The sequence below is a fragment of the Herpailurus yagouaroundi genome, unplaced genomic scaffold (assembly GCF_014898765.1).
Source record: "Herpailurus yagouaroundi ecotype Mexico unplaced genomic scaffold, PumYag 29, whole genome shotgun sequence".
Lineage (NCBI taxonomy): Eukaryota > Metazoa > Chordata > Mammalia > Carnivora > Felidae > Herpailurus > Herpailurus yagouaroundi.
The window spans coordinates 33,039,405-33,111,493 of record NW_024412377.1 but is presented as its reverse complement, the minus strand read 5'-3'; the positions used below and the strand labels follow the sequence as shown (position 1 = coordinate 33,111,493).

Sequence of the window (72,089 nt, the reverse complement as noted above, 5' to 3'; positions counted from 1 at the left end):
AAGCTGGCCATTTTGGACATTAACATAGCAGTGGAGAAATGTGATAGTGATGGCATGGCCTTCCTCAGGTTGCCTGTTAGTGGTAGAGCCAGGTTCAGAATCAAGGACTCATAATTCTCAAGTCATTTTTACTGATTTTGTTTTCTACTCAATTCCACTAGATATGATAGTGTGAAGTAAATAAGAAAGTTTACTAAATTTTACTAAGAAAAGTAAATCAGCATTATGGACCTTATTTATTTGTCATCAGAAATAGTAGCAAAGAGTGTTTAAAAATGGCAAGTATTTTATCAGCAATGTTTTTCATATTTATTGTAAATACTGTACTTCAGTAGGATATTAAGAAAGGTTTCTGTTTGTTTTTTAAGTGCCAATCCCTTTTTTATCCCCTAAAATGGAATGGAATACCAGGAATAAGACGTGTTATAAAATACATTTTCTGTTATTTGTAGCTAAGAACGCCACACATCTGAAGATATTTTCAAATGATTTCTACTTAATGACTTCCAGTGGGACGGAAGTTCCTAATAAAATTATTCTTTGGGTTCTTTCCTGCTGATTTGATCTTTTAGTTGAAAAGTATTCATTAATTCTTTCACTTGAAAATAGCACTGTCCCTGTGCAACAGTTCCCTCTCAGACTATTCCACCTTAAAGAAAGTTCTTCCCTGACCATGTGTCTCCTAGGGGCAGGGCTGGTAAAACTGATGAACAGCTGGCCCACAAGTCATCAAAGACAATGCCCATCATTAGTGCTGCTGTCTGATTCGCCACCAACTTCTCCTTGTAAGTTCCTTTTCAAATTTGAACTTGGATTGTTTGAAAGAAAAGTTTTCAATCTGTAGTGGTGAAGGGATATACGGGATTTTTATAATTGTACTTCTTGTCTAGAACAGAGAAACTAAGGACACCTAGCATTCAACTTTTGGTTAATTGATAGATCAGTTAATTGATATGTCAGTGATATATAAAATATATTTTGTTGTCTCTAGGGAGGTTTTGATATTTTAATATGTTAGTTATTTAATTTCATAGTATCATGTCATGTGTTTTCAAGGACACTGTGTGTGGTCAAGTTCAAAATTCAGTTGTAAGCAAATACTCCGATATAAGGCAGATTGTGGTGCACACTGGTCACTTCATTCCCTAAAAGAAACTGTTTCTTCATTATTCCACAGAAGTGCTGCTGTTGGAAGGACCCAGGAGAGCAGCATCTGTATAAAAACATGCAGTTGTAGGAGTGACTCAATAGAATTTTGGAAGTTAATTGAGATTCCAGAAAACATACACACATACACACATACACACACACACACACACACACACACACACACACACACACCCCCACACCCAGACCCTCTTTTCTGAATTTTCAACAACTCTTCACATCACTAGCATCAGGCTCCTGTCACCTCTCTACGCCAGTGTCTTTCCTTCTATTCCAGCTTGAATCAGTTCTATAATAACGTTTAAAGTCTTACCCCTGCAGACTCCCCTCAGATAACCCAGGACTGTTCTGTCACGAGGAAGCATTTTATTTCACCTTTTTTTTGGTGGGGGGGGGGGCGGACATTTTTATAGCATTATAAATTAACGTAAAGGAGGATTTTAGTGAGGGAAAAAGTGTAGCAATTGTTCTTTTAGGACCACATTTCAAACCCTCCCCTAAAATTTAACCAGACACTGTTGGTAATAATGCTCATCTTTCATATAGCACATTCTATGTTCATTGACTCTTAGAATCAATAGCTAGTTAATTAATGGCTTAATTAAAGCTAGAGTGAGCACCAGCCCTAAGGAAGGGCAGCATCGTCACTGTGTCATCTTGCCATGCCCTGCTTCTCAATTTGCTAAGTGCAGACTCAATTTGCTAAGTGCAGGCAGATAGTTCACATGGCCAAATATTTGCATGCCTATGTGATTCCAAATTTTGAAAAAGTATATCATTTCAAATTTCTCTGTATATGTACAGGTTTTTCTGATGTTGATATCTTAACTCTAAAACAACCCAGAGGAGACTTACCTGGATGGCTAACATCCCCTGACAAGGTTATTGCTACTGCCAGCTGGAGCTACCTCTGAGAAGCCCAAAACTTCCATTTCTCCTCTGCTCCTACTCCTTAGTCTCCAGCAGCTATCCAGCCTCACACCATTCTTGAGGGCTTTTCTACAGTTCTGGGGGGTATCTCAGCTCCTACATGCTGTATATCTTCCTTGGCGGCAGCAGAAAGATTGCCTGAGCTAAAGAGGGAGAAGAATGTGTAAGGTAGGAAGCTTGTGTTGACTTTTCTATAAGCAGAGCTCCTGCCCCTGCACTAGCATTGCTGAATAATACCTTCCCGCTTCCTTCAGAAGCTGTTAATTCCAGAGAAAAGGTGATGATGCAAACATCTCGGAAGCATTACTAGAGAAACAGTCAAAATAATCTTTGACCATACTAAGAGAACAATAGTACCCAGAATGAGGGTAGAAATACTCTGTTATACTCTACACCCAAGTTGGAAAATTGCATTATTTTCCAGGTACCTCTTTTGGAGGAAGTATCAACAAAGTGGAGTGTCCAGAAGAGATTGACAAATACAATAAGAATGTTCCAAACTGGGGGCGCCTGGGAAGCTCAGTTGGTTAAGCACTCAACTCTTGATTTCAGGTCAGGTCATGATCTCATGAGATGAATCCAGGCGTTGGGCCCTGCACTGACAGTGTGGAGCCTGCTTTGTACTCTCTCTTTCCTTCTCTCTCTGACCCTCCTTTGCTTATGCTTTCTCTCTCCCTCTCTCAAAATAAATAAATAAACTTAAAAAAAAAGAATGTTCTAAACTAAATTATATAAGGGAAAGAAATAGAACGTCTAAGATGGAGAAGGGGAGATACAGATGGTGGGGTAAGAGAGTCCCAGTTATTTTCAAATATTTAAATGAATATCATGTGGAAGAGGAAGAGATTTGTTCTGGATTAACCTAAGAAAGACTAGTGGGTAGTCAGAAAGAACCTTCTAATAGTGGGAGTAGTCCAAAGATGTCTGACTCAGGAGGCTATGAGAATTTCAAGTCTCCAAAACATATGGCAGAGTTGAGCCCTTGAAAATGAGGCTGTACTGCAATAATTCCAGAACAGTGTTACGTTAGAACATTTGATCCACTGCATGTCCATTGGTGATTTATAGGAAGAAATAAAAAGGGTGCATATATCCATGTTGGTAGTTGTGGGACTGTCTTTGGGTCAAATAAGTTTGAAAACAGGAAAATAAATTTTAACTTATTTAAATAACATTTCAATGGTTTTAAAATGATAATATGCTTAATATGCTATTATGTGTATTGTGCACATCAAAGAGGCTTCAACATTAGCTATACGTTTTTGACCAAAGAAATATTTATTTGTCTTAGGAATATCTTTCAATATCTCACGAAGCATTGTTCTATGGAACTCAGTTTAAAAACCATTTTAATAGAGAAGGTGGTCACTGTTTATATCTTAAGGACTTAATACCCTCTGTCAGTTTTTTAAATATGGCAAGGAGAAAATCTATAAGAAAGAAAGAGAATGCATTAACAAATTATATACATATATGGCACCTCCATGGTTCAGCAATATTTGCTTTATATTATTAAGTTTCTAGGAATTTTCCATGTTGTCAAAGAATGCTGAAGTGGATAATTTAAAAAGTGTCAGATAACATGATATCCCAAAGATACAACAAGCAGATAACACAATGGAAAACACTCTTCTCATACTAATTGACCTAAACTTTTGCATTCTTGTGGTACTATGAAAAGACTCTGTAAGATCACTGTCAGGAGGAAGTTATAGAATTAATAGCGTAATGGATATTATTCTCTTGCAGAACGGATGACGAATCATTCCTCTCCTCCTTGCACCTGTGGTTGTCACTGATTAAGGAGCAAAAGCCAAAGAAATCACCCCTGATAATTATGCATGATTACATGGGCCCACAGACACATGAACACATTAGCAGTTGGGATATTATGATCAAATTACATTCTGTGTGTGTTTGTTCTACCTGTTAGCATTTTCTGTAAGGAAGGTGAAATTTCTGAATTTGGCTTTTTAAAAAATTGAACATCTGATTTGGATGCTAAAGCACATTCATCTTTGAAAGAATGTGTCAGGGACATGGAGTTACACAGCGTACTTTACACAAAAGTCTGTGCTGATGTAATAAATACCTCCCCCCCCTCCCCAGCTTCTGCTGAGCAATTTGGATTGAAAAAGTCTTCCATTAGAGTGACCATGACAAACATTTTCTTTAGAAGTAGGTTTGGATTTTCTGAGCCTGATATATTATTCATGGCATAATGGCATAGAGGAAAATTCTAACAGATGATTAAAGGAAGATTCTGTGGTGAGAGTTTCTAAGTAGTCTAATTTTGGTTGCCTTTCTGCTTTGCCAGAGGAAGTAGAGGTACCCATGTGAGTCTGCACCGTGCATGGCACTAAACATAAATGCAGTTTTCCTCTGGCGATCTCCTCCCACCTGCCCTCCAAAAACAAACAAACAACCCTCAAACTAGCCTAAGACCAACGCAAACAACCCTCAAACTAGCCTAAGACCCACGCTGTTTGCATTTTGGAAATGGAAACGTGGTTTCAATTTCTCCATCTCACTGAGTTTGCCAAAGGCCACTCTTGATTCCTACTTTGGTTGAAAGAGAAAATCTACTGATCACAGAATTCCTGGCCATCTAAATTGGAGACTTGTAGGTTGGGTTTCCCAAGAAACGCACTCTGAGGTGCTGAGATCTGTATGCAGAAGTTTTGTTCTGGAGCTCCCTTGGGATCCATGCCTATGGCAGAGTGGAGGAGACAGGATAAGGCAGAGAGAGGAGCTGGGCTGGGCTGCAGTCTCAACAAAGGCCTCAGCCAAGCCCACAGAAGCTCTGGACTGGGATGAATCTTCAAAATTGTCCCACTTTGAGGCAGGTGCCTCTATATACTCCTCCCCAATGTCAGTCATTAGACTCAGACTGTCCTCAGAGAGGGTATGTCACCTTGAGTGAAGTGGCTTTCTTTGCCTGAGAGCAGTTCTTGGACAGAAACTCAGCTCAGAGGTGGCCACCAACAACACTCAGCCACTGGGAGAATGAGCCATCCCAGTCTGGAAGGATGGATGTGAGCGCTCTTCATGGCAGTCACTATGCATTTTATAGGTAGAGTAACTTTTTCCATCACTTGCCTTAAGGTAACCTAAAACTAGGAAAAATGAAAAATTCAAGGTAGCTAACATTTATTCGTTGTCTAATGTGTCCTGGGCACTTTAAGCGTTAGCGAACGGTAAAAATGGAAGAGGAGCTGATATTTATGGAGTTCTGATCTTTCAGGCATTATGCTAAATTTTATATACATGTCATTCCATTGAATCTTCACGTTCATTCTCTCTTTTTATTCTGTTTCAAGAGTGAGGAAGATAAAGCTAGAAGAGTTGAAGTGACTTGCCTCAAGTAACACAAGTATAGATGAGAGTGCAGGGTGTGAATTCAGAGTCTGCTCCAAAGTCTTCACTCTTCACCTCTATGCTGTACCACCTATCTATATTATATTGTTTTAGTTTATTCTTGCAAAAACACTATGAGGCATGTACCATTATATGCCCAACTTACAATGGAGAAACTTCACATTGGGGAGGTTCCATAACCTTCCTTGAGGTCACATTTCATTAGTAACTCAGATAAGGCTCTGTCTGATTCTAAAGATTTTGCTTTTTCCACTGCCCCTATATCGATTGTTGGCAGTCCATTAAAACTCGATAAATACTCACTTAACTTATGAGTCCTTAGAGAGTAGTTTTTATTTAGCCTCACGAATTTATAAGAGTCCATGGAATGTTTCCATTGGAATTAAAGTGTGTGTCAAGAAAGAGGCCAGCAGCTAGTTCATGAGGCCAGAGGAGGCTTTGGGGACATCTCCATTTGCTTCCATGCAAGGCTATTAGAGCAATTAAGCAATGTCTTATTTGCAGCAGTTCAGGCAATTCCAGAATTAGTTCCATAAATAAGGCAAAGACCATGTCTGATCCATATCTGTATCTGTCCCAACAACTGCCACATGGTAAGTACTCCGTAAACATTTGTCGACAGTACAAGGGACTACATGAATGTGATGGAGACCAGTGGTTACCAGGATTTCACCTTCAAGGACCTTTTACCACATTTTCCCCTCAGAGAGCCTGTCTTCTCTTAATAAATGTTTATTTGATAAGTAATAACTTATCTCCCCATTGTTAAAATTAAATGCACACAGAATTCCACTAGGACTGCCCATAAACAATAGGTACTCAACACTAAAACTGAATTAATACCATGATCCTGCCAGCAGTAAAGAAAAGTGGCATTTCAGTTAACGTGTGGGACGACAGTTCATGGGTGACTGATTTCTGTGGTGGCTTACATTACAACCTCTGATTATCCCCCCAAGCAGGGAATCATTGAGAGCCAAGGGATCAACCTGGAGAGTCCTTGAGATGTTTGTTCCCAGCGAAATCAGAAATGTCAAATTTGCTTTCAGGGTCCGTTCAACTGTGGATCTTTTGTAGCCAATGGAAATCTTTCCGAAGAGCAGAAAGGCAGGACAGATGCCCACAGATAGAAACTGTACTGAATGAAGTCAATTGCTTCTGAACTTTGAGTACCTGAACATTGCCCCGAGTGAGGGGCTATCTGGTGTGGAGGAATAAACTGAGGTGAAAACCCCTGACCCCGCACAGAGGTGTTCATAATCGTGAGCTGCTACCCTTGAATGAAACCCGTTGTGTGCCTCCTGGCAATCTAAATCTCAACATCCGGAAGGGTCTCTGTGTTTAGAATTTGCAATGCTTTATTGCTTGCTTGCTCCCTTAAAAAATTAGCAGACCAGAGAGTCCCTGCTCAGTGGGAAGCTGACACCTCACCCTCTGTTCTCCGAGCAGGGTTACGGCTTATGCTGCAACATTGGCTGGGAGCAAATGATGAGCCTGCAGACACAGGACATTTTATGAGCTCTAAACACCATTCTTCTTGTAGTTTCTATGATCTTGTTTTAATTGAAAATGAATTTTTAACAGTTTTGTTCCACGCCACAATAAGAAGCTCCTGTTGCCAGCATCAAAGGAAAGGAATAGCGTCCTTTGCTTTGATTTGACTGCATTGCTTTTTGCTAAAAAAAACGCAAAAATAAACTAAACAACCTGTCCGGCATGGGAAGGAGGTGAGATAGCTTTCATGTACTTGTGGGGACTTGGAATGTATCCCTTTGAAAACTTAAAGCCACTAGTAAGGGTAATGATGAAGGCAGGTCCGTCCCCTGCCTGATATGCCTCGTATGACAGCAGCTCTTATGTCCTTATCCCATGCCCCCCAAAACATGTCTTCTTTCATGGTTGTGCTGAGTCACATTTAAACCATCCTGTCCCGAGAGACACCCGGGTGGTTCAGTCGATTAGCCATCTGACTTCAGTTCAGGTCATGATCTCATGGTTCATGAGTTCTAGCCCCACGTCAGGTTCTGTGCTGTCAGCACAGAGCCCAGAGTCTGCTTAGGATTCTGTATCTCCCACTCTCTCTGTTCCTTCCCTGCTCGCACTCTGTCTGTATCTTTCTCAAAAATAAATATTAAAAAAAAATTGAGCAACTCTGGACCTTACATTTGAATCGTACCCTCATAGATATCATCACTTTGTGTGTGGGTGCGTCTACCTCCGAGTGCTATTATTTCTAATTTTACAATTAGGGGAATTTGGGATACAGAGGGTTTGCATAATTTATGCAAGATTATAAATAAAACACATTACTATAGTCAGGACCAGAACTGAAGTTTCTCTCTTAATACCAACCCAGGTTTTGCTTTCCTGTCATTTGTTATTGTTTTGTTTTTTTTCTCTGTAACAAATCTCTTTCCCCTACTAGACTGTATGTGCCGGGAGAGCAAGGACTGTGTCTGTTTCTGACCCCCACTGTGTTCTCAGCACACCGTAAGAGGTGCTTCATAAATATTTGTTGAACAGATGTCTTTATGAAGCTACAAATGGAGTTTTAAGCAGAGAATCTAGAAAAGTCAAGGAGAGAGGGCTTTCGTCCTTTCACTGCCAGAGAGGGGAAAATTCAGACCAGCTATGTGTGTAGTCATGCCTTTAATTATTTTCTGTTTTACACCTAATGGCTGCAGTAATTTAGTTCTGCAAGTATGTAGCGTAGGTCATAGGAAGGCACGGGAAGGCTTTAGTCTCCTACTTAGGAAAGCTCAAGTCCTCTAAAATCTCTAGAGTTGTTTGTGAGGGCATTTGTCTTACAGGTAATTCATGACTTCATTCTTCCTCTGTGTGCAATTCTAGGGGAAAAGGATTTTTTGAAAAATGAGCTATTTTCATCAGGCATAAATCAGATATGCAGCTTCCTGAACAGAAACAGGTTTAGCAAGGAATGATAAGCCTTGTATTTTAGGAAGTTATGATTTATGAGATAACCCATCTGTCTACCTGAGGTTATTTTTAAGCTTCTTTCAGGGTTTAAACCTACAGATGCAAAAGCCCTGCCTTTTATCACTGTATCCTTTGGTGAATAAAACACCAACCTTTTACGCAAGGGCTTCTCTTTATTTTGTCTTTCTTTTCTTTACCTTTTCAAGTGAAATTTCTAAGCTTTCAGAAACAGCCAGACTGACAGGAAATCACATTTTAAAATATGTCGGACTTGATTTTAATTAATTGGTCCTGGGTGACTCAGTTGCTCATGGAAAGAAAGACCTGTGATCGTAATTTTAAACTTTGCTGATCAACAAAAATCCATATCTCAGGAGAGGCTGGGTCTGGGACAGGCAGTAATGAGGCCCTGACATTTTCATTTGTAATCTTTATCCCCAAGGCCATCAGAGAGTTCTGTAAAAATTAATGAAATGAATTTGGAGATCCTATTTCATTCAATAAAAGGAACATGTCATTGTTTAATTAAATACATTCAAATAAAATTCACTGAAAGATGCAAGTATTTTATTATCTACAATCATTCATTCATAACTGCAAAAAACCCACAGTTTCGAGAAGTTAGAGAAGTAACATATGTAAGATGCATTTGTGGTAAAAGTATTATGTGTATACACACACACACTTGAATATAAATTTGACATGGATTCCTAGTATATCTAAATCTAATTAAATGATAAGTAATTAGAATTAATCATGAACACTAATATGAAATTGATAGTAAATGAATCTGATTAAGTTTAATTCTGATATACTTTATTCTTATAAAGATAATGGTCACTACTATCATTATTATTACACAGACTCTCCCAACACTGTACGTGTAAGGCAGGGAAAATCATTGTACAAATTGGTCAAGTTAATTTAACACACACACACACACACACTTTCGTTCAACAAAATAGCGTGAATTCACAAACTGAAATCTGTGGCAGTAGCCACAGTGAGGAAAACCGAGCAGACTTTTCACGAATTATGTTACTGCATACATCTCTATTCCCAAAGTAATTTAAAAACATAAAACCTGTTCATTTACTCAGTAAATGTTTATTGAGCACTTAGTCTATGCCAGGCACTACCATAAGCATTGGGGATACATCAGTGGGAAAACAAACAGTCCTCCTCCTCAAAGCGATTGCAGTCTAGTCGGGGAGACAGATATTGATCAAATACATAAATATAATTACAATTCTGACTAGCATTTTGAAGCCGTGACATTTAAACTATCACCTGAAAGATGAGTGAGGTGGCCAAGTAAAGGGGCATAAAAGAGAAGACATTCTAATAAAAAACAGGCAAACAACAAAACAGCAGCTACAAAGTTCCCTGAGCAAACTCAGGCTGGTCCAGAAGCAAGACTGAGGACGTGGCTAGAATCCAACCAGGGGAAGAGTGACCGGAGATGCAAGTGGAGAAGCCGCTAGTGGTAGTTGTTTCATAGGCCAGTTAAGGATTTTTACCTTTGTGCTCAGAGCACAAAGAAGTGATTGAAGCATCCTAAGTAGGAGATTGACATGAATTAATAAGTCAAGGTCAGCACACTGAGGGTTGCTGAACTCAGTACTTTCAACTCCTGTCTTTTCCTTTAAATCTTTTCAGAACCGATTCTCAAAGCCAACGCTTCAGAAGACCTCTGGCCGCCATCTCTCTCCCCTCTTGTTGTTCCTTGGAGGGAGGTTATCCGGACTCCCGCAGATGTGCCTGTTTCTGCCCTAAGAAGCCTGCAATCTGTTTGAAGATGCCTTTCCTCGGGAGAGCTCCACAGTCCAGAGAAGGGCTTTGAGGCTTCCTTTGGTTCTGAAACTGCTTGCTCTTTTGCCAACTTAATTAGCATCTGTAGCGGGACAAGCATACTCAGATGTTTGCCACAACCGTGTGCCTAGAAACAAAGCCCTTCCCAGGACATTTCCCTAAAACCCTCATCACCAGTCTTGCCCTTATAGCACCAGGACCTCTCTCCTCCTTTCTGTCTTTGATTGGGTTTATGGACGTTGGAAAGAAATCCCACAGGCTCATTTTTCCATTACGACTGTATTATGGCTAGGTGGCTGTCAGAATTTCCTGCTGCCTTCCTTCCTGGAGATTCTGGAGACTGGAGCAGGGCATTGCACAGGCCGTCCCTCAGTGGATATTCGAGACAGTACCACTGACAAAGAGCTAGACACTCATCTTAGCACTTTATATGCGCAACTCTAATCCTTGCCCATCTCTGGACAGACCCTAGGCTTATGCATGTACTTTCCCTTCTCTTGAAATGCCTTCCTTCTTTATCTAATGAGTCATGACCAAGTTCAGATGCCACCTGTTTTGTGATCTATTCCTTAAATTCTTCTTTAATTTCTCCTAAGTGACATAAATTATTTCATCTAATATGCTCCCATGGAATCCTATGCCCCTGATCATTGTACCATATTATATTGTTACAGTTGGTTCGCATCCATTTTGCTTGTTAGACTTTGTGACATCTGAGACCAAGATTTCTAGTTCAACATTTAAGTTCCACAAGTGTGGGTTTTTTTTTTCCTTTTAGGTTTCAGGTATTGTGGTAGGTACAGGCAGTATACTGGTGACTATGATACGATTTTTGTTTTTTGAAAAGTGTGCAGGCACTGAAAGAAAAAGGCATGGAAATGAATTATCTCAATGCCCTGTGCAATGCATAGTCACAGAACTATGTTTAAAGGATATAAAGCATAAAGAAAGGAAAGGGTTCTTCACCCAGACTTAAGTGGGAGGGATCAAGATAATGGCTGAGCCAAATCTTAAAGGGCAAATAGAAATTAGTTAAACCAAGAAGAGGTACTGAAGAAGGAATGGTATTTCATAGAAAGGTAAGGCCTGAAAAAATGCTGAGGGCATGATGAAACCACAGGGTGTGGTTAGGGAAAGATACAAGCCTCTCAGTATTGCTGGAGAACAAATTAGCACGTAGGAAGTAATAACAGACGAGGCCAAAGAGGGGTGTGTGTGGTGGATGGTGTGAGAGAAGTGTAGACAAATTCATCTACACTGCTGAAGAGCTAGGTGTATCTTGTAGGTGAGAGAAGAGTTTGTGGTTGTTTTTGTAGAGAAATAATGAAAAGAGATTGTCCCGGTTGTAGCGTAGAAAAAGCACAGAAAGGCTGTGGGGACAAAGCTATGGCAGCATTTCTCTGAGAGAGATGAAGTTTTGAACTTCAGGGTGTTTCTAGGGAGCTGCAGTTAGAACCTTCTTCTCCAAAGGTGTGCAGTACATCTTTATTGAATGAATGAATGATTTAAAAAACTACAGTTTAACCAGCTTATACCATGAAAATTGTTACACTGGGACAATATTTTATTAGCACCAGAGTAGGTCACTCTATCCAACACTAAATATAATCAAAACTTGGTAATTAGCTGTACATCTTGCATTGTCAATATCAATATTGCGCCCAAAGGGGCAAACCTTGGTTCTCGGGAGGGCAAAAGCAAAATCAACTATTTTTGTGTATAAAACACAGATATATAATCAGTATATCAACATAGTCTATCATGGAGCGGGAGAGTGAGTAGGAAAAACTATTTGTAAAGGCTCCATAGGGGGGCCATCATGAAAATGGGTTAAGAAATGCCATTCTAAATAATTATAACTTCAGTAGCATTCGCTGGTTTTAATACAGTATATTGAGTCTTTTTGTTTAATATAATTCTACTTAAAACTGTCTGAGTACTTGAGATCCAACCTGGCATTATTACTTGTTTTGTCTTTGGTAACATATTGTCTTTAGGAAAGTATATCTGAACAGAAAAATAGAAGTATTCCCACAACTCAAAGAAATGGCATTTTAAATGTAAAACTCTTTTTTTTTTTCACCTGAGGCCTACACGCTATTCCAAAAGGATGTTTCATCGATCCTCAGAGCAATCTATTTTATAGGAAACAGAGCAGAGCACTTTCACATTCTCCTAACATCTCCCTATGGGGATGATAATGAGTTGCTAAATTCAGGCCCAGGGATTTTAATCTTTGAGTGGTAGAAGGCATCTGAAGAGCTGTTTCTGTGGTGGTCATGGTTCTAAGATGGGAATTAATTGCTGTGACCTTGAACTTCAAATAATCTAGTGAACCAGCACACAGTTAAGGTCAATACATAATGAGCACTGGCCTCAGGGTCATCCTATTCATGCCACCTCCCACCTCCCAATTCCTCTCAGGAAATGCCCCAGTTCGGATAACTTTTTCCACAGAGTGTCCACCTTTTCTAAAATGCCAAGACGATTCTGCATTCACAACAGAGAGATATCTTCTGCTCTGGCAAGTCCAGAAGAAAAAGTAATGGAATTCAAACCCGAGTGGCTGCACACACATAGCAAAGGCATCTGCCTTTCTAATCAACTTGAACACACTTGTGTCTGTACTTAGGGATCCAGATTTTTCATTGTAAGGTACAATTATCTTCTGAAACTGTTGCTGTGAAGACCAAATTTCTCCACCTGCCAGTCTATTCTATGAAGGCATTTAGATCCATGTCATGCTCGTTTAGAAGCAATTGGATCCTCCCCTATCTGTGTCCAATGGGAAAATGTATATGCTGAAAAACATGGATCAGAATTTTTAAGGCATTATCCACCAGATTAAGGTAGTCCAAGGCAGTCGACCCAGTGTTGCCTGGGATAGTGGAGTTTGCTTAGACCAGATATGCTTTCTGAGATCTGGAGAAATGGGTGTCTATTCCATTCCATACTTCTGCTTCATAAACCGAAAGGGGCATGGCTTCCTTTTTGCCCTGATTTTCATAATTACATGCTCCTGATTTTCCTTCTACCTCTATACCTACTTCTCTTTTTCTTTTCTTGAATCAAGTTTTCTGCTCAACCCTCACATGATCTTCAGATGCCCTCTTCTCTTCTCCTTCTGCAAAATCAGGTAATCTTATCCACTCTTGTAGCTCTAACTCTTCTATGATGGCTCTTAACAGCACTTTGTGTCCTGAATATCAGATCTTTTTCCAAGTAGACACGCTACCCCTTTAGGGCCATGGTGGTAACTGAAATGCTTTCCCTAGATATTCACATGACTAACTCCCTTGTCTCCTTTAACTTTGCACAAACATCCCCTTATCCATGAGGCCTATAACCCACCCTATTTTAAGTTGTAATCTATACCACCCCTCTCTACCTGCACATTCCTAATCCTTTTTTGTCTCCATTTTTATAGCTCTTATTCCCTCCTATCAAATGACATAACTTATTTAGGATTGTTATTTATTGTTTGTCCCTCTTTATTGGAATGTAAGCTCCTCACAGGTGAATATTTTTATCTTCTTGGTTCATTCAAGTTTTCCAAGGGCCTCCAGTGGTATCTGGAATATAATAGGTGATCATTAACTGCTTAAAGGATGAGCCCTGATTGTATTACGTTAAAATGTTTTTCTGTATCTACCTTCCCACCAGCAAATCATGCACTCTTTGGATGCAGAGGTTTTTTCTGTTGTATCTATTTACAGTGTCTAGCACATTTTCTGAAAATAACAAGCTCATCATAAATGTTTGTTAGGTGTACGTAGTCATCTCTGACCTCACCACGCATGCCTTTGCAGGGTTTGAAATCACACCATGCCAAACTAGAATACGCGTGCAAAAATGTTGTATTCTCAGTGGGAAAACTGCCCTATAAACTCTCACAGCAACTGAGATCTCCAAAGAGGAAAAGTCCAATATGGACCGCTCTAGTGAATGTTTCTCCTGCAAAGTCCCTTCAGAGGTTAAAAATCTACCATTGTCCATTTGGCTTTTTTTTTTTTCTATTCTGTGTCTACAATTGGGACATTTATTTTAATAAGTTAGAAAACTAAAGTTAAGCCTGGGTATTGTAAGCTTGAAAAATAGTATCTTGCCTCCTGTGACTTCTCTTTTTCTTTCCTTTCTCAGAGCTCTTCCTGCCATGATGCAGTGGGTCCGCACACAGAAGCCAGGAGAGAGTGGCATCAATATTGTCACTGCTGATTTTGTAGAACTTGGGGATTTCATCAGCACTGTCATAAAGCTCAACTATGTCTTTGATGAGGGAGAAGCCAACACTTGATAGTACCATTTGGAGCATCCACGAGTAAGATAGAGAAGACTCATTGTATTAGGCGTATTATCTATAAACACTCTGATCTTCCTATTCCACTGAGTCTCTGAGGGGATTAGGCTGGTAGTGGGTGGGAAAAGGGGAAATCCATTTCTTCAGTGATGATTATCATACTCTGCATTACTATAAATACTTCATTTCCCATTTGATGAGCAAAATCTGCTACTAGTGTTAGGGATAAAAAAAGACCAGTGAATTTTGTTTTTCAGAATTAGTCTTTGTAATGTATAACTCATGAGTGTTTACTTGATTGCGTTTCCGATTTCAGCCTAGGGCTCCTACACTGTTTCCACTAACTGAACCTTTCCGCTCCCTCTTTCGCTCGCTCTTTTTAATCAGCTGCCATATGGGACTCAAAACAATTGAATGCCCAACGTAATGTGTATTACATCGTTGTACTGAAATTTGTTTTTGTGAAGACTTGGTATAATATAATATTCTATAGTCGTCTGCAATTGGTCGATCATTGCTAACTTTTGGTCATAGAAAATATGCATCAAATCAGTTTCCCTGCATCAGTAATATTGGAGGCCATAATCAGTAATTTTTGTGTTATATGAATATAACAGTGTTTCACAGTGTTTCTATTTAAGGCAGCTATAAATATAGAGTAAAAACTTTTTTGAAAAAATGATTAGTGCCAACCGTGTAGTGAAAAATGGAGGAGGGAGAAGAGATGGATGCCATTTTAATTCAGGAATCTCTTAAGTAATATTGCCCTGCAAATCCTCAGTAAGTAAAAAATTATGACAGATGTGTTAAAATCAGGAAGCTCTGAAAAGAACTCTTACAAAATCTCCCCTATTAATTCTCTTGATTAAAAAAAAGGAAGGAAAATGAAGAAGAAAGAAATGAAACATTGTGCAAACTTTCCTACCAAATTGGCATCTCTGAACATGTAATTCTAAATCTCAAATTTTGAGGAATGTATTTCGAGCAGCTTCAGTTCAAATTTTTACTCGAAGTTGAGGAAAGTTGAGAAAAGAGGAAGGGTTGCAGAAAGAATTAAAAAGTTTTTGAAACCATGTATAGCGTAAAATCTTAAAGATCCATAAAATGTTTTTAGGAGATGCTTAAATACATGGGGTGTGGGCAGACACAGTGAAAATTAACACTGACTCATCACTTCTGGGTTCTGTCCTACCCCAGAATCGAGCCTGGGGCAGAGGCAAAAGTTTCACAGAACCTTTCTGTGTCTCAACTTTTGATATAGTCCACATCTACAGAGAAGGAAAATGATAAATCCGCTTTGAGCCTTGCTCCCTCCTTGGTGTCTTTGTGATATTTGACAACTCTAAAATATTCTAAAAGAGCACAATAACCCTTAACGGTGTGCCTCACAGGAATACTGTGAGGCATTTCTAAAAATCTATAAATTGCTGAAATTCTTATAATTATGAATTGTTTTAACTTCGTGTTTAGAAATAATTGCACCTCAAGAGTTTCCCGGGGAAATGCGTTCCACGCAAAGTAGGACCATAGGAAAATAGAAAAATGAAAGCATGTCTGCAGTTTTTAATTAATTTAAACATAGGACACATGGTTTGATCTCTTACACCTAGGTAAGGGGGTTGATCCCAAGATTGTGTCAAGATTTTTTTTTTTTAATTTTTTTTTCAACGTTTATTTATTTTTGGGACAGAGAGAGACAGAGCATGAACGGGGGAGGGGCAGAGAGAGAGGGAGACACAGAATCTGAAACAGGCTCCAGGCTCTGAGCCATCAGCCCAGAGCCTGACGCGGGGCTCGAACTCACGGACCGCGAGATCGTGACCTGGCTGAAGTCGGACGCTTAACCGACTGCGCCACCCAGGCACCCCAAGATTTTGAGTAATTAAGAGCTAGTTCTAAGGTTATAAATACTCACTGTCAGAAAATAGTATTTTTTAGCAGCTGCAGGGAGGAAAGAGAAAATTTTCACCCTGAAGAGAATGTTTATGAAGAATGTGTAGTTGTGCTTGGGAGAGCTGCACAGCATGCAGACGTGCAGCACTTCCACATTCTAGTTGTGTGTCTGTCGTGCCACCCCCAGTATGCCGACACGTACCCACTCCTGCCGGCAGACAGATACAAATGCACACAGACACATGCAGACACGGGTATAATCACAGTTCTCATTTTCCAGGGAAAATATTGGTAATATTTAATCACTTAATTTTGAGACTGAAACCCTTAGCAAGGTATGAAAAGAGTGGTTAAGACCTTTGAACGTAGAGTAGCTGATTATCTTCAAATATTTTTGTAAAAATATTCTGGCTTGGGACTTAATTATTCACAAATATAGTTTTCTTTCCACCTTCCCTCCTCTTGCAGTTTATTGTCTTTCTATCTCTTTCACCTGCTCTTAATGTGCAGTTGAATATGAATCCTTTTTAAAGGACTATGGATTATTGAAATTTACATCCTGTCAATTTGCTTTGTGAGCAGATCTTCTCTCTGACAATTCATTATTCATCCCTCGGGAGGATCTTTAGCCAAACACACTTGCAATGACACAAGGATTTAACTTATAAATATGACAGAAAACAAATCTTTCAACATATTAATGAGGAATGAATAAAATATAGGGGTAACTATGTTGTATTTTCTTGAACTTAGATGCTTTCTTATAATGTTTGCTTAGAATTAGCTTTGCCATATTTGTCATTTGGGTGCTGGAAAAAACAAACATGCTGAAGCATTAGACTAATTGTGCAGGGTTTTTTTTTTGTTGTTTTTTTTTTTTTTTACTGGAGAAAGCTTTTTATTGCTATTAATGATATGCACGAAGAAACCTTGTTGGACAAAAGGTACTTTCAAGTCAATGTTATGGTTTCCATGTGGACATACAGTCCCCATGTAGCAGGCACCAAGAATAAACGGACTTGCCTTCATTTCTAAAGGCGGGAGCAGGTCAAAGTGGACCATGGGTCCTCCAGCTAGAGGGAGAGTCACCAGGAGGGAGTCCTTGGAAAGGGGAACAGAGAGAAGGTGCCTTGGTCTTCTGCCTACTGGCTCTGCCCTGAGGCGGATGTAGGGAGCAGGCTGTGGGCCTTAAATAGAGTGGGGGTGAGGACTAGTATTATGCCATCAGAGCTTAGCCTCAGCCTCTGCTCCTTTGTCTTCACAGGGCATTGTCTTTCCAGAGAGCCAGGAGCACAAGGGCTACAAATAGGCTCCAGGATGTAGGCGGTATATCTTGGTGCACTTTTTGTTTGGCTTTTTCTTAAAACTTTATGTCACAAGTCCTACAAGGCAAAAACAGAAACAAAATCCAACCACTACCCAATCTGCAGCAGGAAATCAAAGGAGGGGGTGGGATGAGGGAAGATAGGCAAAGAATATCATTTTTTTTCGTTTGCTTTCCTGTCTGTAATTTTGAAGGACCAAAATGGCGAATACTTTGCCATTATCATTTATGTCTCCCTTATTACCACACATTCATAGAGTGCAGAGAATGAGGAGGCATCTTTGAAAAGCCTTAGGATATTTTGTATGATGACCTCAATAGTCACTTTCAGCCATACTGGGAAAACTCACTTTTCATAGAGCACCACCCAGCAGTGAATGTACTAGAGCATTAAGTGTTTGGCATGTATGTGCCTGTGTGTGTACATGCATAGAAACACACACACACACATACACACACACGGGATGCACATCTCACACGCATTATTCAAGTTACAACTGCACTCTGTAATCACCCAACCTGATTCTATTGCCATCTTAACTCTTAAAATCAGTATTTCCTTATGTTAATGGGCATAAACATAACTCAGATATTTACATATTCAAGAGGAGAAAAAAATCACTAGAAAACCAGTGAAAAATGAGACCATCATAAGAAATGATGAGCAGTGATAGTCTAAATACATTGTCAATTACGCTTCAAGCTGGAGAATTGAAGATGGACTTGAATCAAAGTTACAAACATCTTGACTTGAAGCTGTTTTCAGTTCTTTAAGGTCCTAACATGTTTTAGCCAGAGTTACCTGTTCAGGTTCTCCCCTGTTAGCATTCCAGACTGGAAAGTTGGAGGTCTCAGGAAATGCATGTTCTTGTGAGTTTCCAGTTCTATAGTTCTACAGATGCGATGATGCAACCTCCTAACCTTTGGTTGCTCATCCAAATGAGAGTTTCATAGGTAGAGTGCTTGACTTTTGAATCACTAACAGAAAATAATGCACAGTGTCCCTCAGGATATGCTAAACAAGGTTTTTACAAGTATTTTATTTGACAGCATTTTAGTCTTTTCGACTAGATTACAGTGACACAATGGTGTAGAGGCTATATTTGCCATAACTTATTGGTGGCTCCTGTGTTATATACAGTTTTAAATAATGCTCTAAATCGTTTGTTTTCCCAATGACATCAATAAAATGTTCTGTAGAATTTGTAAAATGTATTGATTGAGTCTGTTAAAAATTGTGCAGTTTTTATTTCATTTGTGGTACAATTTTATAGGTATTAGTTCTAAATGTATATTTGTATGAGTCAAAAGTATGTGCTTGTATGTGGTTTGTGTGTTAATATATTGTATCTTATCAAAAATCAAACTTATCCTAAAGAAAAAGGGCACATTATGACCAGCCTTAACTCATTGCCATTTTTTGTTGTAATTTGGGATAAAAATCTGAAGAGAAATTATGTTTTTGTCTAAAATGGCCTTTGTAAAAAAATCATGTAAGGAATGTGCTTTAGAAATTATCTGAGCTCCCCCAAGCAAATAGTTCAGCTTATGGAGTACCGGAAGCCTCTCAAAAGTTTCAAATGTCAATGTATTTATTCACTTCATTATCATGCAGAAAAGTTAGATTCACATTTGTTTCCATCAGCAACAGAACCAGTGCACTTCAGAAGTTGTTCTTCCAAACACGGAACCATTCCGCTTATGAGGATAAGTCTTCCGTGAAAGATTATTTCTTCAGACATTTGCTTTTTAAACATTGGAATTCTCAGTCAAGATGAACTGCCGAGGCTCTGTGAGAGTCACTAGAGACCCATCAACATTAGGTGGTTCCAACACGGTTCCCTTCTCAAAACACAGGTGTACGACATCCTTTTACACCTTTGTTACCTGCCTGCGTGTAGACTAGCAATAGAAAATGCAGGACTAATTCAAGGATCTGCGTGAGTTGTCATGCTCAGAACAAAAACTTTGTAATCTTCCTGGAGCCTGGTATCTGGGTGTGGAATATTAATCAGTCTTATTTCCTCTCTTTCTCCATCCTCAGTTATTTCTTTTCCATATTTAGTCTTGCCAGATGAAACACAGGACACGCAGTGAAATTCAAATTTCAGATAAACAGTATTTTTTAGTATGAGAATTTCCAAAACATTTCATGAGACATACCAAAAACTTTTCATTGTTTATCTGAAGTTCAAATTTAATGGGATGTGTCCGTTTTTTTTTTCTTTTTTTTTTCTCCTAATCTGGCAACCCTATCCATCCTGCCTCTCTCTTTTTCAATTGGGCTACCTATAAAGGGTGAGATCCTACCTCCCTCCGAACCCCTATGTTAAGATATCTTATGGAAATCTATAGTCCTAATACCCTTCCTGAAGGAAAATGTTGGTCCATGCCAAGTTCCATGAATGCTTTACAAAGGACCAACTCAAATATAGGTGGCATAATCAAGTAGCTCTATAAGATTAATGCCACCACATTCAAAATTTCCCTTCACCCTCCTGTTTCGAGATCTAAACTCTCCCCCACTAATCCCTTAAGTAATATTCCCCAGTAACTAGGACATCCAAAAACACACCACACCTTAAAAATGCCCCTTGAGGGGCACCTGGATGGCTCAGTTGGTTAAGTGTCCCACTTCAGCCCAGGTCATGATCTCATGGTTTGTGGTTTCTAGCCCCTCATCCAGGCTCTGTGCTGACAGCTCGGAGCCTGGAGCCTGCTTTAGATCCTATGTCTCCGTCTCCCTCTGCCCATCCCCCACTCAAGCTCTGTGTCTCTCACATGTAAAAATTAATTAATTAATTAAATTTTTAAAAATGCCCCTGGAAAGTGGTAGCACCTTCCAACTCAATACCAGGACCTCTTTTAAAATTCAATTTCTTTTTTTTCAGAGAGTAACGAACTAATCTATTACTCCCCTCATTACAACCCTACCACAAATTATTTTTATCAGTTTAGAGCTAATCATCTATGAAATTATAGAAAATCTGACATAGAAAGAACTCTTTTGATTGCTAAAAAGAGAGAGAGAAAAAAGTCTGGGATGTAGACACAGTCTCCTCAGGAGACTGGGTTGGGATTGGGCAGGTGATAGAATATGGACCTTGACAATGAACCAGTACCCCACAGGGAGACTTGCCAAAGCAAATTATAACAACCAGCAGTTTTTTGGAGGAAATGAGAACTCAAGACATCCCAGAGTAAGAATAATGAAATCTAAGGCCAGTTTCTAGAACAGTTTGCAGAGAATAGAACTATGTTGGAATTCCTAAAATAGAATTTTCAAATACTCGTGTATCCCACAGTGAATCCGTGACATGATCTAAATGTGGTTGGTGTTTGGGAACAGTTTTGGTACCTACCTCCTCTCTTAACATTCCTATGAATGACAAGAAAATCCAAATTTCTTAATGTAATATTTCCATCTCATGGTCCCTGCTTGTACACATTTGCATTGATTTGCTTCATTTCTAAAGGATGAGAATTTGCAGAGCTGGTGACATTTCCTTCACTAGACCAGAAATTCACCAGAGGGAGACAGATCTGTGCCTTCTCTTTTTAGGATCTGGTCACTGATACTTTAATAAATGTGGTATAAAGAAAATACATACCTACCACTGTTCTGTTTAGCAAATGTGAATCTTTTGGATAAGATTGTTGTTCTTAATGTAAAAAAAGTTTCTTTGTATCCAGTGAAATGCCTAATAAAGTGCTGGTACCAGTTATCTTTATTTATTTATTTTTTTATTTCATAGTCATCAGTGTTGCATTATAAGTCCAAAAGTAGATCTCTTAAGTAGAACATGACTCAGAGCATGAGAAAATATAATTTTTTTAAAAATATGAATCATCGTGTAAGGATTTCCTCTGTGAAAGCATATATTCTCCACCAATAAAGGCAATGCCATGAGTACTGCCATTGCATCAAAGTTAGGTATCTCCAAATCTAATACTCTCAGCCTCTGATATTACCACAAAGAAGACCAATATCAATACAACAAAATTATATTAATTTACTCTTATAAGATACCATTTTGAGGTTAAAAGCTTAGGGTAAATGAAATCTACTTTTGCTGAACGTTCACTATGCCCAATGTGTGAAACACTATTTCAAAAGGGAAATGCCTTTGTATTTCACCAAACAAACCCTATGTATTGGAGTTCAAATCAGCCTTAACACAAAATTTAAGCATTGTAATAGTATTTTAAAGACAACCCAGCAAAACAAAACAAAACGACATGTGGTCCAAGATAATTCTGGGGATTGAACTTGAACGTAAGTGCCCCCCAAAACTCTGCCTATTATATACATTGGTGGGCTCATGACATGAGAGGATTTCTATTTATAAAGCTGTAATGATTTCTACATTTGTGAAACAGTGTGCATTTGCAAATAATACTCCACGTAATCATGTCTTTGTCCTTAACATTGCAATAGTTGATCAGAGCCATTATTCAGTTATTCAGCAAACATTTGCCAAGTACCTGCTGTATGCTAGGCTCCTTGCTAAGCACTACAAACGTTTCTAAAATGTTCCTTAGGAAAAGGGATGATGCACATCTTTGGTACTTCTCAATGGAGCTAACAGGTGGCATCATTTTGTCCTCTAACAAATAAACAAAACCCGAACATACATTTATTCTCAAAGATCTTTTCAAGGTAATATCCCCAGATAGTAAAACTGTTCGAACACAGTTGTTCCTCAAAGCCTAAGAAGAAAAGGACAATTTCTGCAGTAAGCATAATTGGAAATTGGTTGGTCAGGGCCATACATGAACGAAGAGTGGATTTCCCCTCCTCTCTCTGCCACATTCCCTGTCATCATGCGCAGGGCAGTGTGTACAAGCTTGGCTGCCACATTCTAACTGTGGCTCAAAAACAACAAAAACTAGAGGCTCTATCTCTTCTCCTTCCTTTGCTTGCCTCCAGGACTTCAGATGAAATTTTTTCTCACCAGAAGAGGCTGACCGCGTAAAACAAAGCAGCCCCCATAAATTGTCTCTTCCACACAGGGTAAAAATGGTGATACTCCCTAGATCAAAGGAGCGAAAACATCATCTGGAATTGGAGGAAATACTTCTTTTTAAGTAGAAAGACCGTCCTGCAATGGACAGTTTCAGCATTGGCTCTCTCAACATGTGCCTCAACGTAGACAGTGATAAGCCATAATAAAGGCTGCACTGGAATCAAGGGCCAGAAGCAAACCTAAATGTAACTGGCACTTTCTACCATATTCATCCTTCAGTGGATAGAAGTATTTCTGGGACCATCTGGAGCTGGCTATTAAGTAAAGATGAACCACATCAAAACTACATTGAATTCTGGAAAGTGGGATTTAGTACCCTAAGTGACAGGGAGAGAAGAATGCCAATGCCGGCAGTTCCCAAGGAACTCCTTGGCAGAATGCGTATTCTCCCCTCATACTTTTTCCCTCATAGAAATGTGTAAACTTGACCTCCTGGGGTTTTACTGAGAAATGATGAAGAGGAAATCTTTTGCCTCAATACAAGTGCTCAGCTATTATTAAACTGTGCTCTTTCATTTTTGGAGAAAAACGTGTCTGCAGGATGGTTTTTATTTTAGCAATAGGAAAAGGCAAAAATATTAATATAGAACCAATAATCCTTTTCTCATTGGGCTATAGGATTATGAATCTTTGACTTAAACTTCGACAGGAAGAGGCACATCTTAGCAATGTCCGCACTCCCAGGGCATGGCAGTTATTACAACATGTTTGGAAGCAGTGAAATTAAATTGTGACCAGATGTGACCCAATCAAATGGTAGACAAGTGCTTGATGAGGGTCAGGCACATGCTGAGCACTGTTTGGTGGTGATGAGGGTTCAAAAAAGTCCAAGGCAGTATCCTCTACCTCTTTTTTCTCCTTGGAGAAATACTAGAAATATTGGAGGAATTTAGGAGAAAACATACTGCCTAGCGTTCTCTCCAAGGACAGAAAAACCTCTTCTCTTAGCTATAAAGTCAACTGAGTCTTTGCAAAGAATATTTACCCAAGGGAACTGGCTTATGATGCATCTATTTAAAAAGAGCTGAGAAAGGGTGAGGGAGGGGATTACATTTTGAATATCAACAAAATCCCTTCGAAATTTTCCATTCTTCTGCTTGTAGATACAAGTGAGTTTGCATGGATACATTATCTAGAATCCCACAGACTCCTGCTTCTATACAAGACCTCTGCTCACACACCCTTTTGGAAGACTGTTCCCCTCCCCACACTTTCCTGAGTCCCCAGAGGATGTTTCCTGTGTACTTAATAAAAAACTCCACAACTTTCAGCGGCTGGCTGTTGTTATTTCCTCATCTTGATGTTCACTTCAGCCTCCAATATTTGCCTCTTTTCCATGAGGCCCAAGAATCTGCCAGATAGGCACTGCTTGTCTGGTAAAGCCCTCAGGTGCCGAAGGAGTGAGCAATCATGGCTGAATGAAGGTAGGTGTGAAATGTTTCTCCTGCCTTTATGTTACATTCTAATAGAGGGTCTCTAGTACCCTGATAATTACCCAAATTCAAATCTCTCTCTCTTTCTCTCTCTCTCAATCTCCCTCCCTTCTCACCCTACTCCCTCTCTCTGTTATGTATGGGCTTGGGACAGAAATTAATTCCAGAGACAGCCACCATGCTATTCTCAAAGTCATATGCTAGTCTCAAAGTCACTACTCCCCTCTGGGTACCAAGGCTTTCTTCCTGGTCAAATTTATTTTCATGAGTTTGCTTTCTCTCAAATTATTCTAGGAGGTTTCTTGGTTCTTAAACAAATAGGCTTCTGATGGACCCCCCCCCTCCAATTCTGTTATTTAGACCTATTCCCAGATGTATGTACCTTAAAAGAGCCAGCAGCTCTGGCCAGCAGCCATCTCCATACAATGGGCAAATGACAAAATTGGGTAGAGGACTCTAATGTGCAGGTTCCCAGCTTCTGTTTAGGAGTCCTCCTTCCTTTATCCACTACAAATAAAACTTATTTCCTCACAATCTGATGAGCTCGTTCACAAGGAAGTATTAAAAGGACTTAAAGTGATGTTTTTCAATGTTACTTACTTCAAAGAAGCATTTACAGAAAAGTAAAAAGTAAAACTCGCAAAATAATTTATCACAGGATGGCTTTCATAAGGGAAAGGCTAATGGATTCATGTCCCCCTTCCCCACCTGTGACTTATCTTGAGAAGCCCTATGAAAACACCCAGGACTCCCTGTTGCAATTATCAAATTTTATCGTGCATACAATTACCTGAATCTTAAAAAAAATACAGTTTCTGGTTCAGCAAGTCAGAGATGGGGCACCAGCTTTCCTGTATCAGAGTGACTTAGCTCCTGCATGCGAGTAGGATGTCTCATTCTTACTGATAGAATTTCAAATAGTCGTAGTCACTCAAGGGTATTCTTAGGACACTTTAGAGCCATGGTATGTCCTTGGCATTTCCTGTTCACTTTGCCAAGCTGGCTTTATCTCTGCCTGTTATTCCAGTCTGATGAATGGCCAGGCAGATTTTACTTTCTCAGTCCAAGATAATTTTTACCTTCTCAGTTTGTGATGGAAATAGAACTCTAATTTAAGCCCCCCAAAAGAAGGGGCTATTTTTCAGCCTAATCAAAACTGAAACAGAAGCAATTTGGGGATCACTGGACCTGGGATCTCACACAGTATCATGAGGGCTTGAATTTTCTCCTTCTTTCAGTTTTACTTTCCTCTGCATTGAATATATTTAAGGAGGGTTTTCCACATTGAGTCAAGATGACCAAACAGCACTTCTTTTTCCCAGTAATTTCAACCAAAAAAGCAGAATTGAGTCTGACTGGTCTGAGTTGGGACTGAAGTCAATTTCCCAATCAAGCACCACACAAATGAGAATGGAGTGAGATGGGAGATGGTCGCGTACAAGGAAAATCAAATCTCTGCTAGGTGTGAGAAGGTGCTCCTGTCTGGCACAAATATGGATGTCCTCTAGCAACGTTTTCCCATCACCTCTGAAAATCATGCCCTGTGTCGGAGCACTGCCTTTACTCATCGGCTTGGCCTTGATTGCTTTGAGTTCAGCTCAGAGTCCCCGGAGGAGATATGAAAGTCAAAACTAACATCAAGAAGATTTTTTTTAACATCAAGAAGATTTTTAACTTTTATGTTTTGGAGGCGTTTTTTTTCCACTTTTTTATTTTAAATGATTTCAAACTTACAGAAAAGTTGCAAAAATATTAGAGAAAACTTCCGCATATACTTTCCTTGGAGTCATTTTTAATTTTTTTTAATGTTAGGCTCTTCTCATCTGGGAAATAGTGTGTTTTAAAGCATTATTCAAATTCCAGAAGCAATTAGGATGTCAGTACTGAAAACTTTAAAAATCTATATCCCTGAAGCCATTCATATAATAAAGTAGGTCTTCATTCAAAATGCACAATATACTAAAGCACCACGGAGAATATAAAGATTAAGTCGGTGGCTCATATAAAAAGAGGAGAAAGGAAAATCCCTAAGATATATAAAATATGAGAGGATACTATGTGTGCTGTTTAGTCCAAATAAGATGCAAGTTAGATTTCATGCTGTGGAGAAGTGACAGGCAATTCTGAGCAAGACCATTTCCAGAAGAAGGTAATATAGTGAAATTAATGGTTTTATAATGGGAGAAATTATAGCCTTGGTAGCACCAAATCATTTTTCCCTAATCAACACTAATCGCAGGAGGTCCAAAAGTCATCAGCTCAGTCCTTGGGGTCACTCTTCAAATCATGGGATGAACAGAATCTACCTGATATCTGAGATAAAGCATTTCTGAAATAAGGAAGTGAATGAAGGAGAGTGTACGGTGTGTATCTGTGAGTGTATGTGTGTCTGTGTTAATGTTTGGAGCTCGATAGGATTTTCTGCAGGATTTCTTCTTCAAAGTTACTTATTAATAAATGAATTAAAAACTTATTAGATGTCTCCATCTAATAAGATTCCTCACAAGGCCACATTTCCAAATTTGGGCTGCCATTTCAGCAGCTACAATTTCTTATGATGCCGCAAAAAGAAAAAGGCCTCCCAAATAAGAACTATTAGATAAAAACACGTTTTTAAACTAACAGTGGAAATATAAAAAGATGACTAGCAGCCATGGGGACATGAATGATTTTTGTGTTATTTACCAGTGAATCCCCAATACCAAGCAAAATAACTGTGTATTTATTTCCCAGAGCTACTATAACAAACTGGGTGGCTTAAAACAACAAATTTATTCTCTCACTGTTCTGGAGACTGTAAGGTGTTGACACATTTGGTTGGTTATTGCTAGGAGATCTAGGGAGGGAAAACCATCCTCTGCTTCTCTCCTAACTTCTAGTGGTTGTAGGAAACCCTGACATTCTTTGGCTTATGGATGAGTCACTTTGCCTCCATCATCACACTGCCTTGTCTTCCATGCTTATGCCTATGTCCTCTCCTCTTCTTACAAGGACACCGCTCATCGCATTTAGGGACCACCTTAATCCAGTATGACTTCATTTGAACTAATTACATCTGCAAAGACCCTATTTCCAAAGTAGATCACATCTGAGATTCTGGCAGACACTCTCCAACCTACCACCAATTAGTACATTTCTTAAAGAAATGCTGGAATAACCACAGTGTGTTAAGAAATAATATCAGTGTATCATCCATCTGCCTTCTGATAAATTCCCCTATAGTTCAATGGGTGGGCAAGCTGTTCAGTAAATTTAAACCAAAACAGTGTCAAATTAAATTCAAATCTCTAGTGTGTAAAAACCCACTTGGAACTTCTTTTCTTATAGACTGACAATATAAAAAAGCCTGGACACCATAAACAACATTCTCACATTGTTACTATATAACTCTGAAAAATAATGTTCTAACATACTCTGCTCAAATAATGTGTTTTTTTTCCTACAACCTCTCCCCTGTTACATATCTCTGTAGATGTCTTCTCAAGGAGAATGACTACATGATTAATAATCCTTTTATCCTTTTTTTTTATTTGCCATTTTTGGTTGCACTTCAAGAGGTATAATAAATTTGTGTTAACAAGTTTACAGAACAGCATCTAGATAGAACAGATTTGTTGTCTCGTGGTTCCATTTAGATAGTAATAAACTCTGGTGTTTCCATGAGGAGCAAACAAGGAAACAGAAACTGCATAGTCATTTGAACAGGGAAAAATTAACATAACTAAAATTGGAGATTGAAGTGATAGAGTATTGCCTAGCATTCAGTAAGGAGAACCAGAACTCTAAAGAGTATAGAAATAGCAGAAACAAGAAGCACCCTCAGACTCTAGATGTGAGATAGAACATCCAAAAAAAGAGGTCCTCTCAGAGTGAAATCATATCTAATTGGGCACTGCTGTGTCACTGGAACTTAATGGCAATCTGCCCTCTGGAGAAAGCCATCCAGAGGGAGATGTTATGCCTCAGAACTCATTGCATATTGCTCAAGTGGGTGCAGAAGAAACCACAGACAGGGGTCTGCTCCACCAGAGTCTCTGCTGCAGAGCCATTCCTAGGGAAAGCTGCTGGCCAATGGGTGTTTCTGAGCATCGTGCACTGAAGGAACACAATGCCAGAGAAGCCATATGCTGTAGGAACCCAACATTAGAACAATCATTTGGCAGGAGGCTGGCAAGAGATACAAACTGAGACCAGGAAGGCAATAATACGTCCCTCCTTCAGGTCCTGTGATATTTTGACTGATAAGAAATATATACAGTATTTGGTTTTCATCCACAATTCTTGGCTCACAGCTCCCAAAACCTTGAAATTTCCTAAGTGTTGATAAAGGTGTCTTTTCTTATGTTAATGTGGTGACTTTTGGATTCCCACTTAGGAATGGGGGCTGTTTGCCAATGAAGCCAATCACATGATTAGAGGGTTAGAACTTTCAATCCCATTCCCAGAAACTCCAGGGAGGAGAGAAGGACCAGAGGTTGAATCAGTCACCAATGGCCAACAATTTAATCAATTGTGCCTATGTAATGAAGCCTCCAGCTTGGAGAGAGTATGGAAGCTCCTGTGCCTTTTCCCCATGGCTTACCTTATGCACCTCTTCCATCTAGCTGTTCCTGAGTTATGTCCTTTTATAATAAACAGTAATCTAGTAAAAATGTTTTTCTGAGTTCTGTGGGTGGCTGTAGCAAATGAATTGAACCCAAGAATGGGGTGTTGAGAACCTCTGGTTTGTAGCCAGTGGACAGTACAGGTAATAATATGAACGTCCTCGGAGTATGGAGGACGACAATCTTTGTAAGATTGAACCTTCAACCTGTGGAACCTGATGCTATTTCTAGGTAGTGTCATAATTGAGTTGAGTTGTGATTAATTCTTAGATACCTTATTGGTGTCCAAGAAGTGTTTGATGTTGTATAGGAGGCCCTGCCAATACATATGTTGGAATTAGATCCAAGAACCTAAAACGAGTTCCCCTCCAGTGTGCTCTACCCCTAAAACTTAACATTGTGCCAGCTGAAAAAGGAAATCTATTTAAAGGACCCAGCTATATTTTCACAACACAGGCAATTAGGTGTTGATTTGGAGCTATAAATTCATAACTGGCACATCTGGACATCAACTTCCTTAGTTTGCAAACTGAATTTAATTATCTTTCCATGGCTTAATGACATATTCTAGACTGCTAACTTTTAGCATATTTTCATTGCTTAATGACATATAGACTGTAAACTTTTATAGGGAAGAGAAAGTTTCTCTAAATTCCACAAGTGCTAAGAGAACAGCACAACATTGGAGGTCAAATATCTGATGTGTCCTATTGTGACATTTCAACATAGTGATCTTCAATACTGGGCCAATTACAATGCTTTTTATCTTTAATATGAATAAAATTGAAATAATTACATAAAATTATTTTTAATTCAAAAGTCTAATTAGCATTATATCTACTTTCAATTATTTATTTCTCACTTCATGCTTTTTTTTTTAACTCTTTATGACTACATTGTTGTTTCTTGATAACTGTTAACACTAGGAGGATCTAGCCTGTATTAAGTATCTTTTATGGACTAGTACTTCCCTTATCTCATCTTATTTAATTGTCAAATATTGACATTGGAATTTAAGTATTATCATCTCCATTTTCTTTATTTAGAGAAAACAAGACTTTAAGTTTAATAGCTCTCCCAAGCCTTCATAAGCTAATAAATGGTTGAACCAAGATATAGATGCAGGCAATGCATGTATCAATGACTCATCAGGCCCCCATATAGCCTCTTGAAGAAAATAATACTAGTGTTAAGAAAAAAATTATAAAACAGCTATACCATTGCCACTGACTATTTGGCTTTTTCCCCTTCAGTTTTAAGGCCAGAGAGCATTATTGCTTCTTGCAGAGTTAGACCAGATAAAGCGGATCAATGATGATTATTTTTTAATAACATACATCATAACTTATGGTGCTTATTATGTATACTTACAGGAACTAACTGTAGTCATTTTTTCCACTTCACCTTCTTGTTTCCCCATTCCATTTTACTCAGAACCTGGTGTTCATAGGTCTTCTTCTGTTATCACCATCTGACTCACAGAGATTCCCTGTTAATATCCAGGGGAAGGTGAAGCAAAGAATAAGCTTATCACCAATTCTTGCAATTATTTCCTTGGAGATTTAATGGAGTAGATCAATAAAGACAACTATTAAGCGGCAACTTACAAGAATAAAGAAGCTGTGCAAACAAACATGCTGTAGATCAGTGGACATTAATGAATCTTCTCCTTCAGTAACTTGTTTTAGAACCTACCTAGGAAATACTCCACCCTGTCTTTGAATGCTTAAAATATTTTATTATTTGACAAAATAAACACATAATCCACACATTGATTAAAATGTTACATGTATTTAATTCAAGTGTATTGTGAAAGCTCACAATGCCAGCAAGGAACTTTTATAAGTAACTCATTCACTACTTGTTGAATACATATTATGTGCTAGGCTGGTGATACAACAATGAACAAAACAGACAAAAATCACAGCTGTCCTAAGGCTTAGAGTGTAGCATGGAAGATTGACTATAGAAATAAACAAGTAGTTTTATGGTATATTAGAAGGTAATATGGGGGGAAAAATAAAGCAGGAAAGGGATATTGGGAACGTGTAGGTGATTACAATTTTAAGTGGGAAGCTGAGGAAAAGTCTTACTGAGAAGGTAGCATTTGAACAAAGACCATCTTTGCTCAAAGGTAAAGTGAGCCATGTCAACATCTGGAGAAGAACACTCCAAGCAGAGTTTATCAGACATCTCTTATGCATCCCTGAGACCCCCTTGGCCTCATCTGTGTCTTGTTCCAGTTTTATGTGGATTTTGATGGATATAATTTATTTTCTTCTGCCCCAGGGCTTCTTGTTGATGTTGCTGCCGACCCTTGGGCACTTAAACCCACAATTGCACAAGTTGGAAGTGCAGGGGAATTAATGCCCATGTGGATAAACTTTAACCAATGCAAAAGACGAGCTTGTGGATAAATTCTTCCCCCTTAATGTTTCCCAGGAACACTGCTGCTTAAGAGTGCAGTCTACTGAATCAAACAACTAATTGCGCTAAATAGATGGCAGCTCAGTGTGTCCTTGCATTGGTTCTCCATCCTTTTCTGCATCTTTCTTCTCTTCTGTGAGAAAGAGAAATATCACATAAGCTCTATGCCTCTGTTTCTGGGTAGCCTAATCTAAGACATAAAAGGAAAAAGAAGTGCAAAGTCCTGAGGTAGAAATATGATTGACACACTAAAGAACAGCAAGAAGGCCATTGTGGTAAGGCCAGATGGAGCAAAGGGAAGAATAAAAGGAAACTAAGTCAGAGATGTCATTGAGGACCAATCATGTAAGGTCTTATAGACACTGAAGAACTTTGGCATTGGTTCTGCCTGAAGTAGGAAGTTATTGACATGATCTGACTTATGGTTTAACCGGATCACTATGAACACTCTGTTAAGAGACTGAGAGGAACAAGGGTAGACACGGAAAACCAGTTAAAAATCTTCCCTAAAAATTCTGGTAAGAGATGATGGTGGTTTGGGCCAGTAGCAGCAGAGATGAAGAGGTGTGGTGGATTCTGGTTATATTTTGAAGGTAAATATATCAAGACTTTAGGGAGTGAGAAGGAAGAGGAAGTAAAGATGACTCTGTTGAAACTTGATTTGATATAAAATGTAAGCAAGAAAACAAGGAAAGAGTAGGTGTGGGAAGAAAGCTCAAGAATTTGGTTTTGTACATGCTAAATTTAATATACTCATTAATCTCCAAGTGCAGATGTCAACAAAACAGTTGCATAACATGTCTGGATTTTAAGGGTTTATGTTTCAAGTTTCAGAACAGTAATCATCAGTATTGTTAATGTTTAAAGACATGAGACTGAATAAGATTACCATGGAAATGAGTATAACCAGAGAAAAGAAGGGTACAGAAACCAAGCCCTCCCAGGATACTCCAACAGTAAGTAAGGGACATAGAGGAATCCACAAAGAAGACTGAGGAGTGGTCAATGAGGATGATGAAAACCAGGAATGGTGTCCACTTAGAAAAAAAAGAAAGAAAACACTTCAAAAAGAAAAGAGGATAAAATGAGAGAAAAGAAATAAATGATTTATTGTGTCGAATACTGCTGAAAGTACAACTAAGATGAGCATTGATATTTGATCAATCAAATACCAAGCATTTGATATTTAATTTAGCAAATGAGACTTGTTGACAACAGTATTTTTCTTGGAATAATAGAGACAGAAGCATGATTTGACTGAGTTCAAGAGAGAAAGGCAGAGGAGAAATAGAGATAGTGAGAAAAGACCTCACTTGAGGGGGTTTGCTATAGAGGAGACTAAAGGAATTGAGTGATTACTAGAGAGAAAATGAAAGGAAAGGTTTAGTTGAGATTGTTAAACTAAGAGCTTATAAGCAGATAATGAGAATAATCCACCAGGAGGGGAAATTAATGATGCAGGAAAGGAGTATTACTGGGGAAATAGCCCTGAGAATGTGAGAATGGAATATAATGGACAATTGAAAAGGTTGTCCTTACTAGGAACACAGACACCTCATCTGCAGGAGCAAGAGGGAAGATAAAATATAAGGGCACAGGTGCTGGTCAGTGAATGGATGTAATGTGGAAACTTGTAGACCTTCTCCTGTGATTGCCACCATGTATTCAGTAAAACTGAAAGCAAATTCATCAGCTGAGAGTAAGCATGGGTAAGTAGGTGCTGAAGGTAAGGAGAGAGGAGAGAGCACAAAATAGTCATCACCCTTTCTGTTTGAGAATTCTAAGTTACTTTCATTCTAAGCTACCTACTCCCAAATCCCCTACCCCAACCACCAATGCCAAATGGTAATCAAAGTAGGATTCACGGAGGGGTTTCATAGTGAGCAGAACCTGGTAAAGTAAACAACTCTGCTCACTCAAATTCTCTATTTTCTCTGGGGCACTTGGAATAGGGCCAAGCATGGTCTCTGTTTTTATCACTTGAAATGTTTTCAGCAACAACTAATCCAACTTCATGTCCCATCCCAATGGTTCAATTGATACCCAATTAGTTCTGGGGGTGAGGAGTCAGGCTGAGCTTCTTTTCCTGCTTGGAATGACTTCTTGAGAAAAAGCTGAACCAACTTTCTCTGGTAGGCATCTAGGGGATTCTGGATATTTTGATGAGGCAAGATGAATCCAAAGTTTCCTTTCTTTCTTCTAGGGCATCTAGAGATGCCCTAGATTGAACTTCTAGAGATGCCCTAGAAGAAAGGAAGAATGAGTTAGAAGTTCTATGCCCCAGGAAATTTTAAGAACTTAACAAATATTGTCTCCTTCTTTTTGGTCTGCTTCCATTTGGCTAGCCTTCATTATATATATTTTTCAGATACATAGACCTTCTTTACCATGTCTGGATTGGGAACTACATTTTTCCTTGTCTTATAAACAAAATAAATTGCATTTAGAATGCTTTCCTTCTTAAACTTTACACATGCATTATGTCTGTCATGTTCACAAAAACTGTATCAGAGAAGTATCTGATTTTGTAAATAAAGAAACTGAGGTTTTAAATGACCTATTCAAATTTATGTATCTAATGAGCAAAGGATTATTTTTGCCAATACCCTTTTACCACAGATCTCATAACTTTCACTAAGATTATATTTACCCATCTTTTCTCTGCTGTCTACTACAATTATAGCACTATACCAACCCAATAAAATTCTAGGTGGATTCAGCTAATCTAAGCTTAGAATATCCAACTAGAAACTGATTAGCAATGGACATGTACCTTACTGATCAAAGATTCTAAACCCTTCTGTCAGTGGAAACATATACTTCATTAGTAAAAATAGATGAAAATTTTCACTAGTTACTAATATGTTTAAGGAAGACTTAAATTTCCTTAAGCTACAGAATTCTGGAGAATCTGCAAGCCAGTGTTTTAGCCAGCCAGTACCCTGTAAATTAAAGAAAATTATAAGAAGTCTCACAGACCAGGAAGACTATGACAAAGGAGTTGGGGTAAGGAAGGAAAAAAAAAAGAAAGAGAAAATCTAGGTTTTATGGGAAGAGAAAATAACATTTATCCAGCTTTTTTAATCTGCCAGGCATTTTATACATATTATTTATTTCAACCTTGAGAGCCATGAAGTAGAAGTAGGATCTCTCAAAGACTAATAATGTTCAAAACATTGTAAACTTTGTAAGTAGGATTTCCACCCAATATTCCCTGACTTCCCACCTCATCTTCTTTGGAAAGGCTATTTTATTCCCAAGGATCCCAAAATACTTGCCAATAGCAACATGGTTACAATAAATGTATTTGAGCCAACAGACATAAACATATATGTAATAAACACTTAAAGAAAAGAAAAAAGTCCAATTCCTCCATAATATGCCAACCTAGTCAATTAACTAACACAAGTCTAGAATCACAAGGTGTCTTGTTTTGAAAAGGCCATTATAGAGCCTGCTATCTTCCTGTACATGCTGTTTTCAAATGTGAATAGTTTCTTTCCAAGGCAGCTAAAAAGAAGGCAATTTTGCCAAAAAGAACAATGTGTAATCCGATGTTTTGCCTGTCTTTATCAGTTCATCCTTAGAGATGTTAACTGTATGCCCAAACCTAAATTAAGAATCAGAATTTCAATCAATAATTGAACTCTTGGGGTGCCTGGGTGGCTCAGTCAGTTGAATATCCAACTTCAGCTCAGGTCATGATCTCACTGTTCGTGAGTTCTGGGCTAACATCTCCAGGTCTGGAGCCACCTCAGATTCTGTATCTCCCTCTCTCCGCCCTTCCCTTGTTTGTGCTCTCTCTCTCTCTCTCTCCCCCTCTCTCTCTGTCTCAAAAAAAAATAAACATTAAAAAAAAAATAATTGAACTCTTATAAGGAAGAGACATTCATGTATTGATTGAATTAACATTTTAATTAAAAACTCCTATTTTTCAGGTATTCTCCTATATCCTTTAGATACAGGGGTGAACAAAATATAAACATACTTGTTCTCATGGAATAAACATACGTTATAGGAGGGCTAGGAGAGCTATAGCCAATATAGAAGAGCTAAAGCCAATTATCAGACAATTACATAATCACAAATATAATACAATATATGAAGTGAAAATAATGAGTTGTAAGCAAGCATACAAAAAAAATCACCTGACTTGTCTTGGAAATCATAGCAGATTCCTAGAAGTGAGACTTGAGTTCAAAAGGACAAGTAGGTGCTGGCTAGCTGAAGAGAGAGGAAGGGTCAGGGAAGGCATGGGCAGCAGCATTAAGTGGAAGCATGGAATGCTCTGGTTTCAGAAGGAATTCCATTAATACTTTTGGGGATTGAGGAGGGAGGAGCTTGAGATGGAGCTAAAGAGGTTATGCAAGGTCTTGTGGACTTTGAGAAGCACTCTGGATTGTATTTATTTTAATTTTTTAAATATGTATTTATTTATTTTGAGAGACAGCATGCACACGTGAGCAAGCAAGGGAGAGACAGAGAGAGGGAGAGAGAGAATCCCAAGCAGGCTCCGCCTTGTCAGCACACATGCAGGGCTCCATCTCATGAACCATGAGATCATGACCTGAACCGAAATCAAGAGTACAACACATAACCAACTGAGCCACGTAGGGGCCCCTGGCCTGGATTTTGAAGGCAATCCGATGCTGTTAAAAATTTTTAAGCAAGAGAGAGAACTAAGCATATTTGTTTCTTGAAAGATTTCTCTGGATGCTATGAATAAATTGGAAGGACCAAACAAAAATATTTTGCAGGAATTCAGGAAAGAGAAGAGGATGGTTTGAACTAGAATAAGGGTAATACAGGTGGAGAAGAGTAGGTGGGCTTCAAAACACAAGAATTAGTGTTTAATTCAATATGGGGGTCGAGAAGAAAGAGGGTCTGATATTACATCCATGTTTCTAACTTGAGAAAATCATGAAATTGTACTAATCATAAAAATGGAAGAAATCCAAGGATACACACATTTGGAAAGGTGCAGTATTGTTCCAACTTTGGACATAATGAATTTTAGATACTTGTTTGATGAGGAGGAGCTCTTAAGTAGGCTGCTGGGTAAACTGGCTGACGATACAAATTTGAGAATGTCTCCAAATCTATTTAGGTACAGAGCCTAGACTGAAACAAGGCTCCTTCTCAATTATTTAGGTTGTATTGCACAGTGACAGCAGGACACAGATATGCACAAAGGAGAAACCAATAACAGATACCCCTTGTAACAAGTATTTTCCTCCCATGTGGGCCCTCAAATTAACTGACCTTTTATCCTTCATCATCTAAGTGACTTCCTTGTTTCAGTTCTGTTGGTATAGTATTTGAGCCATCAACAAATGGTAATGAATGTTGTGAAAGCAACATTGCCTAGAACTTTTCCCCTTAAGGTGTGGAAAAGGCTAAAATTTTAAGAATGAAAAACATCTTCATAGATGAAAATTTTACAGTGTAGATTAAACAGAAACCAGGGGCTAATATCAAGAAAGAGAATATAGTTCATCAAGGATAAATTCTCAACATTGACCTAGGTGGTATACAGAGTATTCAAAATATACGTGCTATACATCATGCTTATAATTAAAGGTAATGATTCATAGATGAAAGACATTTAATTATTAGGCAAGACAAACAAAAAATTTTAAAAATATGTTCAAACGTATGGTATGGATTATTTGTTCAGTCAATAAACACTTGTTGAGGAATCATCATTTGACAGACTCTGTGTTGTATCTATATCTCAAGACATAGAGAAGAATAAAATATTAGTTTCTTCATTGAAGAAAGTCAAGTGTTAGGGGAAAAACAGATAACTATCAAAAAGTTACAAAACAAACATACTCAAAATAAATATGTGTTTCCATGGGAAATTCCATGGGAACATTTAAATTGGATCGATTAAATTGGCTGGGGTAATGATATTTCAATTTGATTTTTAAAAAAAAAAGGTGAATGTGCCAAACTGAAAATGGCGGAAGGCCTCTATAAGCCTAAGACATAGTTTGGCAAAAGAAACAGAAGAATGAAAGGTTGTGGTGGACTGACTGATATACAGGTATATGGTGGGAACCAGTGGGAACTGGTGGAAAAAGAGTCTGGGATGGTGGATTAGGGTTCTGTGTACTGTGCCACGGGTTTTATCCTGCAGGTAATGAGGGATCATCTGATCGATTCCCGAGAGAGGTGAGCCATATTCCACATGGGACCGAGTCTGGATATTGGTGGAGTAAAATGGTTACCTGAGTAGTCATGGCAATGTTACAAATGAAGTTCAAAAGATAAGAAACTGTTTAACACTAAGAAAGCCAAATCTGTCAAGCGTGAGGGTTGAGCACTATAGATGAATAATAGTACAAGGTAAATGGTTGCAGGAATGGGTTGAAAATAAAAAGGCAAAGACAGAGTAAAATAAAGGGCCCCAAGAGCTAAGGAACAGCAGATTCACTTAATAGGCCTCTGTCTAGGACATGGGTGAATGAGTTGGTTTAGTTAAAAGGGATGAAGTTTGGGGAGCTCTCGCAGAGGGAGACATAGGTTGTTAAACAAGGAGCTAACATAATCAGACTGGTATTTTAGAAGAATTGCACTGGAGTATGGTGAAAGATGGAGCGAAGATAAGGGTCAGGAAAGCGTTCTTTTGTGAATGTGAAGAAGAGAAAGACTTTGGTGAAAGTTTAAACTAGTTTATGGGCCACAACAGTTTGGTCAGGAAGGGGAAAGATAAAATGCTGCCAGAGAGGTTGGGTAAGACTGCAAGGTGAGTGCAGGATGGGTAGAATTTGGCTCAATAGTGAGGAATGGGAAAGGGACTCCATATTGGAGGAGAAGGTAGCAGAACTTATTACAGGATAGCAGATTTGGGAAACTCCTGAGCCAGACTCCATCTGGCGTTTTGGTATTCATATCTGGTTCTCAGCATGAACTCTCTTTTGGAAAGGATTAGTAAATGTCCTCAGCACCATATTTGTTACTGTCCAGTGGCTTCCTGCATCGGTCACCTTCAAAAGTTTCAGCACAAAATCCTGTGGGTTGGAAACCAATACAATAATAGTTAATCCATGGGTTTGCATTTACATGATATTTTGTGCCTTGGTGTAGTAGAAAGAACTTGAGCTTTAACCACATACTAGCTAAATGATTGATGAAAATGATCTTACAATAAGAAAGATGGCTGTCTGTCAAAAGAAAAGAATGATATGGTTTAAGTATCTGCACATTGAGCTGCAATCAGAGATGTTCTGCAGACTGGCCACTGCTTTTTAATGATTGCATTGACGTCAGACGGTGTCTAGTGCAACCAGCTATTTTTATATATCAATTGAAAATGCAGCAGCTATCTCTCCTCTGAATTAGATCACAGAGCAGCAATGAAAACACATGACTTTGCCATAAGGTAGATGAACAGGCACTTCTGGGTTATGTTAGAGAGAATATGAGTTTTTCTCAATCTGCCCTGGAGCAATGGTTACAGTTGTCAATTGTACAAATCACTGGGTACCTTTTCGTGAAGTATTTGTAAGAAAGGAAGAAAGGGAATATTTTGCTTTGCTGATCTGAGAATAGCTACAACAAAGCTGAGCACAGTACACACAGCAAACCAATCTTTAGGAAAGCAGCAAGATTATCAATGCCAGACAAGGAAAGAATGTCCTTTTCTCCATGTTAATGCTGATTCCATTAATGAAAAGGAAGTTGGAGGATCAGGTTCTGGTCCAAGGTCCTGGGACCCAGGACGTCTGAGGGGCTGGGTCCATGAAGAATTCCTCCAACTGGATATTTTCTGATGCAGCTGTTCCTGAAAATACCTCCTGATGTTGCCAGATGGGAATCTCTGGATTAGAAAACCTTATGCATAAGCACACAGCAGCAGGACAACTGTGACTGGTATTCTCAGCAGAATGCCAGAGTAGCTCTGAATATATTTTCATGTACTATCATACTTTGATTAGAAATAAAGAAAATGCATGATCAACAAACATTACATAATACATGTTCAAGAAAAGTCTCATAATCATGATGACAAAGGTCATAGTAGATTTTTAAATCTCCCTATATAAAATCAGTTCCTTGTGTATACAGTTTTGTTTGTTGGAGAAGGTAGAAACCCATTATTTTATAAAATTTGGGGGTGAGGTGGGAGGAATAAACATTCAAATTCAAAACCATCAGCTTTTTGTGACTCTATGCTATTTCCCAGATAAGTACAGACATTTCAGCAAGACCTTTGTTTGCTGGGCAGTATTATATGACTGCACTTTATAAATTCCGAATTTTAAATTACAGATGATAATATCAGCTCCCAAATGTCAGACATCATGATGAATTGGCTTTTCAACTTTTTAAGCCATTCACTTTCCTCCCTTCCGAAATGTCAAATGTAAAGTCTCCTGATAACAAAGCTGTGCAAAGCTTGTTATTATTTTTTTTTGCAGGAATCATAATACTTAATGGACAATTCTTCCAAAGCTTGTTTTATATGTGTTCTTTGCTTGATATTCTAATTGTTCAGACTGTACCAGCTTTTGAGTAAACTAATCAATAAAATCTACCTCCCCCCAATATAGCAGTTTTGAAATGATTGTTTTCACCACTTCCATAGCACTAAAATTGTGTTTAAAATGTCAATTTAATGCCTAATTAACCTCTTACTTTTAATTTGTCTTTTGTTCCAGACACACAGATGTTCATTTTGCCCTTTTGGAAAGTGAAGGTAGAACAGCTAAAAAAAGAATGTCAAGGCTCATGAATTTTTCTTCATTAACATCTTAATCTAGCAAAACTGACATAAGAATTGCACCTTGTATTTCATGGAATGTTGTTATAAAGCGATATTAAAAACTGGACTGTCATGCTTTTTTCCCCTACTTTCATCAAAGCTAAAATGGAAATATTAATTGTTGAAAAGCACAGAAATTAAACTGTCGGTTGTTTGAATGATTGATTTACTTATAAATATACTCATTTACTCATTCATTCAACACATCTTTATAGGGTATCAACCAAGTTCTAAGCCTTAGGCTAGGTAAGAAATACAAGGTAAACAAAACACAGCATCTGAGTTTGAGGAGTTGGAATTTATGGTGGGAACAAGCTATATCATAGTTATAGTAAATAAGAACTTAATAGGTCAAAGACTCTTTTTTCTGAACATGACTTTGAAATTAAGTTCCTGAAGTTCTGAAAAGACTATTACACAATAATTCTTTAAAAAAAACAAAAAAACAAAAAACCTTACCTCAACTATAATCTAACATAGCTCTAAAGGATACTCCTCCTTTGTTTAGGTCACATTGCCATTCAGCTTTTATCCTCTTGCTCAGCTTTGTCTCCTTGAGAACATGAAACAGGTCGCAGTGCCCTTATACATGCCGTAATACAAACAAATTCAGATTTTCAACAGTGACCCTCATCAAAATAACTGTATGTATTGCTCCATTTTCAGCAAATTCGTTTTCTATTTTCTTTTGTATCTCTCAGGAAAATGAGTGGGCATTCTAACCAACTCTGATGATTGCACCCTTGACTTTCATTACAAAGAGAGCACATAACTTTCAGATAGTTTAATTGATGAACAAAACTGTTGACACAGAAGATTCAAGCACCCTTCCTCCGTATTAGCAATGGAAGAGAATAAATATCGTCATATGTTATATGCACCAAACATCTCTGGAAGGATGCGCAAATTCAGATTCCAGAGGCCTCTATCTTCAGATTAAAACTATTGTGCACCACCAGGAATAGAAGGGCTCAACATTTTTCTCAATGAGAAAAGCATCGTCAATTGAAGATTGTTAACTCTGATAATAACACCTAACCTTATTAAATTACTACCACGTTCTTACTTGCAGGTACTGTGATTCACTTTTCTCATGCGTCATCTCAGGTCAGCGCTCACTTCCACTGCTACAATCCTAAAAACAGGCCATGGGCCAAGGGTAGCCCCGTACATGTAGGACACCTTCAAAGCCTACTGCATGTAATCACAACTGCCAACTGGCTGTGCAATTTAATGGAACTTGAATATACAAAGGTAACTTCGGGGGCGCCTGGGTGGCTCAGTAGGTTGCGCATCCGACTTCAGCTCAGGTCACGATCTCACGGTCCGTGAGTTCGAGCCCCGCGTCAGGCTCTGGGCTGATGGCTCAGAGTCTGGAGCCTGCTTCCGATTCTGTGTCTCCCTCTCTCTCTGCCCCTCCCCCGTTCATGCTCTGTCTCTGTCTCAAAAATGAATAAACGTTAAAAAAAAAAAAATGAAAAACAAAGGTAACTTCGGCGGTGAGGACCAAAGAGAGTTCTATTTATTACTTTATAATTGAGAACAGAGAAGTAAGCAAAGTTGTATGGTGCTGAGGGATCAGAAGGAGTGGAAATAAGAATGAAGCTCTGGGTGGTATATGGTGGCTAAAGGACTTTTCATCACAAAGATGCCTATGGTTTAGTTTTAATTTGTTCATGTGTATGTGATGTTACATTTGTACTCTGATATACTTCAGGAAAGTCTGCTACTCACACAAAATGACCTTGTATAGGTAGGTGTATGTGTATGTTTATTTTTGTTAGTTAATGGTAGGGGAGGGTTGCAATTTTTTTGGATATGTGAAAAATATGGAAAAGATCCAAGGGTCTTTGTGTCAGTCTCAGGGTCGACACAGTCTGAGAAGAACAACATGAGCAAAAGAGCAAGTCAATTCATAAAATGAGAGCCAACTGTTGGAAGCAGGTGTCCAAAGCCAGAGGTGGCCATGAGAACACAAGTCCCTCTGGAGCTCATGGCAATCTGGGAAAGGGCTATGGTCTTCCACATTCCAGGGAATGGGGCTCAAATCAATCCTCCTTACACCTAAAGAGTTAGGGAGAACTCCAAACACCCACAATACATAAGTATTTGCTTTGAACAAAACATTTTCCCCACAGTTATTACAGAAACCTCAATCAAAAGATTTGTCTATCCATTGCCTGTTAGAAGGCTGCAGGAATATAAGACTATGCATTGTTTAAATCTCTTAAAAACAAGATTTGTCTTCCCTATAAGAACTTCATTTTCTAAAAGTAGGTTGGTCCCTAGAGAAGGGATTACTTAAATTAAAGCCAATCTGTGAAAAATGTAATTATTTCTCTGGAGTGTCAGCATTTACTTCTCTTGGAGAAAGCCTGCAGATCTGGGCTGAAATGGTGTAGTTGCATCAGTATTTTGTGGTCACTGGACTTGGTTCCTTGTATCTGATAACATATTTCTATAAAGGCTACATGTGAATTTTATGTAAAATGGTTATTGAAACGTTGTCCATTTTGTTATTTGCTGTCTGTGGCAAAGACTAGCAGTTGCTCATCAAATGTTTTTGGTGGTATATGCCTAACCAGAAGAAGACTACATACACTTCCCAGCCAACCCTGCATCCTTACATGATGTGGCATGTGCTCAGTTGGAGACAATAAAATAGGTGCAAAAGTGGTTGTATGAGAGAGAGTTCTGGAAAATTCTCTTAAATGGAAAAGGACAAATAAGTTTGGAGGCTTACTCCTTCTTTCTCACAGCCTGAAAGTCAGATATGATCACTAAAGCACCATAGCCGTGTTGGACCAAAAGGTACTTTAAGGATGGAAAGCACAAATCTTGAGAATGATCAACCAGAAAATAAGAGCCCAAGTCCTTGGTGACACCATGAAGATTCTCCAAAAAAGCTTGGGATTTCTTCTTTTATTTGAGAGAGAAATAGCTGCTCATTTGTTTAAAGCATTTTTATTTGGGGGTTTCCTGTTTTATGCAGCAAATCTAACCATCTGTCTCCTGCATAAGGATATGAATTGTAAGTTTCTTGTAGAGTTTATTGCCAGGAAAGGCTACTTCTTTCATGATAGGTTTACTTTATATCTCGCTGCCTTTGCTTTTTATGGAGAGCGGAGTTAAATTTAGTGGTTGTTGCAAAATGATTCTTGCCGTAGGCTGCTGGTATAATGATTTTTATCTCTCCCCCTGCCCCCAGCCTGAACCATTCCCACATCTTCTGGTACTTTACCTCCATTTGAATTAGTTCAGTTGCATATATTTATAAACTTCCTGAAAAGTGCTTTTAAAAATATATAATCACAAGATTTAGCATGATCTGCTGATTAGGTGACATTACATTTTAGGAAAGAATCATATAGGAAAAGGGAACTGTGGTTTAAATCACTGATATTTAACCAAAAACTGCTTCATTCTCCCTTAGCTGAAGGATATTTTCTCTCTGCTCATCAAACAAATCAAAGACAAACAAGACCTATGTATATTTACAAAAACAATTCAGATTATAAATATAGTTCTTACATTGTTGCTTCTTTTGTATACACAGAACTCAGGAACTCAAGACATGGCTATTTACAAGCACTAAATTCATCAGTGTTGGGTAATGAATTTTTATGCTAACCGCTAGTAAGGAGCAGAGCCAAAATTGAAACTCAGGTCTCTGTCCTCTGTCCATAGTACTGATTCCTACTTGTAGAAAATGATGAGATGGTGCAATCTCAGGGGGAAACAAAAGGTAATGTACCAACAGCCACCATCTCCTCACCTCTTCAAAGATGTTTTGTTTTGTTTGTTTGTTTTTTAATTAAAAAGAACAGATAAAATAACAAAATAAACCTCTACAGATCAGTTACACCTCTGCCACCAGTCTGAGGTGCTGACCTCTGGAAATCAGTGACCTGATGGTGACACACCTCCTGCCCCTCCCTAACGTGTTCTCTTGCTTCCTTCAAACTGGAAACTTCTCAGATCTGCAGGGACTTGCTATAGGTATAAGTACACTGGGGCCAAGAGTGGGGTGATTTTCACTACAGTATAAAAATAAATGCAGAAAATATAAGCCTTGTTTTCATTAGAACATAGTTCTGACTGTGATCTATTTTGTGGGTGGATAAAGTTGTGTAGACAATAAATGATTTTGCTAAACTTACTGTCAACGAAAGAATAAAGTTAAATTTCCTTCAGGCAATTTCTTATATAAATACAAAGATTTTCTTAAGCATAATTCAATAGAGCAAAATAAGGGTATTTTCCCAAAAACCTCTTAACAGCCCAGAGAGAGAAAAGACTTAAGTTCTCCTGAACATAGCTTCAAGTTTCTAGAATTATACAGGCCCCTCTATCCACTCCTCCATCAGCATTTGCCTTAGGACAGTGATATTATGTTCGTTTCTGTATGAACCCCTCACTGTTGACTCTTGTAGAGCAGGGACTACAGCACAGTGACAGGAATACGTATAATGGGGACTCAGTGCCAAAATGAAATGAATTTCTGATTTAAGTCCCTCTTGCCAGTTCCCTGTTCTTTACAGAAAGAGAGATCTGCTCATACTCACACTTTATTCTTACTTGAAGATTTATATCTCCCTCTACATTCTCCTCTCCAAGCCACTTGTGTTTAATTGTTATTCTTTCTTAGTTTAATGTGGTTCTTGATCTTGACTGTTCCATTCCCTTTGAATGAGTGATGAACTAACTCATTCCTTCATTGATAAACTAAGAGTAGTTCCAACAGCAATGAAAACAAGGCATGCTAATTAAAATGTCAAAGAAGATTCAGTGGCTGGCAGGCTGGCATGAATGGCTGTCTCCTGGAAGACCTGGTCTGGTCACTGAGGGCTGAGAGCCTAAAATCAGACTCCACAATGCACTTGCCATCCTGTTATATGGCATGCATGAGGCATGAGTTTTTGTTATCAATCAGTTATTCTAATTAAGAAAAATTAGTCTAATTAGTCCATAAATGGACTGTCCACTTCCAAAGAATTTAAACATAATAAAATATAATAAATTTTTAAAAATACATTGTGCAGATATTTTTTCAAAATCCAGAAAGATTGCAAGACTACATGTGGAGCATACCCAGCCCCTGGAACATACTAAGTTATGTTAACTGGGATAAGTTGTATATTATAATACAAATTGTTAAGTTCAGACATGTTAGTAAACAAAAAGGTGTAGATAAAGAAGTCATTATATTTAACCAGCTTTGAAAAGTGGTTTTGATAACATCTTAAAATCAGATTGGGCAAAAAACAAAAAACAAAAACAAAAAAGCAAAAAACAAACCTATATGGAAGCAAAATGCTGAGGAATAAATGACTAGGTAGTATCTATTTTTAAAGAGCTTCTTCCAATAACAATTTATTAACATTAAACTATTAGGACATACAAGACACTGAGCTAGGAATTCTGCAGGAGTAACAAGATATAATATCTGTATTCTACCCTAAAAAGGCTTGACTGATAAGCTATTTATGGAAGAATAGTAAACTCACAGTATAAGGCAAACCATTAAAGCAAAATTATAGGAACAACTATATACTCTCTACAGCTCAGAGGTAGGAAAGGTTTCTGCTTAGAGCAAAGCTCACAGGCCACCTAGGAAGGTTAAGTAATTCTATCTAAATGAAACGAATTTCTAGGAGTCTGTCCTTTGTCTCATGCTCCCGTTCCCGTCTCCATCCTCAAACCCAATCTTATTCCCTCATTGAACAAACCATATTTAAGCTCCCAAGGATACCATCCAAAACTCAGTGGATAACAGAGTAAATAAAGTAATGTGAGACTAAATTTCCAGCCTAATGTAAAGGACTTGGGTCGCAAATTTGAGATTGAAATTTATTAGGTAGTGCTTCTACCTATAGAGAGGAGAGAAAGAATCTGTATTGGATAGAGAGAAAATTGGGGCAGTGATGCATTCACATGAAGCCCTCGGCCAACTCCACCAGAAATTTCCAAATTTAGCTGGGATTCCTTAAGAGTTGTTTCAAGTTGGGTCAATAGGCCCAGGCTGTCACTTCCCCAAGTCAACCAGTTAGTGAAGCAGCAGTCTTGGGAAAGGATTTAGGCATTGGGCAAAGTTAGCTCTCTTTGAGACAATCCTGAAAGAGGGCAGACAGCTCTCCACAGCCCCAGGAATAAATCTTTCAGTGCTGGAGGGGGATCAGAGTGGCATGAACCAACATCCACACAGGTTACACGATTTTTTCCATTTAAGTTTTCTTTTTTTTTTTTTTAATTTTTTTTTCAACGTTTTTTATTTATTTTTGGGACAGAGAGAGACAGAGCATGAACGGGGGAGGGGCAGAGAGAGAGGGAGACACAGAATCGGAAACAGGCTCCAGGCTCCGAGCCATCAGCCCAGAGCCTGATGCGGGGCTCGAACTCACGGACCGCGAGATCGTGACCTGGCTGAAGTCGGACGCTTAACCGACTGCGCCAACCAGGCGCCCCCATTTAAGTTTTCCAAAGTCAAAATTGTCTTCACTCATTTTATGCACATATATACATTACACTGATGTCCCCTAATTAGTATTATAATTATCAATTCTGAGTAATAAAAAATACTATAGCTTTGTAGATGACTGTGATATTGTGACTTATATACTAAGAAATATACGTATTTGGTCTTTGTCTTATTTCTGGCACAGAGCTCCTAAAACCCTTGGAATATCCTAAGAGATGAGACCAAACAACAAAGTCTTTTGTTATGTTAATGCTATTACTTTTGTTTTTTTCTTCCCCCAAAATTATGTTTATTAACATACATCATTTATATAGATTTTTTTGTTTTATTTTTAAATTTATTTTTTAAATTTAAATCCAAGTTAATTAACATATAGTTTAATAGTAATTTCAGAAATATATTTAGTGATTCATCACTTACATATAACACCCAGTGCTCATCCCAACAAGTGTCCTCCTTAGTGCCCATCACTCCTTTAGTCCTTCCCCCACCACACCTGATCAGCAACCCTCAGTCTGTTCTGGTATTTAAGAGTCTCTTGTGGTTTGTCTCTTTTGCTATGTTAATGCTGTGACTTTTGAATCCACCTAGGGATGGGGTGAGTTGCCAGGAGAACAGATCCCATGATTAGAGGGTTACAATTTTCAGAACTTTGGCAAGGGCAGAGGGGCTGGAGATCATTAGGGCTAACTTCCAAAACCACGACCTCCTGAGCAGGGGTGAGCAGATTCTTTTCATTTAGGGTTTGGGGTGAATATTCAGAAGGGAAACTTTATCACCACATGTAGAGGTGGGTATAAGATCACATGTGTATCTTCAGGAAACATGCTTATACATACATTGTATGCTATGTTAATGAGGTTTGTGCTTCTCCTTGAGAGGAGATTGTAACGTTACAGTGACGTAGAGGTAACCATGGGACACTCCAGGGGCCATCTGCGCAGAGGTGAGTCAGTGATCACGCTCAAACTGGTCTAGGCCAGCTGGAGTTCTTGCTGTTGTTTTTCTCTAAAAGGTAAGATTAACATTCCTATGAAGAGGAAGGGGGTCAGTAAGGGTCTTGCTGGTGACACTTCCATGTTGGTGCTGGGAGTGTGGTGCTTCTGGAGAGGGCATGGAAGCTCTGTGCCCCTTCTCCCTGACTTGCCCTGTGCACCTCTACCATCTGGCTATCCCTGAGTTATATCCTTTTATAATAAATCAGTAATCTAGTAAGTAAAATTCTTCTCTGAGTTCTGTGAGCTGCTCTAGCAAATAAACCCAAAGAGGAGGTGATGGGAACCTTTGATTTATACCCAGTCAGAGTTACAGGTAACAACTTGAACTTATGACTAGCTTTTGAAGTGGGGGGCAGGGAAGGGGATCTGTAGTCTTGTAGGAATGAACCCTTAACCTGTGGAACCTGAGGTTATGTCTCCATAGGTAGTATCAGAATTGAGTTTGACAGCAACCAGAGTTCACACCCTGCTGGTGTCCAAGAATTGCTTGTTGGTGGTATAGGAAATACTCCTTCCACAGGTTGAAATTGGGTCTAGGGACTCAAGCAATGATAAAGCTTCCAAGCAGTTTTGGTTATTATGTTCAGACCTCCTTTTTCAAATAGAATATCTCTCCTTTCTCTCTTGCCCAGCTGTTGCCAAGTAATTTACAACTTGAGAAAGGATAATGGAGGTATAAACAATGCACAGATGTCTCTCTGATTTCCTTTATGGTGTTTCCTCTGGGAGGTATTAGGGAAATCATTCCTTGACTTTGCCCGAGTTTGTTGAGGATGTTGATAATAATGGAAATAAATACGGGCATGCAACAAAAGAACAGCCTTGTTCTTCTCATTAGAGAATGTGACTGGAGGCTCTAGGTCAACATGTCAATGCCATTAGAAGTTGGACTTCTGGAAAATTGTTTCATAGAGAATTTAACTATGATACATGCACAACCATTTGTATCATAGGACTTGTAGAACTATGATAGAGGCTGGTGAGTTTCTCACTTAATAACTTTATTCATTCCCCAACAGATTTCTTAGTGAGCCCACTAAGAACTTTGGAGATACAGTAGTAAATATAACAGCTACAGCTACAGCTTCTAATGTGGACAGCAGAACAATGGGGCAAATAAACATTTTAACCAAGAAAACAAAGTCCAAGGTGTCCCAGGAGTATAAGCAGGCCTTCTAATCTAAACTAAGAAATCACTACAGATCTCCAAAAGAAAGTGACGTTTTTAGCTGAAACCTGAAAAAATGAGCTGGGTTTAGACTTTGAAAGAGGTCAGAGAGAAGTGTTTTAAATGAAGGGGGCATCTTGGTCCCAAGGAAAAAGAATGGCATACTTTAGAAAATAACCAAAAGAAAATTGAATGTTCAAGGGAAACAGTGAGGGGGAAGAAACTGGAGGTCAAGGGGAAGAGAGGAACTAAATTATGAAGGACACCATTAAACCATGTTAAAGGGCTGGACTTTATTGTCTGAGGGACATAAGGAAGCCATTGAAAGATTTAAAGCAGAGAAAATATGTAACCGTAATTCAATTTTATAAAAATGACTTTGACATAAAAATATTGGAGATGGAGCTGGAGAGAAATGACTAGATTTAAGAGATAATTGGTATCCAGAATCATGAGGGTTAATGATTGGATGATGTGAGGAATTGTAGGGGAGTCAGAGAGCACTTGGGCAATTTGGTGGAGACTGGTGCCATTTACTGTGTCAATGAATGCTGGAAGGAGAAATGATGGAGCTGACAAGTTCATTTTTGCACATTGGAGCCTGAGGTATCTTTGAGACATCAATGGGTAGAGTTTCAATAGCAATTTGACTATGTTTTGGGGGCTCCCTGGGCTAGAGACATCCACGAAAGGCATGTGAAAGAATGATATTGCCCAGGGAAAGTTTGGAGACCAAAAAGAGTAGCATACTTAGAATAGCATCATGTGTCAATATTCTAGAATTGGGTAAAGAACAGAGTCACAAATGCATCTGAGAAAGAATATGCAAAGAAGTAGGAAAAAGGGAGAGTTTGTTTGGCAGAGAACGTTACCTAAGCATCCACCTGCCTCCTCTGTTTCCTAGACTGTTTTTTCCAGCCTCCCAGGAGTTCAGTGTTGCCACATTGAGCTCTAATGGAAGGGGAACAAAAACTGATGAAGGCCACTTTCAAAGGTGGTACATAAAAATCTCCCAAAACTTCTCCATCTCATGGCTCAATGTCAACCCCAAGAGGAAGTCAGAAACCTTCCCCATCCCTTAGGAGAAAATACTATTAGATTTTACACGAGTAAGAAGGAAACTTCTTTTACGTTAAGCCACCAAGATTTGGGTGTTTACTGTAGCAGCGGCATTACCTTCACTCACACACACAGTGTGGAATCACAGAAGCCAAGGGACTAGACTACTTTATAAAGGAAGGAGTAGTCAACAATGTCAAATGACTGCTGAAAAGTCAAGCAAATTAAGTACTAAGGAATCTCTTAGATTTTGCAACCCATAGGGCCCGAGTGACCTGTATGTATCAGTATTTGCAACTGAAGATTTTTAGGATAAATGTAAACATATATATGATCTTAATGGCAGTGGTTGTTTTAAGGAAGTTTCTGCATTCATAAATCAATTAGACTGTCTTGACAAACTCTGTGTATAGGTGTTTTAAATGTCATTTTTCAGTCAAACAAGACTTCCGAGAGTGGTTACACAATTGAATTTTGATTTATCGACTTGGCCCTTAGTTTTCAATTGAGTGAGTGGATTATTTAATTCTCTTGACTCAATTTGGATGAAGAAACAAAGCTGTACACAAAGTGTCAGAAAAAAACTTGGGATCTATAATAATCAATTAATCAATCAATGGCTGTTTAGCTTGGCTGAAACAATTACACTTATTGTGAATGCTCTGAATTTTCTGAATCAGTGATTTAAAACTAAATTTTATGCATACTGAACATTAGTGTGTGGAAAAGCCATAAGGTTCTTGTTAAAATGTAGAGGCCTAGAACCCTACATATAAATATTCTAATTCGGTAAATAGATCTTGGGAGCAAGAATTCACATTTTTTTAACAAACACTTCGGGTGATTCTGATAGGTATGGTCCCTAGCTCACACTTTGCCAAATACTGATCTGTATTTACCGGGATGCTTTAAAATCCAAATTTGTTCTCAGAAGAGGAACTGTAACTGACCCTTAGGTACTTGGCACCAGAAAGAAAATTTGGAAAAAAAAAAAAAAACCAGAAGAGCATTTTTGTTACAAAAGAATGAAAAGGAGAATTTTAAAAGGCCATGTCAAATTTTTCTTTCTTTATAAATTTACAGACATTATTCTCTCCATTTTTATCCATTCTCTTCTTGTGAATTTCAAATAAAATGGTAATTCGATGATGAAATTTTCTCCTTTCAGGGCCCCAGCATACAATTAGCAGGTGATGCAGCAAGCTTGTGTAGCACTTTGTGCTATATGAACTCATTATGAAAATAAGAAGGATTTTATTTCCTCATTTCCTCATAATCTCATTTCCCTGCTTTTTTACTCACCTTTTAAAACAGCCCTCCCACTGGTATAACTTAAAGAACAGGACCTCTCCCTCCTACCCCATCCAGATGCATAGCCACTTAAAACCCTCGTTATTCTGCTCTCCATTTATTCTCTCTGGTTCTATGTTTCCTCGTTTGTAAAGACGGGATAGTAATAGAACGAACCTCATTAAGTTGTCATAATTAAATGAGATAATATATGTAAAATGTTTAGAAAATGTCTGGTATTTTGTAAGCCTTACACAAATGTTATTCAAGAATTATACTAGCACAGTTGTTTCAGCCATATTACCGCACTTACACCTTCTTCACTTTTTGCAAAATCACACACTAAACATAACAGTGCTCACTGGAAAAAATAGGGTTACGAACAGATCCTCAAAAGCCATGGTACTTTTACAAAAATGGTAAGAATCCTGAAGATACAAAGATTGAGTTAAATCTCCACTAGCCTTTGCCCCCCAAATCTGTCAGTCCGCCCTTTGATGTCTCAAACCCTGGGACTCAAACTTCCCCTGTGGAGATACAGGTCTTTAACAACAGCCACTTTGATAAAAGATAGTTACATCAGGACTCAAAAGTTTGTTCTTTTGTTGTTGTTATTGTCTCATTTTAACACAGGAAAATCTCTTCCCAGGTTCTTAGTCTGCAAATAGAGTTTCTTCAGGTAGTTTCACCTAGTGGACAGTATAGCAAGGATTTCAGGCCATTAAGCCAGCCACTTTCTTGAATTAAAGGAAGATATTCAGAGCCTTTTAAGCGTTTTTTTCCAAACTCTTCAAATATCATAAAAGTTTTGTTTTATTTAACTGTGAAAAAGCTTACACAGTTGATTGCTTCGGACAATGAACACACTGGGAAAAACCAAGTTTGGTCCAATTTGTTTTCTGTGTTATGCTGATATCACTCCCCTAATTACCAATTGCATGAGTTGATTTGCATTTAAAAACACATGTTGTAGCAGACCGTAGATATGATTTTTAAAAATCCAGAAGACTTGAGAATTGCGCTATAATAAAAAGAGCTTAGCAATCTAACTCCCCAGCATTCTTTTCCAAAAGTGACTTGAGCCCAATTATCAAGGGCTAAAAACGCTGATCTTGTTAGAAGTCTGGAATAGTGTGAGTGTTGGTGCACCCTGGTGGTAAGCAAAGATGGTCAGACTTGATGTATTTGGCTAATATATTAATCAGAGAAGGCAGCTCTACTGCTTAAACTCCATTTATATCTCAGCCAGTAATAAACAAATAAAACTCAGCTCTGAGCTTTCTCGCAGGACATTCTTTTGTTGGTGTTTTTTTTCCCCTTCCATTGGTCATTAGTCATTGCCTACTTTTTTTTTCTTTTCTCATTTCTCCCTCAAAACAGGTGGAAAGGAAGTCTTGGGTTGTTCTAACAGCAGGAGCTGTTTCCCTGAAAGATTTTAGGCCCTACTTCCTTTGAGGGGAAGTAATGGGAATGTGATATTACAACAAGCAGTGGCCCTCCAATGGCTTGTGGGCTCTCTTACAGGTAACCAATGCTCCTACAGACTGCTAGGCTCACTCACTCCCCCTGCTCTGTGCTGGGAGATACTATCACCAGATAAAAGAGAAACCACAAACTGTTGTGGATAAGGCATCAACTGCTGTACCAGCAACAAGGTAATGAGCATTGTTATGTTGTCAGCATTTATTCTACTGTCTTTGAGGCACATAGTCAACCTCGAAAGATCCCAGTGGTAGAAACATTACAACACAAAACCTAGCTCGCTTTGCTCCATCTCTTCGTGGCCCCAGGCTATACAAGTTTCTTTAAAAGGTAAAGTTTTCTCAAGTCCTGGATCCAATCTTTGAATATATGGATAGTAATTAGACAAAGTAGGGACCTGTTGAGCCATACATTGGCGAAGTCCATGGAACATTAGCAGCGTCACTTGTGATCATTAATGAAATAAAAGGCGACAGATCTCAGCAGAATGCAGAGTTGGATTCCTCCTCAAATTAGGAGAAATATGAGAGGAGTGGCCAGTTTGGGTGTGTTTTCGATCCCCTCACCCTGGCAGCCATCTCCCACGGCCTCACTTGTTGATAGGATAAGTCATCAGTTTCCATCATATTTCATTTGCCTTATGCCACACACTCTGCAGCCTCAGACTCCTAATAAGAGTGTCTACACTCTGGCCACACATCCTCTGAGGCTGCCTTCTTTCTGAGGTCAATAATAATTGTCAAATCCAATGGCTAAAGCCAGGTGCTCATGTGCTGAGCTCTACTACATTTGGCCTAATTGTCCAAACCAACTCCCTCCTCTCAGAGTTGGTCTCCCCATGGCTGTTCTCAGGGGTCTCTCCCTACACCTCTCTCACTCTCACTTCCATTCTGACTGCCCACTCCTTCATTCCTGCCTCTCTCAGTATTACCTGTCTTCTTACCCACAGACTCTGTAAGGCCTGTAGCGTTGGCTGATGCCCTGTAGCATTAACTTGCTTGTGGGTCTGACTTGCCATGAGGTCAGAGCTGACCCCATGTCTACATGACTGTTTGATCTAGTGTACGTTACCATGTGACAAGGCGTAGTCTCCAATCATATTTCTTCAGGCAAGTTTCTGATAGAGAATCTGCTTGATCGCAATCAAACAAAAGGATGAACTGACTTTGCGCCAGGTATAAGCCTCTGGTCTAATCAGTTGTGGATAGTGGTGGGCATGCTACCCACTCCACAGGTCTCATAGGGAGCACTGGACGAAGGCCAGTTGACTATGAGTTCTTGGCATAAGAGTTCGTCACCCTGTGCCCCCACCCCATCTCTACCATAATCCATTATTTACCGCTGTCAGTCCCCTGCCCTCCCCTGTCAATTTTTTGCTACATCCGCAGTGGAAGTTTTGCCATTTTCCCCTTACCTTTTACTCCCTTTGCAAATGCCATTCTTTCTGCCTAAAAGGTCCTTTACCATTTCTTTAACTGTGAAATTTGTCTTTTAACACCCAACTTCTCCCTCTCTGAAACTTTCAGCCTACTTTTTTTTTTAATTTTTTTTTCAACATTTATTTATTTTTTGGGACAGAGAGAGACAGAGCATGAACGGGGGAGGGGCAGAGAGAGAGGGAGACACAGAATCAGAAACAGGCTCTAGGCTCTGAGCCATCAGCCCAGAGCCCGACGCGGGGCTCGAACTCCCAGACCGCGAGATCGCGACCTGGCTGAAGTCGGACGCTTAACCGACTGCGCCACCCAGGCGCCCCACTTTCAGCCTACTTTTGCAGGCACTGCTGCTCATCTCTGAGTCCCCATTTTCTTTCGTGCTTACTTCCATTTAAAGTTTTTCTTAATGTTTATTCATTTTTGAAAGACAGAGTGCAAGTGGGGGAGGGGCAGATAGAGAGACACAGAATCCAAAGCAGGCTCTAGGCTGTCAGCACAGAGCCCGACGCGAGGCTCGAACCCACGAACTGTGAGATCATGACCCGAGCCGGAGTCAGACGCTCAACCCACTGAGCCACCCAGGAACCCCTACTTACTTCCATTTTAGCACTTACTATATCCATGGGCCATGTTTAGTACTAAACTTGTCTTCCCCGATAGAATTCTTGCCCCTTGAGGTACAGGTCTACCTCTTAGTCATCTCATAGCTTCTTCACCAATGCTTAGGATACTGTCAGAAATGCAGTAGGGATTCAGTAAAGGCTTTTTGAAGGAATCCATACATAAGTGAATGAGGTGTTTGGAGTGAACATGGAAATAGTAAATCAGGGATTAGTAACAGGGAAAGAAAGGAAATGATAGTACTTATGCTACAAATGGCAGTCATTCTCTCAGAATGCTTTTTGTGAAACGCTTACACCTGTGTTAGGCAAATTTTTACTGTTTCGATTTCTCTATAAAAGGTAAGGCTACATTTATGGGAACAGAAATTGATACTATAGCTTGTATATTATGGATCCCATTAAAATGAACTTCTTTGCTTTAAAATAAACCATAGCTTTTCTTAATGTTGACATCCTGCGGAAATTCTTACCATAGCAAAATTTCAAATTGGTCAGCATTATTGAATCTTTCCAACCTGTGTTAATCTGGGATAAGAGTAGGAGATAAGAAAAGAATTTCTTTTATAGAAAATGTAGAATTATATAACTTTTTAACAAAGAATTCAGCTACCTATCATTACAAATAAACAACCCCAAAATTAAGTGGCCTAAAATAACAGTCTTTTATTATATTTCAAGATTTTGTTAACCACAAATTCAAGTAGGACTCGATTGTATGATTCTTCTGCTTCATGGGTCATCCACTGTGATCACTTTATGATACTTAGCTAAAAGCTGATCTGCTCTGGACAGTTCAAGATGGCTTTCTGCCATGTCTGATGACTAGATGGGAATGCTAGAAGACTGAGCTCAGCTGGGCTCCTCTCTCGTCTGTGTAGTCTGAGGACCTCTTGAGCACTGAAGCTGAACTTTGTGTTTAACAGCTCCAGGCTCCAAGACACCAAGGCAAAAGCCACCATTGCCCTAAAGATCAGGGCCAGAACAAATGGAGTGTCACTCCTTCAGGGCTCTATTGGTCAAAGCAGTGATAGGCTGGGATAGATTCAAGAGTGTGGAGAAATAGGGTACTTAGGTGGCTCAGTCGGTTAAGCGACCGACTCTTGATTTCAGCTCAGGTCATGATCTCATGGTTTGTGAGATTAAGCCCACGTTGGGCTTTGCGCTGTCAATGCAGAGCCCGCCTGGGATTCTCTGTCCCTGTCCCTGCCCCTCTCCCACTCATGCTCTTTTTCCCTCTCAAAATAAAATAAAAACACTAAAAATAAAAGAGTGTGGCAAAATATACTTCATCCTTTGATGGCATGTGATATAGGCAAAGAAGAAATAAAGACAGACAGCTACTCCAGAAATATAACTTTTCTTTCATGCTGTATTATCTTCAAATATAAAGTCTTCTAATCACATCATCTAGAGAGCATTTTACCCACTGCTCTGTCTGGTTGCCAGTCTCTTGTCTCTTTCTTCAGCAGTGGTGAGGCAGACATCGTTTCCACAGGAAGGAGAAATCCATGGTTTGTTGCTTTTGTCAATATAAAAATGTTGGAGAGTTGGGTGGCAAAGCTGCTGCCATTGATATCTTTCACATGAACTACATCAAAAGAACCAGGGTGCCTCTCTCTGTTGATGATCACACCAATTCTTCCCAGGCTAACACCTCCAGTCACCATACACAGATTACCAGTGTCAAACTTGATGGAGTCAGTAAACTTTCCAGTCTGCAGATCAATCTGAATGGTGTCAGTCACTTTGATGAAGGGATCAGGATAGCAGATAGTGCCAGCATCATGGGTCACCAGATGAAGAAGTCATTTTGTCCCCACAAAGATCTTTCTCACTTTGCACAGCTTGTACTTGGTCTCCTCAGGTGTAATCCAATGAATAGCAAAGTGACCCTTGGTGTTGCAGATCAGATGGAAATATTCCCCAGTCTTGTGTATGCTGATGACATCCATAAAACCATTAGGGTAGGTTATATCAGTTTGGACCTTGCCATCAATCTTAATAAAACACTGCATACAGATCTTCTTTACCTCATCTCCTGCTAGGGCACACTTAAGTCTGTTCTTCAAGAAAATGATGAGAGGGAGACACTCTCTTGGTTTATGGGGACCAGTAGGTGGACGAGGAGCAAACACACTGGTCAGTTCATCCAGCATACAATGCTGAGCCCACTACATGCTTCAGATGTTTCTTGGGACCACGAACCATGGCTGTGCTAGGCACAAAAAGATAACTTTATTACTTTTAAGAAGATAGAGTAGTTTGATTCAAGTTTAAATCAATCAGTGAATAGTTATTGAATATTTATTATGTGACTTATTCTCCATTTAACTTTATTTGGCCTGCCTTAAAGTCCTTAAAAGACCTATTTTCATGGAAAACATGTCATTGCTAATGATGTTTTTAGAAAAAAGTATATCAATTTGGCCTTTAAAAAGAACCAGCCCTCCTTGGGTTGGGTCTCAGAAAAAGCAGAAACTCCAATCTAGCTACTTGTGTGACTTCAGGTAGCTTAGTGGAACTTTTCAAGATTTCTGTTTCTTTATCTGCAAATTTATTTAATTTGTCTTTACTGAGTATCTATTCACTATCTGTACTGGCCTAACTACTGATGATACAAAGAAACACAAGACTATTTATTCCCTCAAAGAATGCACAAGGTAAGGGGCACATTCACAAATAATTATGAGGCAGTTTTGCAACACTTGGTACGATTGCTAAGGTCTCTTTTATACCTAAAGTATGAGTTTTAATTAACTTATAAATAATTTATATGTAAATGAGTGTCTGAAGAATTTATTCTCTTGGGGCGCCTGGGTGGCTCAGTTGGTTGAGCATCGGACCCTTGATTTCTGCTCAGCTCCCGATCCCAGGGTCGTGGGATCAAGCCCCACATTGGGCTCTGAACTGAGTGTGGAGCCTTCTTAATATTCTCTCACTCTCTCCCTCTACCTCTCTCCCCCGCTCACATATTCTCTCTCTCTCATAAAATAAAATTATAAACAAGAATTTATTCTCCTAAGGATTTAAAATATGTATCTGTGCAATTTATTTATATTATTAAATTGTAATTAACTGCATTTTAATCTCTTCCTTCAGAGTCATAAGACTCTAGGACTGAAAGTGGTTAGGAATGCATCCACTTCAATTTCTTCTTCTATAGATAAGGATTCTGGGAAACAGAGAGGCTAAGGGACTTGTTTTACATCACACAGCTTGTTATTGGCAAGGCAGGCCATGCCAACATGTTCCACCCTTCATAGACCTACTTGCCTATAAGGGCATTTTAGTCCTGCACCTCTCCCCTCAACTGAGGTGCCAAATTCCAGAGCTCTCTCGGATTTATTGCATTTTTTTTAAATTTTTTTAATGTTTATTTATTTTTGAGAGACAGAGAGACAGAGTGTGAGCGGGGGAGGGGCAGAGAGAGAGGGAGACACAGAATCGGAAACAGGCTCCAGGCTCTGAGCCATCAGCCCAGAGCCCGACGCGGGGCTCGAACTCACTGACCGCGAGATCGTGACCTGGCTGAAGTCGGACGCTTAACCGACTGCGCCACCCAGGCGCCCCTGCATTTTTTAAAAATCTTCTCCAGAACTCTTGTGCTGTTTTGATAAAAAGAACTTTAATCTGTCTACTTCACAACTTCTGGAGATTATATGGTAATAGGTTAACACATACTTCTTTGGCCATGGAGGAAGGCTGACTATATAAACACTAAGACATACTGCTACAAGTTCTATTTCCATTTGTTATACATACAGCTCCTAACTGGAGTGAGATTAAAAAACACAGTTACTCACAAATACAAAAATTTCTTCATTATTCAAACCATGGTATTATTCTATTTTTTTATTAATAGTAATCCACAAAACGTACTAGAGACATGGTTTTCTTTCACTGAGCTGTCAGGAGGAAGCATAGATTTCCAGAATATTGGCACCAGAAGGGACCTTAAAATACTCCTAAGTCAATCTCCACATTTTACAGATGTGAAAGGTTAAGCCAAGGGGTCAGCAGCCTTTTCTAACTTTCCAGACATTCTTACCCAAACTAAACCAGAGTCCAGCTTTCTGATTCCCAGGCAGTGCCCATGGCTAAATGAAAGAGCTTTGCTGGAACATTCTCAGAAAATTGTATTCTCATTTTTGATAATGAAAGGATGCAATTAAAGCTATTCTCCTCCAAAAAGATGTGCTGATATTTTGCTATACATCAGAGAAAAGCTTCCAAAGTCTCTCCTGCTCTCATTCATAAAGACATTTTCTCCTCAAGCCATTCAATCGGCCTACAAAGATGTGCCTGGATAATCAGTAAACATTCAATTTGTCTTAATGAAAGTCAGACAAAAGGGATGAGACTTCCATGTTTGCCCCAGTGATTTTCATTGATGTCAAAATGGTTTGCTATGGAAATTCCCTGAGCCATTGTCTTCTTCCCACGGATGATTTTCTCAAAGTTTTCCAAGTTAAGGAAAGATGTGTGTAGACATGCTATGAACCAGAGCAGAAACCAGCAGGAAAGAGCCACCCATCAGCAGTCCTGAGTACACTGATGCTCGGGAGCAGCATACGCATCTTTCTGCTACTTCTCTTCCTTTACCCCCAAAGACTATGACATCTTCCTGTCTAAGTTTTCTTCATCTCTGCTCGCGTTTCTGTCTAAACATCTACCCCTATCTTACTGTGGTCTTTCTTGTGTTTTCTTTTTCTGCAAGTATGGGTCCAAATCTATTTGAAAACAGGACAGTGTTCAGGCACTGCAGTATTCATGTCACATAAACGAATCATCTGAGAGAAAGAAGGGATACTTCACTTTTATTCTTTATGTATTGATGTTATATAGACTTAGCTTTGCTCCACCTGTATTTGGAGTTGAATAGGAAGCCTTTAGTTTATTTTAAAAATGGGCCCCTGCTGAGTAGCCTCAACTCTTTTGACCTAATTATGAAGAAAACACCTAGACCTTTTAAAAATATTCTGATTCTGACTCCCAGACAGACTGTTATTGAATTAGATCTGACCTTTGGGGCACAAACCCCTTAGGCAATCCACTTACTCTTTTCAGTGGGGTTTGCTGATATTTTCCTCTGGTTCTAATGTAGCTTAAACTCCTGTCTTTAAGACAGCTTTTAAAAAATTAGAGAGAAAGCAAAAAGCTAGCCTCAAGGCAAACAGTCCAAACTCGTCGCTTTGGCAGGCTGAGAAATCTCCATTTGGTTGTGGCAGCAAGCCTAATGAGAAGAAAGCCATTAATTAAATAAACAAAACATTGCATTTTGGTCAGAGGAACAATATAGGTAGCAACGCATTAGCCCTTTCCAAACCCTTTCTAGGAGAGAATTACACCTGTTCTAAGGAGTTGGTTTTGTTTAACCTACCACAATTACTTCCAGAGAAAGAACTTCAGAGTATATGCTTGTGAATCATCAAGCTTCTCCTATACTTTGGCTTTATCTTAGAGGCTAAAGTTAACTGTAACATACTGACTGTATTTCTTCCGCATGAGTAGAGACTAAAAGAACTATCCCGATCTCCAGGTTTTAGGAGATACATCTCCTAGAACAGTCCTCTTGGCTTTTTCTTAGACGACTTCGCTTGTTGACTCCTATACCCTTGGTGTCTTGTGACCTACCCTGGAAAACTGGGACTACCCCACTCTGGGTCCTGTCTTCTCTCCACTGCACTAGTGATGGTGGAGACAGATGATGTAAAAAGCCTTGAGTGCTGTTCTTTCTCTATTATCTGGTCCCTAGCACAGCTGTTGTACCTCACTGGAACCTGGCCTAATGGTTTTATGCAGTCAGATAATTATTCACAGGACTTATCTTCATTGAGCACATGCTGGGGAGAAAAATAATAGCAGGATACAGGAAACATTATCTGCCTCAGATTCAAAATTGGCTTCCAGTGACTTGATTCTGGTTTATGTTATGAAAGGGAAATGAATAGTCTGCCTGTCATTGTTATGAATGCTTTTGCTGAGCCCCTTACCCCATAACTTCACAAGCATACATTGGAAAACATAGGTTTTTCACACTGTTTTCCAATGATGGGGTTGAATCACAGAACCAGCTACATTTTCTCTGCTGGTCCTTGTTGGAAACCATGGCATGTATTTGTGCCATGGTATTGGGGGCGGGGCGGGGGGGAGTCCTGTCTGTATTTGAGTTTATGTGTTATGGCTCCAGGTGACCTTTGCTAAACATAGGAATATAACCTGAAAGTGGGAATACTGACCTACTGATCCCTAATGAGCATGATAACAAGTTTGGCTAAAATTAGGTAGCTTGAATCCAAAGCCATAAAGAGAGATAGAGAGATTTTGATAGAGGAGATGATTAAGAAAGATTTCTTGGAAGTTCAGATTGTTTTAGGTAGTAAAAATAAAGACACTATACACTGAGGAACTATTGCACAAGATCTGGGACCCCAGACAATGCTTAGAGAAAAACAGCCAGGAGGTCTGGGAGGGGAGGAGCCACAGCAAAAGCTGGGAGATGGGAGGGGGGGTGGTTGGTGATGAGAAATAAGATAAGACAGCACCAAAGGCAAACCTTGAGCCAAGCTCACCTTTGATTTGAATGTGAACTTTGAGGAATTCATAGGACCTTAAAACAAAGAGTAAATATTGTTCAGATACATTACTTAAAATTTGTATTTAGACCTTTTAAAAAGTCAAATCATCTTAAAACAACAAACATCCTGTAGCCAACTTACTGAAAGTTTTGATTCATCCTTCTCAAATGAAACAGTGGGACTATTGGCCTGTAAATCACCAGCATATGGTCACTTGTTCTACGGGGCACCGTAAGAACGGTCAGTACCTCCCATGGTCAATGTTGGGGAGGTACCTCCATGAAAGAGCCTTCTGCTTCACCACTAATTTAATGACTCCATGCTTCAATCCAATCCTAGTTACGAAAACAAAAACCACATCAACTTACATACTCCAGCATTTCATATTGCAATATCTGTCTTCCTTAGGTTGTAGCCAAGATGAAAACACTGGCCAAAATGATTTGAAAAATAAAACTTATTTTACCTTGTGACCAAAGAGTAAAGAATCAGGTACCTAGGAGGAATGTACTTCTGTTTGAAGGAATGCTTTTCAGGTGGTGTTTTACATCTGAAATGCTTTTCTGACGTTATTTTACATTTATACCTTCTATTGGATGTTCAAACATATTACCTAGTTAATTAAATCTTTTCACAATTTTGTAACACCTGTTTTCAGAGTGACTCCAAACAGCAGTGACATATGAGGTTTAGTCATGACCAAATGGGTCACAGTATACACAGAAGTAAAATTTCTAATAACATCAAATGTCCTAAATCAAAGAATGTTTTCCAATTTTTTGGTGATCTCTAAGAATGGAAATATAAACAAAGATTAAATTTCATCCCAATATTGGCAAATGAGTTATCCACACACATGGATAGTCTTTAAAATGGTCTTTTAAATTTTTTGTTTAACATTTATTTATTTTTGAGAGAGAGACAGAGCACAAGGGGGGGAGGAGCAGAGAGAGAGGGAGACACAGAAGTTGAAGCAGGCTCCAAGCTTTCAGCCCAGAGGCCAATGCAGGGCTTGAACTCACAAACCATGATATCATGACCTGAGCCAAAGCCAGATGCATAACCGACTGAGCCACCCAGGTGCCCCCAAAATGATCTTTTAAATCATCCCAGGAAACTCAAGCTTCCTGCTTGGTGTGTATGCTCAGAAGTCCTCCAAGAGAGTGAAAAAGTAGTAGAAAGAGGCCCTTCCTGAGGAGAAAGGCTACAGGAAGCAGAATGTGGAATAAATAGAAAGGCATATTGGTTTCCTGTGGTGAATTCCTTCCTGATTTTCACACCACAGTACAAACCTGAGCTCCTGCTCCATTTTAAATTACTTCAAGCAGCTTCTACCACATTGGAGTGGGACCGTAGGTTGACTCTAAATTTTCTGTTTTCTATGAATCTACCCCTCTTTGTTTTCTGTTTGTACTTTGTTCCTCCTCCCTACCCACCTTAGTTCTTCGATTCCAGTTTTGTGAAATCCACTTTAGGAAGAGTGGAGTTTGAAAGGAAGGAAGGACAAAGAAGAAAGAAAAGAGAGATAGAAGAAAGGAAAAGAGATGGAAGGAAGGAAGGAAGGAAGGAAGGAAGGAAGGAAGGAAGGAAGGATAGAATTTGCTTACTCATCCTTATTGACAGGACTTTCTTTTCTTTTTCTGCCAGTTGTTTTCCTTGCTCCAAAAGAACATGTCTTGCTTGTTACAGTAGTTAATATGTTTCATTCAATAGAACTTTTTTTATTTAGTTTCTGTGTATTCCAAAAGTTAAAGCCAGAATTTGAAAAGTATTTTGAAAGCAGGAAAAATCACCCCTTCTGGTGTAGTGCTATTGTTATTTTTAAAAATCTCATTCAAAATGAAATAAAAGGTCCTGAAACTGATATAACACTGTATGTTAACTATACTGGAAGTAAAATTAAAAACTTAATTACAAAAAAATGAAATAAAAGATGTTAATCTTTGGACTAGTAACAATTAAAAAAAACTTTTTTTTTTTAACATCTATTTGTTTTTGAGAGACAGAGAGAGCCAGAACATGAGCAGGGGAAGGGCTGAGAGAGAGGGAGACACAGAATCTGAAGCAGGCTCCAGGCTTGAGCTGTCAGCACAGAGCCTGATGCAGGGCTTGAACCCATGAACCACGAGATCATGACCTGAACTGAAGTCAGGTGCTTAACCAACTGAGCCACCCAGGCACTCCAGGACTGGTAACAATTCTTAAACTACTGTTGTTTCTATTTGAAACATTATATTTGTAGATAGATTTTAAATATTTAGATGCAACTCCAATGTTCTTTCCCTGAATTCACAATTGATAAAAATTGGAGTAAATATTTGTTTCATGTTTAGTTTGTATTTGTTGAAAAAAAGTAAGAATGGTAGAAAAAAGAAACCAAACACCACCGTTGTGCCTCTATTTGCATTGCCAAGGATGCTGTGGGCTCTGGCTTTTTCACCTGGTCCAGAGGGACCCAGATCCAATTTATCCCACCCACACCCTCATGGAAAATTCATGTCTGCCCAGGTTTTCCTCACACCCTGTCCTCACAGGAAAAGGCTGGTGGAGGCTGCTGGGTGGCCTTGATCACACACACAGACAAAGCCTGTGCTGGATCTCACCCATCAAGGGGCACTGGTGTCTTTTTCTCACATCCCTCCTTCCTAGTTCTGCTGTTTCTCCTAAAAAAAAACAGGACTTGAACACATCAAAAAAAAAAAAGTTTTGGGTTGCATGGGTAGCTCAGTCTGTTAAGCATCAACTTCAGCTCACTTCACGATCTCATGGTTTGTGAATAAGCCCCGCATCGGGCTCTGTGCTGACAACTCAGAGCCTGGAGCCTCCTTCAGATTCTGTGTCTCCCTCTCTCTCCGCCCCTCCCCCACTCAAGCTCTGTCTCTCTGTTTCTCTCTTCTCCCTCTCTCTCTCTCTTGAAAAAACAAACATTAATTTTTTTTTTAAACTTTTTTTTTTTCAACGTTTATTTATTTTTGGGACAGAGAGAGACAGAGCATGAACGGGGGAGGGGCAGAGAGAGAGAGGGAGACACAGAATCGGAAGCCAGCTCCAGGCTCTGAGCCATCAGCCCAGAGCCCGACGCGGGGCTTGAACTCACGGACCGCGAGATCGTGACCTGGCTGAAGTCGGACGCTTAACCGACTGCGCCACCCAGGCGCCCCAAACATTAATTTTTTTTAATTTAAATAAAGTTTTAAGAAACTTAAACATGTAGAAATTTTACACAGTTATAGAATTTATAGAGATTTCTCACTAAAATAGATTTGAGTCTCTCTTAATTTACCTTCAACTTAATATTTATCCAATTTTGTTTTGAAGCTGAGTCTTGAAAGCTAGAATGTTTTTGAAGAGAAATGCATCTTACCTAAACATTTCAAGACATACTGAGATTCTTGATGAAAGCCATAATAAGGAATATGAAATTTGTTACCTGAGGCTTGGCTGTTGAGCTGAATTTTGTGCTGGTATTTTTTTAAGTCATAGGTAAATGGTAAGTTTTCCATTTTTTTATTATCCTCTTTCCTGTAGTAGTGGGCATGCATGTGAAGTTTGTGTTTCTTAGAATGGCTGGTTAAAAAAAAAAAATTTTCTAGATATAAATTGACTAAGTCAGTAACTGTTATAGACTATGTTTTATAGCACATAACACACCGTATCCTCTCTAATATGAGATGACTGTGTGACAAGGTCTATGTGAGGTGAGTGGAGATTTTATTTATGCATTTGGGAAGCAAACCTTCATGTACTATCTTGTCATTACTAATTGAAGTGCAATCTTGTCATATCTAACTTGTTAATAGCTTCATATGTTCATTCTGTTTCTCCTTATTCATACTGTTTATCTTTAAGACTGGTGTTCAAGACTAGAGAAGTCATGGGGTGTTTGTTTTGTTTTAGTGAACAATTCTGGATTTACTAAAAGAGGAAGTCTGAAGGTGCTGATTAAGCAGTTTGATATTATTATGTTTATAAGCCAGATTCTCAAACATTTGCTGTGGATCTTTTTCCTGCAGAAAATTATGTAACCAAGTCACAAAGTTGTTGTTGTTGTTGTTGTTGTTGTGTGCACGTGCACGTACCTGGTAAGTCTACCATGTGGTGACTACTTCATTTGCCCAGACTAAGAATTTAAAATATATTTGAGTTCTAGAATTTATATTAAGCTTGTGGCAGAATAGAAAAAAAATGTTAGCCTGACTGATACTTTTGAAAAAAATTAAATTATAGAAAACTTTGGCTATAACTTGTGAATAACCTAGAAATCGTTATCTATAAGTGGATAATAAACAGATGCATCAAAAAACAAATTAGTTCTTCCTCTGAGGTTTAGGTTTTCAGCTGGGGGTAATTTGCTTCCAGAGAACATTTGGAAATGTGTGGAGGAGGTTTTTGATTGTCATAATGACTGGGACAGCCCCAGGCATTTAGTGAGTACAAGGCCAGAGATGCCAAATAACCCTCAATGCATACAAGACATTCTGACTCAATGAAGAACTCTCACATCATAATGCCAACAGCACCCCTGATGGTGTCCCTATTCTTAATAGGTTTGACATATGGAAAATATTAGAAACTGGACTGGATAATCTTTTTCTTCTTCTTCTTCTTCTTTTTTTTGGGGGGGGGAGGGCAATATAGACTCAGGCCATTGAAATGGACTAATTAGTAAACAGAAATTTCTTTTTCCTAAAATTGTAGCTAACACCCACTGTAAACAATTAGTAATTTAGATTCTCAATGCTTGTGCCAAGGGGTTTGATGGTTTTATGTAAGGTGGTAACATACTGGAAACAGTTTAAATCTTACTGTAGCAAAATAGTGCTCGTATCTCAGAAAACAAAAGATTTCTTGTAATTTCAAGTGCTCAAAATTGGGACAGCTGGAGATTTAATAGCTTTGGACTTGAAAATAGGATTTAAAACTAAAGTTGAACCTGTTAACAGCCTAGACATCATTGTTTACACTGATGATGGAATAAACATAAGAAACTCTGGAAATCTATATAAATACCAAGGAACAGGATAAAATAAGCTATGTATTTAGTTCAGCCTTGGACAATTAAACCTTTTTATCCTTTGTTTTTTTCCATCAAGAAGAGCTATGGTGGGATTCATATTTTTTTTTAAAATTTCATCAAATGTTTAACTTAATAATTTTTAAGTTCAGTAAGTTAATTTTTTCAAGTCCATTAGAGCAATATCCCCTAAAGGCAACACCAACTTATTACATTCTTTTTTTCAAGTTTTTAGGATGTAATTTCTCAGCTGTGATAATGACCCAGAGTCCAGTTCTTTATTACAGAACTAAAACCCATGAACATCTTGGTTAATCTCCTCATATATGTGTAGATGTGGGTACTTTCATGCAACAAGTCTCTAGCTTTAAAACCTGTTTAATATGAAAAGATCCCTTGTGAGCTTTCCAAAAATTTTTATAATCTTCTGTGATATGGCTGGGTTTTAGTTGTGTATTTCTCTGTTTTCAACTTTTTGAGTTATTGCTGGAAATCAAAGTAGATAATAGTTTTTAAAAATTACAGTTTACCCTTGAACAACATGGAGTCAGATGCCAAACCCCCACACAGTCAAAAATCTGTATATAACTTTTGATTCCCCAAAAACTTAACGACTAGTGGCCTACTGTTGACCTTTGACCAGAAGCCCTACTGATAACATCAATAGTCAATTAACATGTATGTTGCATGCTATATATATTATATGTTATATTCTTGCAACAAAGTAAACTAGAGAAAAGAAAATTATATTAAGAAAATTGTAAGAGAAAAATCTCCAAAAAACTTGACAATATATTTATTGAAAAAAATGTGTGTATAAGTGGCCCATGCAGTTCAAACCCATGTTGTTCAAGGTCAACTGCATTTGAGTTTTGACTAAGTTCAGGCTATTACATTACAGTTGGTTGAACTGCACTTGAGTTCTGTTAGGAAACTCTTTGACATTATCTTAAATAATTTTCGCAAAAACCATCTAGGCTCAGTGCTATTATTCCCAAACTACAGCAACAGGCATTTAAATAACTGGGTCCCAAGGTCTAACGTTTGGAAAAGAGCCTTGTAGTCTGAAGCTCTTCCTGTGATAGTATATAATCTTGCTATTTTCATTTAAATGTGACTGCCTCATATTTTAGCTAATAAACACATTAAATAAAATCATGAAACTACTGGGGCACCTGGGTGGGTCAATTGATTGAGCATCCAGCTTGGGCTCAGGTCACGATCTTGAGTTCAAGCCCCGTGACAAGACTGTGCTGACAACTCGAAGCCTAGAGCCTGCTTCAGATTCTGTGTCTTCCCCTCTCTCTGCACCTCTCTCTCTCTCTCTCTCTCAAAAATAAATAAACATACAAAAAACCTAAAGACAAACAAACAAAAAATCATTAAAGTACTACAATGCCGAAATTTGAATCTAAAAAAAAAAAATTTGAATAAGGGTTAGAATCCTTTCTCATTCCATATAGAATAAATAAATTTATAAAATTTGACTTTCTGGTTCTCCTTTGGGTCCTGAGGCTCTGCAAGACAATGTAAAAATAATCGTTTTCAAATTTGTTTTCTTTCTTTTCATCCTTCTTTCATTTCTTTTCATAATACATTAATAAGAATTTAAATCAAGATTTGAATGATACTACAAATATGTTATAAAGTGATCAGGAGAATTAAAGTAATTTAATTTTTTGCTTGTGAGAATCATCCCTGGTGTTGTTCTTCACTTTTCAGAAGTCATATCAAGTTTTGTGATTTGGTAGAAACACAGCGATTTATAGAAAAATATGTTAACATCTATGGTAAAATATTTTCAGTTTTAAATCTGGTTAAAAAGTTTCTAGACTTTTTTTAAACACAGTTTTTGTGCTTGTTTATTTTTTTTTAAGTCATTGTATCTGTCAAAAAACAGAAAAGATTAAATGATAAAAAAAAAGAAAAACTGGCATAAAAATAAGGGACTTTCAGTTTTGCTGAAAAAATAAGCAGAGTAATGCAGGGTAGTTGGAGGTTGAAATGAGGGTAATTGTTTTATTTTGGTTTGTTTTTGAAATTGGAGAAATGGGAGCATGGATATATGTCTATGGGAACCATTAACAAAGAGAAGGGAGATCTGTCAGAGGAAAATTCCTGATTCAGTCAGGAGCAGACAGGATCTGGGACACTTAATTCCACTATAGAGTTCGAAGAGACAATATGGAACACATCTCAGACTTATTCCATCTGAGGAGAGAGAACGTGTGAAAGTGTGAGCATCTTTCTACCAAATCCCCAACTGTCCAAGGCTGAGGGCTACTCCAGCAGCATTAACTCCCTGGCATTTCTGGCTTGACTTTTGCATAGGCTGAAACTTCCCAGGGTCATTAACGAGCCTCAGGTAGGGAGTAGCAGAGATTTCATTAAGCAGGCTTCAGTGTGTAGGGGTGAGCTAAGGGGATATGGCAGGTCACCCATTGCTATTGCTACCCCCACACTCTAGACAGCAGACACACTAAATACTAACAGTCATGTCTAGTTCAGTAACCAGTTGCATTGTTCCCAGAAGAGCTTTATAAATCAGGAACTTAAAATACATCAGCCAAATTCAAGACCTTCTATTTTAAAAGCCTAATGCATTATTATGAAGCCCTCTACAAGCTTACAAAGGCCAAGAACAAAAAATTTCTTCAACATAAGTGAATAGTTATTTGTAATATCTGTAATGTCACAAACAGAGAAAAACAAGGCACCCGTAAATCATAAGATGGGAGTGTCAACATGAAAATTATTCAATCCATTTATTTTTTCAAATGACACTAAGTTTGGTTAATCGTTTGCCTGAAGACTGACCCATTTCCTGCTCCATTACTCTTTGATACATTATAGTCAAAGATCCATCCTTATGTTGGTGAAATAAGTTGCACTTGAAACAAGCCCACTTGTGGCCTTAACACTTTCTTTATTTGTTGTCCTTAATAAAACCAGGCTCTCTTTTAATCTTTCACCAGTGGTAGCTGCTGCTTACCAAGTGTACCAGAAGGTCAAGAAATAGAAGTTGGTGTTCTTTCCTGCACTCCCACCCCGTCTCTTCTTCTAGACCATAAGTCTTGCCTTTCTTCTAAAATTCTATCTTCTTCTGTGGATTAGTTCAACCTCTAATCCCACCATTTAGTTTTTAGACCACTCTCTTTCTCACCTCCCAAGGGAAACCTTCCTGATTCCAGACTCTGCCCCTGCACTGCCAACCTGTATCTTGCCTTCATTACACTGTTAATATTTGTGATTATAATAAAATTACAAATTTATCTATACATACTTGCTATTAGTACTTTAGATGGCCCTCTAAATTCTAGTAATTTACATTAAGTTTTTAAATTTGATTCTTGTGATGACTACATTTATTCCACGTTTACAAATGAAGACAGTGAGTCTTGGTAAGGTTAAGAAATTTGTCAATATCACACAGTTAGAAAGCTGTGAGCCCATCCATGGTCCACTCAAGCCGACCAACTTCAGAACTTGCTCTTCTACCCACACTGCTTCACTGCCTCCATAGTATTTTAACTTGTTTTTTCATTATTGTTTATTGTTTATCTTCTTAAAAAACTCTAAGCTTTTGAAAGAAGGGGTCATATGTACATTGGCACCTACCTAGGTCCTAGACTCATGCCTAACACGAAACAAGTGTCTGATTCACATTTGCCAAATAAATGAATAAATAAACCAGTTACTACCCAATCCTGCATTGCTAAATAACTAAAGGGATGGTTGATAGGTTGGTGATGGGTCAGTGGTTTTATTTTTCTATGATATAATCAAGTATATTGACTAAAACAGACTCGCAAAAAATAAACTACTTCATACTAATCCATAGCACATACATGTAGATTATGTTTAAAAATTGCCATAGGCAAGTAAACATCTCAGTTTAGATGGATTGGAAAAAGGCTAGTTTCAATTAATGAAGTATCCTTAAAGGAATGGAATTTTATTCCCCAAATGTATATTGCAATAAACCAAGGAAATAAGATTTGCTTAATGGATATAAATAAATAAATGGCTTTTCAAAAAAAAAAATTTTAAGTATCAACACACAAGCCCAATATTATGCTAAGTGTTATGAAGAATATACAAGGAGAAGCTCTAAACTGTTCTTAAGTACTTTACAATCTGGTTTGATACAGGAGACATAATGAGCAGACCAAGAAAATGTCTAATCAATGGCATTTTCTGTGATGCAGATAATAGCCTTATAGATACTCTAATCTGGAACTTGGCCTAGGGGCTGGAGACGTGAGGAAAGTTTAGAGTACGAAATGGGATTTGGCTGAGAGCATATAGGTTTTTCATGAGTGGGTTGAAGAGATTTTAGGACAAGGGCAGGGGAGGATAGAGAAATGAGCAGACAAGTGGAAAGTTGACGAGTATAACAGAAAGGCAAGTTGCTTGCCGTGAGAACAGTTTGTGGTAGGAAAGAATTACAACACTGTTAAAAACCACCTGGCTGATGGAAAAGGGCGAATATCAAGCTGAGCATTTAGACTCAACATAAGAGAGTTATTGTGGATTAAGAGCAAGAGTGTGGATATGATAAACAGAGGGTACTAAGAAACAACGCCAACATAACTTTTAGAAGGGGCTGAAAGTAGAGAGATCAGCTAGGAGACTATCATAGTTACTTAAACATGAGGTGGAAGGAGCCTGGATTCTAGATAAGACAGGAGGAATCAGAAGGAATAAAGAGATATAAGAAAGCCCATGAAGGCAGAGTTGAAAGGGCCTGTTGACTGGGCATATAGGTCTGGGGAAAGGAAGAAATAAATGGTGACCTCAAGGCTGTAAATCAGGAGAACTGAAAGCTCAGATTTAGAAACACTGCTCTGGGAATGCCCGAAACCATAAACATGAGATTTCTGAAGGCTTTTGTAAACACGAGAAAGAAACTTGATATAAAAGCCTTAGCTAGAAATGTATTTGGGAGTGAAACACAATTTAGAAGTTATTTTAAGAAATAGATTATGGAGGGGCGCCTGGGTGGCGCAGTCGGTTAAGCGTCCGACTTCAGCCAGGTCACGATCTCGCGGTCTGTGAGTTCGAGCCCCGCGTCAGGCTCTGGGCTGATGGCTCGGAGCCTGGAGCCTGTTTCCGATTCTGTGTCTCCCTCTCTCTCTGCCCCTCCCCCGTTCATGCTCTGTCTCTCTCTGTCCCAAAAATAAATAAACGTTGAAAAAAAAATTAAAAAAAAAAAAAAAAAGAAATAGATTATGGAAAGATTTTTAAGATTATAGAGAGGTTTTTGAAAATTTTCTTAAAATAAGAAACGGTCTCCTTACAAGGGTGTACTGACTATAGTGGAATTGGTATTTTTACCTGCTAGAACTCAGATGTACCTCAAAAATGTAACTTTGTTTTCTGTGAGTTCTTCTTGCCTTCCTGACCCTAACTCAATGACTGAAGAAAAATATTTTGAACTTTCAAATTAATATTCTTATTCAAGGTAAATATTCAGTCAGCTCAAAATTTAAATTCCTATCAATTTTATCTTTTGGTCTGTCATAGGGTTTCTTTTCTACCTTCTCTGTTTCCAGATTCATCCAAACACTCATAGAGGTGGTGGGATGGGGCCTCGAATCCACAGACTGTCATTTCACACCACGTTGGCTGCCACGGTAATGGGCTTTGTCCTAATGACTTGCTCAGCATCTACAACTGGCATTCATTTTGAACGAGTCTTTCTATTTGGTCTTTAGAGGCTTTATGCTGACACCCACCATGAAACATGTGTTCCTTGCCATAGCATCTAATCAAGGCCTTTCCTGTTCTATCAGAGTTTTCTCAATAGGCACACAAGAGCTGAGGATATGACAAATAGGCTTCCCACAATTAGGAAAATTATCCCTGGTCCATTTACTTCCTGCAATATTCCTGCTTTCTTGTTGGCCTGCCATATTGTTTGTGACACCATTCTGAATTCAGGGCTTCTCTGAAAGCTTTATA

General features: G+C 38.7%; 1 protein-coding gene, 1 long non-coding RNA gene and 2 pseudogenes across 3 annotated transcripts in view; 3 read left to right on the top strand and 1 right to left on the bottom strand.

Moving 5' to 3' along the window:
• Positions 1 to 15,024, top strand: part of PLCXD3 (phosphatidylinositol specific phospholipase C X domain containing 3) — a 167,266-nt gene extending 152,242 nt beyond the window's left edge. For both annotated transcript variants that reach the window (XM_040496135.1, XM_040496145.1), the window contains exon 3: positions 14,365 to 15,024. In XM_040496135.1, the coding sequence (XP_040352069.1) occupies positions 14,365 to 14,518 (154 nt within the window). In that variant the 3' untranslated portion in view covers positions 14,519 to 15,024. The remainder of the gene's footprint in view (positions 1 to 14,364) is intronic.
• Positions 15,025 to 23,644: 8,620 nt separating this feature from the next.
• On the top strand, positions 23,645 to 42,263 carry LOC121044145 (uncharacterized). The gene is made up of 3 exons (XR_005797164.1): positions 23,645 to 24,189; positions 40,701 to 41,253; positions 41,487 to 42,263. It is a non-coding gene; the product is annotated as an uncharacterized LOC121044145 (long non-coding RNA).
• A 13,511-nt stretch (positions 42,264 to 55,774) lies between these two features.
• Positions 55,775 to 56,748, bottom strand: LOC121044137 (40S ribosomal protein S4-like; annotated as a pseudogene).
• A 14,962-nt stretch (positions 56,749 to 71,710) lies between these two features.
• LOC121041703 (beta-arrestin-2-like) overlaps positions 71,711 to 72,089 on the top strand; it is a 7,302-nt pseudogene continuing 6,923 nt past the window's right edge.